Genomic DNA, 72,089 nt, shown 5'->3' with positions numbered 1-72,089 from the left:
ATGAAAGATACATGGAAACAATCAACCAAAAAGAAACAACAAAAGATTTCGCAACGTCAAAAAGTAACCTTTTGCCAAAGGGATCAATTGACGAGTTGCAACAAGATCTAGATAGTATGTACAAGTATGACTAGTTAAGGACATGGGAACTCATGACAAGATAGAAAAACATAGTAGGTATATGCATGATGGGGGAAAGCTCACGATGAGGAGATAATGTTGTTATAATACATGGTTTTGTTTAGGTGGGATTATGTAAAGCGCAATTTATGTACAAGGGTCTGAATATTGTTGTATCCACATCGGTATGGTACATGGGAGCAAAGGGTAGTGTAGGGGTATGAGGCACATGTTATATGGGCTGTATATGCTACATATGGTAAAGTGCAAGGATAAAAAGCACTTGATAGGGGAGATCTAGTAGAGTACAATGGTGGGAGACATCGAGTATGATACATGGGATGCTATAAATGAGGTGGGATGTTGGCATAGTGCAAAGTGCTAGAGGATGATTTTGCGAAGCATAGCCAATAAAAATAAGGAACACCTTGGAAAAGCAGGGGGGATGAGTGATAAAATATGGAGGGGTGATAAAGGGGTGTGTGTTGGTGATAGATAATGGAAGAGTTGTAGTACACCTGGCGCCTATTTGCTAGGTTTTCACCAGGGACCTATCCAAGGTGCTTGAATTGCCAAGTTTTCACCATTGGACACTTTATTTTTATTTTGTGCCTTTTTTCTTTCCTTGATTTGCAAATTTTTTCCTTAGGCATAGAATTTCTTGAGGTGAATAATGTCGGTAGGATCATTTAGGACTTCACCCTCAAGGGTAGATAGCTGATAGGCTCTTGAGCCAAAAGATGTCATGACCACATAAGGACCAAGGCAGGTGGGCTCGAACTTTCCTTTCTTTTCTCTGTCAGCTTGAACCTTCATATTCTCTTTAAGGACCATGTCACCTTCCTAAAAATTGCGTGGATGGACTTTCCTATTGAAGTTGCACTTGAGGTGACTTTGATAGACCATGAGGTGGTCATAGGCCTGTTGCCTTTTTTCATCAAGTAGATCAAGTTGAGTAAGTTGAGGCACTCTATATTTTTCATTAGATATTTGTCCTCAGAGAGAAATGTGGAGTGATGGGAGTTCAACCTCAATAGGTAGGACTAATTCAGCACCATAGACCAGGGAGTATGGAGTTGTGCCAGTGGTTGTATGAAATAAAGTGCGGTATGCCCATAGGGTGAGATTAATTTGCAAATGCCAATCACGGTTGGAGTCATTGACAACTTTCTTGAGGATTCTGAGCAAGGTTTTATTAGTTGCCTCTACCTGACCATTACCTTGTGGGAAATATGGGCTAGAAAAGCAGTGGTGGATGTGGAGGGAAGTGCACAATTCTTCCATATTTAGGTTTTCAAAATTACCTTTGTGGTCTATGAAAATGGTAGCTGGGATGCCAAAGCGACATATGATATGATACAATATAAACTTGGACACCTGAAATCCCATGGTAGTAACAAGGGGAACCACTTTGACCCACTTAGTGAAATAATCTGTGGCAATGATTATCCACTTGTGCCCTTTTGAAGAAAGTGGCACAATAAGACCAACAAGATCAAAGAAAAAGGCCATGGTGGTGCAATGGGTTGCAAGTCTTGTGCTGGAGCCTGGATTAAATTAGCATGTTGTTGACAAGGTAAACATCGTTTCACAAATTCACATACATCATGTTCTAGAGTAGGCCAATAATATCCAGCCTGAAGGATCTGCTTTGCTAGCACCATCCTACTCGTGTGAGCACCATAAAGTCTAGCGTGTACCTCTTTGAGAGCCATCACAACCTCATTTTGATCTAAAAATCGAGAGAGAGTATCATGGTAACCATGAAAATATCGGGTTTGGGCGATGATAGTGTAACAGGAAGCTTTGCGAATAAGTTTTTGGCATTGGGTTCATGTGAGGTGAGGAGATATGATACCATTTAGTAGGTAAGCATGAATTTCATGGTACCATGGAGATTGGGGACCAACCAAGATACAAACCCGTGTTGATTCATCATTCTCATACGCGGGCTCGTGCAGCTGCTCAACCAAGAATTCATATTGCGTAGCTTCGTGTGGTATTTCCAAGAGAGAACCAATAGTAGCCATAGCATCAGCTGCCTTATTCTGGAGTCTAGGTATCTGTATGAACTAGATCTGAGTGAAATGCTCCTTTAATTGATCAACTAGATCTTTGTAAGGTAGTAACTTGTCATCCTTGGTTTGATATTCATTCAAAGCTTGTTTGATGATAAGCTGAGAATTACCATAGACCTGAAGCTCTATGATATTCCATTCAATAGTGATTTTTAGTCCCACAACAAGGGCCTCATACTCTGCAATGTTATTGGTACACCAAAATTGTAGCTTGAAAGATTTAGGAATATAATCGCCTTGAGGTGTAACCAAAAGTATGCCCAGACCGGAGCCATGAGATGTGTACGAGCCATCAAAATATAGCTTCCAGAGTGATTGTTTTTCTATCAAATAGAGCTATTCGTCTGGAAATTCCATGATGAGTGGGTGATCTACAACTAAGGGTGCATCAACCAAGTGATCTACAATAGCCTGGCCTTTGATGGCCTTTCTGTCAACATATTGAATGTCAAACTCACTAAGAAGCATAACCCATTTTGCCAAGCGTCTGGTGAGTACTGTACGAGAGAGCATATATTTCAATGGATCAATCTTTGATATCAATTGTACAGTATGAATCAACATGTAGTGACGTAGCTTTTGGGTGGCAAACACCACTGCTAAGCATGCCTTCTCCATTGGCGTTTAGTTTAGCTCATAGCCCACTAATGTTCGACTGATGTAATAAATAGCTCATTCCTTTCCTACATTGTCAAGTTGTGTTAGCAAAGCACCTAATGCTGTGAGAGTAGCTATGATGTACAATATGAGTGGGCACCCTGCAACTGGAGGAACCAAAATAGGTGGGTTAGATAAGTATTTCTTGATGAGCTCAAAATTGCACTGGCAAGTTGGGTCCCATTTGAAATTTTGATCTTTCTTAAGCAGGTGAGTAAAAGGTTGACACTTATCAACAAGCTGAGAAATGAACCGCTAGACTGATTGGAGTTTTCCTTGCAAAGAACAAAGGTGCCTGAGTGTCTTAGGAGGAGCCATATCCATGATGGCTTTGACCTTCCTAGGGTCAATCTCAATACCGCATTGTGACACAATGAAGCCTAAGAGCTTTCCTGAAGTAACACCGAAGACACACCTCTTTGGATTTAGCATGAGACAATATTCTACCAGTCGGTTGAACACTTAGTCAAGGTGAGATAAGTGATCCAAAGAATTGAGAGATTTGACTAGAATATCATCCACGTAATTCTCAAGTATCTTATGGATTAGGTCATGGAAGATGATCGTCATTGCATGCTGATAGGTTACCCCGACATTCTTTAACCCAAATGGCATCATATTATAGCAATATGTGCCCCAAGGTGTAGTAAATGATATCTTATGTTGATCTTCTTATGCTATACGAATATGATTATATCAAGAGAAACCATCCATTAGTGACAAGAGTTCATGACCTATAGTGAGATCCACAATCATGTCGATATTTGGTAGTGGAAAGTCATCATTTGGACAAGCTTTATTAAGATCCCTGAAATCGATGCAAATTTTGATATCACCAGAGGGCTTGGTAATAGGTACCATATTAGAAATCCATTCATAATAATCTATTGGTCGAATGATTTTGGCCTCTAACAACTTCTCTAGCTCTACTTTGACTAATAAAGCTAGCTTGGGGTGCATTTTTTAAAGTTTTTACTTTATGGGCTTGGCCCCTAGATCCACTGCCAGATGGTGTACAACTAGTTTAGGGTCCAACCCCGGCATATCCTGATATGACCATGCAAAGTGGCCCATATTATTACGAAGAAATTCAAGAAGAAGCTCTGCTTGTTCAGGTGGTAAAGAGGCTGCGATGTATGTGATATGTGGTATCTCTGTCAGACTGATATTTATAGGCCGAGTTTCTTTTGTCAAAATTGAAGATATAGGAGGTTGATGCTCTTGTGGGGGGAGGATGAAATCTCCATCCTCAGGTGCCTCTAAGAGGTTTTCACTATTGGATACGTCCTTTATTTTTGTTTCATTTTTTGAGTCACCCAATGGCACTCTAGAGGAGTTTTCACCATGGGATTTTTTTCTTTTATTGTTTTTCTTTTTTGTTTCTTTTAGAATTTCTTTTTTGTGACTAGAGATTTCCTCCTCCTCAAAGTAACCTGCAGGATCTAGCTTGTAGACATATGCCAATGGTGGAGGCGGTCGTTTATGTGGCATTTCTACCCCCATGAATTTAAGGATCGCGTTCTCGGTAGAGAACTCATCAACATGAACGGCACTTGGTTGGTCCCAATCTATGAGTTCAGGGTGAGCGAGGGGGAGGTCTATGAGATTTAAGGATAACTGGCAGAGCACAGAGGCTCCAAGGATTATTTCATCAAGGAAAATATCGTCTTAATCTTTCTTTTCAACTTCCTCAAGGATGTCTTCAACCTCAATGAGAGTGTTTTGGATGTTCTTAAAGGTGTGGCCTTCCATTGTAGTGCCCCCAGTTGTGGAGAGTCCATAGCCTAAGCCTTTGGTTTTTTTCCCTTAGTGTGCTTCTATAGGCTATCTCATACTTGATTCTTGGCACCCTAAACAACCTCTTTGATAATCCCATTGCTCTGTGGCCAAGTGATGTGATCAGGGATATTTCTATTTAAAGTGATCAAGAAGTGCTTCACTTTTAGGAGGTGGCTCTTTGTATAACCATGTGTTAATGTCTAGTGTGTTTTCTACTCCATCAAGGATACCTTTGGTGACAAATGTGGTAGGGTCCAACTAGTGAAGTCAAGAGGTGGTTTCTGGTATAGGCCCTTGATGTATTGGGCATCCTTGAGTATGTGGGTCAAGTGGTAGAGCGCCAACAGCAAAAGCATCTGTGAGACTATACTCGCCACAACCTTGGTAGTTGATCTTAACTGTGGAGAGAGTGGAGGCTAAAATGGTGTCTGAATCATGGCAGGTGCCAGAGGAGCTAGCCATGGTGGTGCCAATTTCAATCCCAGGATAGTGATTGGTGTATGAAGCTTCAACTGCATTGCAATAAGCAAAGGGTTTAGGATCTGTGTGGATGGTTATCTTAGTGCCATTATGTGGAAATTTGATGCACTAATGATATGTGGATGGAATGGCCTTCATGGCATGAATCCATGGACAACCGAGGAGTATGTTATATGGAAGATTAAGATCAACTACATGACAAAGTGTTTCTTGAGTGGCTGGGCCAATTTTGATAGGGAGCAAGATGGTTCCTTCAGTAGTATGCTCCAAATTGTCATATGCCTTGATGGTGATCACCTCATTGATTATATCTGCTTTAGTATATCCGCCTGCTTGATGAACTTTAGAGTGCATAGGTTTAGAGCCAATCCATTATCTATCATGACATGTTTAACTGCAAAGTCAAAAACCATAACAGCGATGTGAAGTGGGAGGATGTGATCAGGTTCAACTGCTAGGATATTAGTATTTTTGAAGGATAAGAAACATGAGGCTGAAAGATGGCCAACCAAGTTGCAAAAATCAGTGGCGTTAATGTCAAAGGGGATGCGGGACTCGCGTAGAATGTTATCAAGGATCTCTTGATAAAGTGGGCTTGTCCATAAGAGATCTAGGATGGAGATCTGGGTAGGCATGTTTCCAAGGTGTTCCAAAATGTTATACTGTGGCCCTAGTGAAGGTGATTTTGATGGAGATGCTCGAGATGGAGGTGGTCATGTTGATGGTGGTCTGATTTGTGTGGATACAGGTGGACTAGCTATATTGAGTCGTGTCCGATGGGTAGCAACTGCACACTGAGTGTCTGGGCCTTTGATATTGATGACATTGACGGATGGTTCAACTTGGGATATGCAACCAATTAAGCTACCATAGTCCAAGTATGCTGAGGTATAATTCTAAGATGTATCTCGATTGTCACCTTGTTTACCCGGAGCATTGTTAGGTTTGTTGACAGGAGGGTTTACAGGTGCCTTTCTTAGGTTTGTGTTATGAGGAGGGAAAGAATCTTGAGACATCATTAATCCTACATTAGGTGAGGGTTGTGCCCCCACTGTGATCTCTTTCCAGTCAATGAGGTCTTGTACATAATCCTTAAGTTGCATGCATTTAAGGTTAGTGTGCCCTTTGACATGATGGAATTTGCAATATTTGTTATCTTTGTACCAGGATGCTCTAGATTGATTGGGTTCCAAGGGTTGCATTTGTGGATATTGAACAAGGTTATCTTTGGCCAATTGTTTGAAGATTGTATCAAGAGGTTCCCCCAATGGGGTGTATGTTTGTGGTTGCATCTGAACACGGGGTTTACTTCCTACCGACAGTGTGATAGCATTAGTTTGATTATGAGGAACAAGTAGTTGCTGATGAGTTTGCATGGGTGGCTGGTGATACACAGGGGGTTGCTATTGATAAGTTTATTGTCGGCAAAATTTGGTGGGAACATTGGTAGCCGCCCCAACAATATGGACTTGTCGAGTGTCAATAGCACCATCTGTCATTGTATTCTTGTATTTGTTCCAATATCGAGTTTTGTCATTGCTCAAACTGTGGCCCTGGGTGTTTTCTTTGTACAATTTGATGACACCATCCTTAATCAGGCCTTCCTCGAGGCCCATTCCATTTTCTTTGATGTCCTTGTATGTTTGCAAACAATTCATAACCATATGATGAGCGAGGTTAGGCTGTGCATTTTTTATGAACATCTTGACAAGATGGCACTCAAGGATGGTACAAGAGATCCTTGTTGTGAGGATTTGCCACCGTTGTAAGTACTCTGTAAGGCTTTCTCCTCCATTTTTTTTGGTGTGGACAAGGTCCACTACGGATAATTCAGTTTCAATGAGATGGGTATACTGAGCAACAAAGGCCTCATAAAGTTTTGCAAAAGTTTTAATAGTACCTTGAGGTATATGACAGAACCATTCCAAGGCTAGTCCTGCTAGGCTCTTGGGAAAGAGCCACATGAGGAACACATCATTATAAGCTACCTCCTAACAATGCATATAGAATTCCTTAACATGTGTGACTGGATCACTCTTCCCCCTAAATTTGTCAAACTTGGGGATCTCAAAATGTTTAGGAAATGGAGTCAATGCGATAGTCTTATCAAAGGGGTATGGTCAATCATTTTCAAATTTGAAAGTTTTGGTGTTTGTCCCATCCTTGAGGGCTTTGAGAGCATTTTTCATCTCTTTCCATTTAGACTTTATAGGTAGAGGAGTAGGTGCCCCCGGTGTAGGATACGTGCCAAACTCTGAAGTGTGATATGGAGAACTCTGATGACCATATGGCATCTGTGGAAAAATGGTTTGCATAACTAGTGGAGTGGATGCTATGGTTTGCTAGAATATGGATTGTGCATACTGTTTCATCTACTGAGGTGGGTGTGGTAGATAACTATGAGGTTGCTGCCCTATGAGGTAGTTTTGTGTAGGTGCTTGGACATATTTCTGATGTGAAGACTACGGTTGAAATGGTGGTAATGCAGATAATGCTTGTGCTATGCTCTAAGAATATATACAGTGCCCAATATATGTGGGTTGTGCGCCTGCTTGAGAGTAGGCACATGGTAGTTAATTTGCGGCAAAGTGTTTACTGTAGGGAACTATAGTGGTGGTGGATTCGGGCTATTGCCTAGAGGTGGCATGGAAAAATAGTTGGTGAGGGGTGGGAGTGAATAGCTATGTGAAGCAGTGGATGACAGTGTCGGAGGTGTAGATGTGACTGCAGTGCTAGGGGAAAGACTAGTGATAGGTGCTTGTGTCACAACAATATTTCAAGGTCCCAAAGGATATGCGTCTAAAGAGCTTTGGCTAGTTACAAAGAGGTTGATAGTGATGTTTGGTGGGATGGAGGATGAGGTATTGGACCCTAATGGTGGTATTTAGTAGAAAATGGACTAGATGTGATATGGGGCGGAAGCAAAAAGGTAGTATTGCTAGATGAAAATGGAGGATTTGGTGGAGTGAAAAAATGAGTGGTGGAAACAGATGCAAATGGTATACTTGAGGTTGGTTGAGATGTAGTATGCACTAATGGTTGAGTGAGAATGGGATGAGTGTTCTGTGGAATGGGAACCGACACCTAGGTCGAGGGGATATTTGGGTTTGCTGGTTCTACTTGAGGTGGTTGCCATCCAAAGAATGGGTGAGTAGGATCTGTTATGTTGATAGGTGGTGGACGTCCAAACTCAAAGACACCAACATTGTCTCGTAAGAAATTTTCCATGATGGTTTCCTTATTGCAATCTATGATGGCATTCATAATGGTAGCATGACCAAGTTGGTTCATGAAAGCCTCAATATTTGTGGATGATCCTGGTTCTTCTGGGATTTGTGATGGTGGGTCTGATGGTGTCATGGATACTACAGAGTATGGCTGAGCTCGAGATGTGTTACCACTATGACTAGGATCCATGTCTTTTTTTCGTGTGTGCCTACCAAAATGTGTGGTGGGTGGCATGAAAGGATGCTTCCCCTAAAGATGCAAATGCAGCGAGGGATGATACTAAGGGTGTCTAAAGGATATGGTGCTAAGTGCAAGAAACTTGTGCTTTCCTAAAATATGAATGTGGGAAATGTGATGGTGATGCAAAAAAAAGTGTGACCCTAACCTTTAGCTCAAGGTGATGTGCGACACCAAAAATAACCTATTCCTAGCAAAGTGTTGTATTTCAAGGATACTCAAGATGATGAGAGATGTGATGCAAAAATGTTTCTAAGTGAGTGAGGAAATAAAGCTAAGATTTTAACAATGCAGATGAAGGATTCTTCTTCAACAACCTAAGATGAGAGGAGATGGTCTAACTTCAAATGCTTGAATGGGATAGTGCAATTCCTAGATGAGAGACTAAACCTATAAGTGTGTAAGTGTGTGCAAAAAAAGGAAGGACCTAATCAGAATGAGTAATAGTAGAGTTGTCAATAAGGCTCATATTAACACCACATCGCAGGGTTAGGTTTTGGATTTTGTAGTCCCATTTAGTTTGCAATGCTACCTCAGCTCCATCTTTCTCAATTTGATCCAATTTGGAAATCCTAGGGTTAGGGGTGTGTTTCTTACGCTCTGCTTCAATTTCCTTATAGGCTGGTATTTAAGGAAGCTTAGCCTTCTTACACTTAGTCTTGGGATGGCTTGACATGAGATATTTCCAGGGATTAAAATCACAATCGTGGGGTTTTTGAAGGTAGTGACTACGCTACGTGCCCTAAGCTAGGATTGACCAAGTTTGACAAACATTCATTCAACAAGTAAAAGATCAAGCAGTAGATAGGAACAACCAGATAGAAGTTTTGATTTCCAAAATGTGATACTTGCACCAAGGAGTGTGTATATTTTTACAAATGTTTCAAAAAATTACTTCAAGCACATGAACATCCTAGATGGTTGGCTACAAAGCTGACCGTTGGTTTATTTGAGGAGTCCTTGATATACGCAAGGTACGTGAGGCCCAAATCCATAGATGAAACCAAAAAGATATCACACAACCGAGAGGAGCGGTAACCCACTTCTCCTCTTTCACTTCTCAAGGGTATAAAGTTCCTTGAGGCTTAGCTCGAGTGACAAAATCTTGATCCCAAGAGAGGTTTCTTTGGATTAACCTCCCGATCTTTATACTCCACTAGAACGCTGGAGTTGAGGTCGTCCCAAGAGGTGATGAAATCCCCAAGCAGGCCTCCTAAAACTAAAAACAAGGTTTTGGATCCTAGTCTTATGCACCCAAGATGGCCCGCAAAGGTGACAAGGGGAGAGAAGATTCAGATGACCTTGGGCTAAAAAGTAGAGTTCTTTCACCAACTAATTCTTAGATTGTCTGATCTATTCAAAACACAAGTGATTAAGATATAAATTTTCAATTCCAACTTTGAGATGCGTCAACAAAAGTAACATCAATTGAAGAATGCAAGCAAGAAGAAGAGTTAGGGTCTGCAAATTAAATCTCGCGCACCCAGAGGCCCTTCATGTCAATTGATTTTTGTTTAGTTTTAAAACCCCAGCTTGAAGTGTGATCAATTTAATCTAGATTTTCAGACATTCAAGAAATCTTATAAGTTAAGACAAACCCTCAAAAGCTAATTAAGTAGAATCTGATTGTGGAACACTTAACACCTTTTTCAAGTGGACCCATTGCCCTGAGTATGGTGTTGAGATTGCAACCAAAGGGTTTGAATTGATGGGTGGTTAGAAAAATGGTGAGTCCAATGATACACTACTCAATTTGATTTTTGTTGATTTGTTTTTAACTTAACAAATTTCATAAGTGTTCAAAAATCAAACTTTTCTTAAGTTGCATGCAAAAGAGAGATTTGTTTGTTATTTTTAAAGCACTAAAATAAAGTGTTCGATTTGTGGAGTTTTTAGACATACAAGTTCATTTTTTCAATTTGCAAAGACAAGTGACAATGACTTTAACCAGACCAACAAAACAGATAGAGTTCCCGCAGAGAAAATATGAGAACCAGCATTACCACAAGGGTACACACATTCCTGCAACCGGGTTCGCGATCCTGCTAGAGTTCCTATTTGCAGGAATGGCAATCCCACCACGATTCTAGATTGCGGGAATGACAGGAAAGACTGTAAAAAAAAGAAATTAAAACCACAAGCCAAAAACCCGAGAGCTCTTTTTGACAAAGCGATCCCGTGGATTTATGGCCTTACAATGTTCCCACAAGCAAGAATGACGATCCCACAAACAAAGTTTTATTACATTTTTGAGAAGTTTAAGACAGGAAGAAGTCAGCATTCCTGCAAGAGAGAATGACGATCCCACTATTTTGAGGCACGTTCCCGCTGACAGATTGGACGATGGGTTCATTGGTTGGGTTTATCGACACGTGCAAGTTGATTGGAACTAGTTTTTTGGTGTTCATGCTGGTCTTTCTATGTTCCTGGGGCTGCAGATTCGCGATCTCGCTGGAGTATGACATGTTCCCAAGACTACAGGATCGCATTCCTAGGGTCATGGGGATGCAAAAAGGTTTTGTATTTTGACCGTTCACTAGGTGAAAATCAAGAACAGGGTTGGGAGCGTGTTTCTGAGGCATTCAATGTGGCCTTGCAAGCAAAATCAAAAAGCAACACAAACAAAAGATATTTCCATTAATGTTAGTTTTGCATGGTTAGCCAAAACATGAAAAAAGCATGTAAAACTAGCATTAATGAAGATTAAAATGACCCTTGCGGGGTCCCACCAGGCGTGCCAAAATGTATATGTGAGTTGTTAGCATGTTAAGAGAAACCAAATTTAAATAAAGCTTCTACAAACTAATAACAAATATAAACTTCAAGATAGACAAAAGAGGGTTCCTAATTGGGAATATGAGCCATTGAAAGACTCTCCCAATAGGAATGGCTCTTTATTGATTCGCTATGTCTAGTTAAGGTTTATGTTTTAGGGATGTATGCTCAAGATTGGTGCTCAAATTTGCTTCAATGGAGATTCTTGGATTTTGGATGTGGATAATGGATGTAGATGTAAAACCTGTTCTCAAAATGGCATTATGACTTTACTTGATGGATTGTGACTAAAATGGCTTGGGAGGGGATTCCTTAAATAGGCAAAGGACTTGAGGGATCAATGGCTAGGATGAAAGGAAAGGAGAAAGCTTATGGAGGGCTCAGATTGAATGAGAGGAGAGCACATGGATTGTGCTTCCTTATAGCCAATAAGGGAGTGACACATGTCATAGGGTCATTGGTTAGAGCAAGAGGGGTTGAGGGCTCAACAAAAGAGGCTAAAAGCTCATAAAGACCCTCATAATGGCTTGTAAGAGCAATAAATGGGCTTGTAAGAGTCGTTTATGGCCTGTAAGAGCATTTATGGCTTGCTAGTTGGGATATTTTGAGGGGATAGACTTTAGCTTGGCTTAGGAAAGTCTTAATCTCATTTAGGATTGTGCAAATGATTAGGGGATGGGTTAGGCTTGGGTTAGGATTAGATTAGGGATGCTAGAGATGTGCAAGTGGATGGTATTGATGAGGGTGGGTGAGTTAGTGGCTAAGCTTAGTTAGTATGGGTGGATGGGGTGGATTAGGCTAATGGAGGGATTAGGGATAGGCTTAGGATTTTAATAGGTTTGAAGGATAGATTTATTAAATAGATTTATTTAATAAATGGGGATTTTGAAATTAGATAGGAGAATAGGATTAATTGATAAATAATGGGTTATTTGATTTATCAATTAGGACTATAGATGATTAATTAAATTAATTAGCTAGGGGATGGAAAAGGTTAATTTCAATAGGAATTTAATTAATGATGCCTTTAGAGATAGTTAAATAGGATTACCAAAGTAGTGTAATCAAATTTAGGTGTCTACAATGGTCAGCAAGGTACTAAGAACTCTTCTTCCTATTTATACAAGTAAATTTTCATCAATTCAAGAGATGAGATGAAATCCTAAAAATAATATAACTTTGGATGCACTTGTTGGAAGATTAACTACTTTTGAGTTGGATAACTATGCTCCTACTTCTAGCAGCTTTGAATCTACATTCAAAGACAAACTAACCCTTAGTAGAAAAGGAGGAAACTCAAAAGGAAAATATTTTGATAGTGAAGAAGAAGATGATTTAGATGAAGACTTTGAATTCATGCAAGTTGTACTTGTAAAAAGAGTATCAAAAGGGAAAGGAAAATTCAGAGGAAAAATTCTATTGATTGTTTTCTTATGTGAAGAGGTTGGTCATATTGCTACAAGATGTCCAAACAAAGAAGAAAAAGATGAGAAAAGAAATAATAAGCTCAAAGGCAAGAAAGACTCCAAGAGCCACAAGGACTACAAAGACAAAAGTAAGAAATCATGTTACATTGCTAAAGATTCTTATAGTGATGATAATGAATAAGAAGTAGTTTACATTATTGTTAAGGATGAATCTAATAATGAGGAAATTGAAAACATAGCACTTATCTCTCATGTTAGCAAAAATGATACATGAATCATAGATAGTGTTTGTTCCCATCACATGACTAGTGACAAATTACATGAATAGTGACAAAACTAAGTTTGAACATTTATAAAACACTATGCTGGTTTAGGGTTTCTCATAACTTAAATAGTCTTCTCCTTGGGGTGAGTTCTTGATTAGGGCTTCTTATCCTCTTAGGTTCCATTAATGAAAAAAAAATTCTTATCAAATGAAAAAGTTGCTGACACTTTTTAAGCAACTTTTTGTTGGCTAAAAAAACCTTGCTTCTATGCTTCAATGACCTCGAAGGAAAGCCTCCTAAAGCACTCTCATGTGATTGAATTCAACCAAAACTAACCTAAGACTCCAAACCTAAATTATTTCAAGATGACAACATTCCTTGAATCAATGTTTCATTTACATAGGAAAGACCATTTGAACTTCAAACACCTTGACTAGAACTAGACACACACAAAATGAGCTTGAAGCAATTATTCTAATTACATGCTTCATATGAGAAGTTCAGCACAACAAAAATGTGTTTGTGGGAGCCCTTGGAATGGTGCTCCTACACCAGTATCCATACCATAGTCCAAAAGGTATTGAATGAGTACCTTTGTTGAATTTCACATGGTTCAAGGTATAGACAACTATACTTACAACCTCTCTCCAGTATTTAAAAGCACCATTCTTCTCCATCATGAGTGTCCTAGTATAATTCATTACAAATATATTCCTCCTTTCACCAATTCCATTTTGTGGAGGGATCCTAGGTGAAGATGTATGTCTTTTGATTCCTCTATCATTATAAAACATCTCAAAATCATTTCATGTAGATTATTCTCCTTTGTTAGATCTCAAACATTTTAGACTTTTACCTATTTTCTTCTCAAATCTTGTTAAGTACCACTTAAACATTTGGAAAGCATTAGATTTCTATTTCAGAAACATAACTATCATCATCCTAGATTAATCATCAACAAATAGCATAATGTACTTATCACCTTTGTATCTTTTCACATTAATTGGTCCACAAAAGTTAGTATGAACAATCTTTAGAATTTCTTTAGAAGTTTGAATCTTACTCTTAAAACTAGACTTTGTCATTTTTCCTAACTAACATTGTTTGCAAATTATATTGTTATATTTCTTTAGCATAGGAAAATTTCTGACTCTTCTCATGTTATTGATACTAACCAAGATATTAAAATTGGCATGAAATAACCTCTTGTTTCACAACCACACATCATCAAATTCTACAACTAGACAAGCAGCATCATCCATATCAAGATAGAATATATTACATCTAGTTTGGTCACCTTTCCCCATTAGTTTTCCATCAGTATCATATATCTTAGCAATCTTGTTCTCAAGCTTAACCTTGTGACGTGAACTATTCAGTTCTAACTTAATCAACAGATTATAGTTAAATCTTTCAACATAAAAAGCATTATCACATAAAATATTTTCTATGAGTTTGATAGAACCTTTTCCTTTTATTAGATAGGGTGTATCATTACCAAACCTTACACTATTTCCATCATAATAATTTAGGGTAATGAACTTACTTTTATCTCTAGTCATGTGATGTGAACACCCACTATTAATGATCCATTCTTCATTCTTGTTCATACCAAATACTACCACAATTGCCTCATCCTCATTAGAATCATCCTTCATTGCAACATATACCACTTCATCATCATGATCATCAAATTCATCTTTGGTTTCCTCTTTTACAATGTAGCAAGACTTCTTGCCTTTGTCTTTTAAATCTTTGTCATCTTCATCTTTTCTAATTTTGTACTTATCTCCACCTCTATAGTTCTTCTTCTCTAGACATCTAGCATCAATATAACCAACCTCCTTTCTATTAAACAAATGATAGGTAAATTGCCTTTGAATTTTCCTTTACCTCTATGAAATATCATTGCTAGTAGTGCTTCAAGTGGTTCTACATCTTCCTTATCTATATCACTTTCACTAGAAACATGTTTTACCTTTTTCTTCTTCTTCTCATTAGGTTCCTTCAATGATAGCTTGGCTTTGAAAGTAGATTCAACATTGTTAGATTTGAAGTTGTCAAAATTAGATAGCTCAAAAGTAGTGAGCCTACCTACTAGACCTTCAAGAGTTAGTTTAGAACTTGGTATACATCTCAGTTCTTGTATTGTAGAAACTTTGATAATATAGATGGGTGGTAGTGTTCTCAAAACTTTTCTTAGTAAAGTATCATCATCTATCTTATCATTAGATTCTCTTATAGCATTAGCAACATCTTTTATCCTAGAGAAATATTGGGCAACATTCTCACCCTCTTGCATTCTCATATCATCGAACTTACCTCTGAGACTTTCATAATTCACTCTCAAAATATTTGCATCACCTCCATAAATGGTGTGAAGAGAACACCACAATTTTTTTGCACTATCACAATCCTTGATGTCATCAAACTTGACAAAACTTAGGCAGAGGAAATCTTCAACATTTCCTAATTGTGTTCTTCGTTCTTTTTTAGATCTTTAGTAGTTAGGGCTCTAGCAGGATCAGCATACTCATTGGCGATGGTAGATTGTGCATGATCTCCAAGACCTCCTAGATGTTCATTAGAATCTTCCATGTAGGAAATTTGTCTCTATTTAGCTTGGGTACCTCTCTTCTTAACATCTTGATCTTTTGCTTCTAGTACCTTCAAACTAGTCCTCTTAAGCAGATGGATCTAATACCAATTGTTAGAATTATTTAGAATAACTAAGAGGAGGGGTGAATCAGTTATACAAGGTTTGGATATACAAATAAAACTTTTCAAAGTTTAGTGAATCCATATCAATAAAAAATATTCATGCATGGATCGATTAGATTATACAATCACTTAAACTTTGTAGGATGCTATAAAATTGACATGGAAACCCAATTTGGTAAAACCCACTAGTAACATGCTATGCATTCTCACTCTTCTTAAGTGATGCCCTATGAAAGGCCAACCATGTAAAAGGTTACAATGCATAGTGTTAAATGTGACCTAGTTAGAGAATATTAGTCTCCCTATTAGGTATGAGCCTTGTTAGAGGACTTTAGATCATTCACTTGGAACGTCACCTGGTTAAAGGATTTACAAATGACTATTAGGAAAACCTTATTCCAAAGGATTTACCTTAGACTAGTACAATGATTAAAAAGTAATAGTAAGGCCTAATTTGATAACACATTACAACTCACTTTTAGATTACAAATCTATGTTTCAATCCTCTATTATGCTTGGCTTTCACACACTTTATCTTTGATAGCTTGTTAACTCTTCAAGCATCCATACTCTTCAACCTTCTTATTTTTCTTGCCAATAGCAATCTCTTCTGTTTGGCCATTGAATGAAGCAATACCCTAGAATCCTTATCTTCCTTAGGTTCTCACACATGTCAACCTTTCTTTTGACTAACCATCTCTAGAAATATAAAATTAAAATCTTTTTTCATTCATCCTCTATCGTCCATTTTAGGGTTGGGTAGGATTAGGTAGGATTCAATAAATCTACCCATCTTTTCATTTTGGTCCCTTCTAGAAACTTCTTCTTTAATCCTCTTTGAATTCACCTCAAAATTGTTTACCATGAGTTTTTTGCCACCAACTCATCATAGTCATCTTCCACACACTTACAAAATTCAAGAAAATAAAATAGTCGACTTAGATTCATCAAATCCATGATTTAACATGAATACTAGCACTCAACATCAATATGATGTCACTCAACTTCAATATTGTTCTTCCACTCAGCATTTAGTAGATAACTCGATAAACACTAAAGTTTATTGGTGCTCAACATCAAGTAAAATTTACTCAGCTTACACTGTATCAATCGACATACACTAAACTTTGAATTTTCTCGGCTCCAACTAATTTTATACTCAATTTGCACTAACTTTTCTCAGCACCTATTATCCACTCTATCAATCTTGGAAGACTCAATTCTTCTTAGTTGTTCTTCTAGACTTAGTCAGTGTATCCAACCTTTGAAACCTTAAGTAGATAATTAATGCACTATATCATTAATATCTTAACTAATCTTTGTACTCCTTCTTCATACCATAACTCAACCTTTTCGCTACATTCTTTTGTTATCTCATTTGGTCAAATCCTCTTCATCAATCAAACAAATGATAGTACTCAAATCAACTAGGCAGTTGTTTTACCAGCAAATAGCAAGTTTGACATTAGTGCCAAAACAATGATTGAAACACATGCTCATACTTGTATCAATCTATTTTCAATACACACTTGCAGAAAAAATTATTTATATTTGAACCTCTTCATCCTCTTAGATTCATCATCTTCCTCCTTCATTCCTACTACTATTATCCTTTTGATAGGCCATACCACTTTCTTACTTAACTTCAAATTACATCCTATGGTTCCATCAACAACCATCACATCCATTTATTTCTCATCTTTATGAACCTTTTCATCATAAGACTCATTGAAAACCACACTTCCATCTCTTTTATAACTTCAATAAACTTTTCATCATAAGGTTCATCACACAACTATATGTTTCTTACTGTTTATATCAAAATCAATTTGTTAATTTTGTCCTTCCACTAGATAAATCTTCTTGTCATTGGTAACCAAGTTCTCTATTCCATCTTGACAATCCTTTGTATCCTTAATGGATGGTTGATCCATATTACTATTTTCCTTGTCCGTGTTTTTTTTCAATTACTCTTTTATTCTCTCTAAATTTTCTTCATTTTCTCCAAGTTCCCTCATTAGGAATCTTATTTTCTCTTATATATTGTGTTTCATTCTAGTTTCCTCTTCTCTTTTTATTTTCTATCTTCCTCTCTTTTCTTTTCTTCTTCTTTCTTCCTTGTTTGAAAATCCCAATATGAAACCAATGACCTAACAGTATCCTCTTATCATGAGATAAATCTCCTCTTGTGACCATTTTCTCCTTTCTAGGTCATCTCCACTCAACCTATTCTTTGGGTCACTCTATAGGTTCTCTCCTCAACTTATCACAAACCACACATACTCAAAAATCACCTTTTCCTAGACCTTGTTCTAAAATTTGATACAAAAAATGATTCAGAGGTACACCTTTTTCAAACTTCTTTTGGGATTACAACTTAAGAAGCTTCAATAATGGATATTTTTAACAAAATTAATGAGCTAGACAACATAAAAAAGCTTCAACTATTTACTCATAAATTTTAAAAATTGCATGATATCATAAATCCATTTTATGAGATTTATTTTGGATTAGTTAAACAAACTTTTCCCAATTTATATCTCAATCCAATTAGTTAAATAAAAGTAATTAAACTTTTTCTAAAATTGCTACTTTGAAAATCAAGTTGAGACTAGTCTACATTAAGGTGATCATAACTTCTTCAAATTAGGATGAAATGCAACCAAACCAAAACCAAATTATAGAAAACTTAAACACTATTCCAAAAATATAAGTTTCAAGTATTTTTATTTTCATATGGGATCGTACCAACACAAACAACATTTGGATGTTGGAAAAAATAACTCAGAAAATTTACAAATAACTTACAAAATCCAACTTATTTAAAATCTTTTCAAAACTTCTACAACTTGTACAATATTTAAATCATGAAAAAATACATGATATTTTTATTCCTTTTCAATTCCACTAACCTAAATTGTTTACCTCCTATGACCTTTCACCTTCTCTCTTACACCAACTTTTTCATATTGTCAAATTTTATGATGAATATTTGATTACATATTTGACAACTTTTTTATTTTCTTAAAAATGGCATTTAAAATTTATAACAATCTTACTAACATAAAAAAATGGACTGCAAATGATATTTTACCCTTTTGTAATCTTATTTACATAATTTGACCATACTAGACAATTTCGACAATCTATTACAAATGGTTTTATTTAGCCTTACATATTGAGTCAAATGGATTCAAAATACATTTAAAAGATAAAGTATTTCATTCCCATGGAACCTCTTATTGTTAATTTTTTTTAATATTCTTTTGCATCACCCATTGAGATCTACTCACATGAAACTTGTGACCCCTACCCTTAGGCTCTAGACTAGTACCCCTGACAATCTTTTTGTGAACCAATAGTAGCCTTTGTCCTTCCCTACTTCCATCATTTTTCTATTTTCTCTTGTCACATCCATTCTTTGTATTTCTTTCTCTTTTCACATCCATGTTGACTCTCTTTGTTGATGATTTAGATCAACTACCTTTCACTCTTGTCTATTAGTGGTGGTGTAGTGTATATGGGTGCATATCAATTTACCCTTCTATTGGTGACTGCATTACCTTGAAATGTCTTCTTCCTTTTACTAGTTGATAATAAATGGAAACATGCTTTATATTTCACAATCTTCATGCCAATGAGACTTGTGGGATTAACACAAAAATGGGATTTAAGATGCCACTTTTTCTAAATTCTCAAAACTTTAAACCTTGACAATAAATTGAAGATAGTTAGACTCAAAATATGAAGATACAAAAAGAACAAGCTTTGTATTAATTTGAATCTAGTTTCTAAACTACTAATTTATATTGAAAATGGTGGATATTAAAGACCTCAAAAAGGTGGAGCACAAAAAATGGTGTTATTTTTTGTGTAAAAAACCTAACATAACATTTGGTGTTGTCCATTTAAAATATTAACCTTTTTTTAATCACTATTACGAGAAGTTAGATAACACCACATTATTTATCATAAAAATATGAATTTCTTGTATGTTTACTAGAAAATACATCTCGTAATTTTTTTTAACCCTCCAAGCCTTTTTTTGTGGCTCATGGGGAAAATCCAATCCTTGAGCTTTGTGTATCCCAATGTAGTTAACAAGGTGTATGCCAAATAGAGAACATGACTTGTAGGAAATACACCCTATTTGACGTACTCCCTATATATGTCAAAATGCTTGTTTAATTTTGTGTAATTTTTTACATAAGGAATATTCCCTTATTAAGAATATATTTGTATAGTTTAATAATTGACTATACAAGATTTCTATTAAGAAAATTGTAAGAGTATGTTGTACATTTTATAATGATATTATTGTGTCAAGTTAGGCTTGAATGCACTGAGCTCCCCTTAAATAATTTTAAATCCTTAGGAATTCATAGAAAATACAAGATTTATTTTCATTTAGTCCATATGTCTAGTGAACTTGTTTCCTAACAAATAATAAAAGGGGCTTGGACAATCATTATGAGATAATAACCTCCAATATAGTTACCCATTCTATCAAGTTTTTCTTAATATTCTTCACATCCCTCACCTAAATTAGTTCACCATGTTGATGTTATTTTCCCACTAATATTTTTGGATAATATTTTTTTGTTTACCAATTTCTATAGATCATACAACATAATTGAGTGGCATACCCAAACATTACAAAGAAAATTTCACATCATAATTCAAGAGAATTGATGAAAGAAGTTTATCCCCTTTAGATAAATAGGATTCAAAGCTGAAAGATGGTATCCTACAATTTCTACCTAGAAAAAAATTCTGAGGGAGTGTACTCACATAGTCCTAGAAGATGAGCTACATGTGTTACCCACATCATATCCTAACATACACTCCATTTTATCAAGTTCCAATGGATCCAACTAATTTGGACATACCCATGCTAATTTTCACATTTTTATTATTGTAAAAATATTAGATTACATCCTTTAGGGGTGGGTTCTCCATTATAAATTTTGAAAATATCCCTAATTTTACCACATATTGAAATCCTTGTCATTTCTTATTTTATTTTATTTAGTTAAATTCTATTATCGCTAAATAGTATTTAACATTAAGATATTAAGGAAATTCCTCTTTTTTATGGATTAAAAAATGATATCTAAGAGGGAAAGGGGGGGTGGGGGGGGGGGGGGGGGGGGGGGGGGGGCTCATAACATTGATCTTAGGAAACATTAATATGTCGTAGGGTCTCTTAAAAACCCCTATCATGAATGGTAACGGGTCATAAGGGTTTTTATGGAGTTCTAGGACAAGCCCTTATGACCCCTTATGACACCTTAGAATCCCTTACCATCAATTAGTGTATTCTAAGGGGTCTTAGGATGAACTAATATGTCTTACAAACTCTCAACACTCTCTTAGGAGCCCATTTCTATATCTTAGAAATTGTATGGGATCTAAAGGGATTATAGAACATATTGATGCATACTATGAACCCTTACAACCCCTCGAAAAAAATTTCCATATACCAATACATGGCAAGTTATCTTAAGGAGTTATATGATACATCAATGTGTCATGAGAATTCTTGACATATCTTGGAACCCTTTACCATACACTAATCTATGGTAAGTGGTCGTAAGGGGAGATTAATGTGTCCTAGGATCCCTTACCATGCACCAATGGATGGTAACAAGTCCTAAGGGATTATAAGGGGTCTAAAGGATTCCACCAATAGCTTAATATGTTCCACAACCTATTAACATCCTTTAGGATCACTTACCATAAACTAATGTATGGTAAGGGGTCCTAAAGGATCTTAAGGTCTCATAAGATGCATTAATGCATACCAAGACCCCTTTACAACCCTTACAACTCCAAAATATAGAGAGAAGGAGGTAGTAAAGAGTCCTAAGGGGTCTTAAGACACATTAATGTATTTGAGGATCCCTTACAACATTTTAGGACCCCTTACAATACACTTCCTTTTTTTAGGGCGTCGTAAAGGGTCCTAGGACACATAAGTATGTCTAAGGATTTCTTAGGACCCTTTCACACCTTTTAGGACTTGTCCCTCTACCTCTTAGAGGTTTTAAGAGTTATAAAGGGGTCTTAGGGATATTAATGCATCCTAGGACCCATCAAGACCCCTTAGGAAAACTTCTCATACAATATTAATGTTAGAATGATTTAGAATAACTTAGAGGGGGGGTGAATCAGTTATTCTTAGGTCCATATGTGCTAATTAAACTTTTTGACTCATTAAACAACTTAGATCTAATCAAAATGCAACTTGGTCTCTATTGCAACTTATTAGTAGCATAATCCTGCACTGCCTTGTCCACATAATAACAAACTTGAGGAATATAAAACATTAATCGCAAACATCAAAAATAACATCCACACAAGTAAGAAACTAGGATTTAGCATAGAAACCCAATTAGAGAAAAAATCACTAGGTAGCAACATGTCACCAATTTTTCATTCTTAAAAATTGTGCTATGTTAGGAGCCAACCTTGTTAAAGTTTAGAATACGTACTATTAGGTGTGACCATGTTAAAGGATTTAATCACCCTATTATGGGTGGTCTTGTTAGAGGACTTAAGAACATTCCATTAGTATGTCACCTTGATTAAATGATTTCAACTAATACAATGGTTAGAAAGTAAAAGCGGATTGATTTGAATAAATACAAATCACTTTACAAATAAAGATCACAATTTGGTTCAACAATTGATTTATTGATTAGCATCCATTATCAACTACGTCACTAATATGCTTGGAAACCCTTCAAAAAATCACTCTTCACCTCAACACTTCATAGGTCAGTCTTTTACTCAAGTTCCCCAACCAATAGAGTCAACAACTACTCCAAAATATTTAATTCTACTAACCTCTCTAGGTCAATCCTTATGCCTCCTTAAATAGGTAGCTTGATCTTTTGTTGCTTATACATTATTTTTGAGCCTAGGCTTAGGTTAGATTCGTCAAATCCTTCCACCATTTTGTTTCCTCCTTCTTTAAGAAACTTCTCAAAACTTCTCTTTCAATTCATTCCTAGAAATGCATAAATACACTTTCTCTTGCATTAAATGCTTCATATCATCAATCTTTATCTTCAACACACTTTGGATATTTCAAGCATTCAACTATGTTGTCCAAGAATCTCAATTCCTTGACAAACTATAAAATGTTGTCATTCAGCCAATATTGTGTTACTCAGCAGCACCCATAACTAAAATTTATTGCTCGAATTACAGTGTCTTCCCTTGGTCCAAGTTTATGATACTCTATCTTTTTTGGTGCTTGGTTGACACTAAATGTTCTTGTCTTCTATTTTTCACTCGATCGACACTAGCATAGCTAGACTTTAAATATAAGTTCCTTAATCTTTTTCTTTGAATCTCAATTAAGCATAAGTATTTGTTCTTCACTGATTATCTCTTCTAGGATTAAAGCCAAATTTATTCTATCACTTAGTGTTATGATTAAATAGCACATTATCTTCTCAAAGTCCAACTGCTCAAGTGTCTATTATAATTCCTCACAACTCAACATTTCCACTAGGTCCTCTTGGTATCTCTTCTTCTCAAATCCTCTTCATCAATCACCTTGATATGATACTCTACTCAAGTAGAAAGTATCTCACTAATGTTAGTGTAGTTTTTTATTTTTTTCTATTTTGCTAGGTTTTTCCTACACTTTTAATAATCTCGCTTAGGTTAATAAAGCATGTCTTATTAGGTGAATGGTTGTGAGGTGTCACCTTCCTACATGTGAGCATCCATTAGCTATCTTGGGAAGATACTTTTCTATCTTTAGTCTGATAGATGGTTTCTCCTCATTGGTTGGTGTTGCCACCTCCTCCCTCTTCCTAGCCTATATAAGCATGCTACCTGGCTTGTATTTGTATCTCTTGTTTTTGCATCCTCCTAATGCTATTTTGCTTCCAACATTTGCATTACTCTCTTGGAGACTAACTCTATGATGCTATTTTGATTTTGTATCATTTGTATTCATAGTTTAGATATTTACTCTTTGCACTAGTTTTCTGGATTATTAATCTTTTCAGATTCTAACATGGTATCAGAGCTTTTCTATGTGCAAGAGTAGATTTTAGTTTCCTTATTTGAGAGATTCAGGGGGGGTTAATAAACTTTTTTGTAGTTTTTTGAAAAACGAAGTATGCTCTTCTCTTGCATCTTTGGATGACCCTGAGAATCAGAAAAGTTTTGACAAAAATGATTTTTCTCTGGGGTTTCAATCTCAAATCTGACAACCAACTTGCATATTTGGAGTTTTCAATTAGTATTGCAGGTTCTAGCATACCATTGATGGACTTAGGAAACTGATCCAGCATTTGCATGTCATATTTTGGTTGCTAGGGTCATTTTTTAATTTTTGGAGCCGTTTTTTACTATTAAAGGCGTCCAATTTACACTACAACAACATCTTTTGTACATCAAAAAGAAAAACACTTTTTGGGTTTTGTTCACAGCCCCGAAAAACCATCTGGGTATCTTTTAGATTTTGCATGCAAGCTGTATATTTTGCAGAATCAAGCATGCAAAGCTACATCCATACCCCTCTCCGTTGGCAGTCGTAGATTTGAACGCAATTTTCAAATGTCTCATTCTTGCTCATACAGACTCCGATTTTGATGATTCTTGTTATGAACTTGGCTATTTTTTTGTGCTCTATCCATTAGTGGAGTTGTTTTTTGATTTTCATGCATGAATTCTTCAGAAACTGAAGATTCTCAGCCATGACTGTGCACAGTTCTTGTTTTGGAAACTTTGGAGGATCATAACTTTCTCATATGACCTCATATCGAGGTGATTCTTTTTTTGAAAATGTATGATTTTTTGAATAGATCGCAGTGGTGCTATTTGTTTCCTTGATTATTATGCTCAAGTTTCACTTTTAGCATATGCTCTTCATGAGGAGGCCCTATCGATTTTTCTTCCATAACTTGAGCATACGGACATATTTTTTTCGATCTAAAAAATGCGTCAGAATGCTGGTTCTGAGACAGAGATGATGGTACAGGTTTTTTTAATTTTTGCTATAGTTTGGTTGCCTGTTTTGGCAGTCAAAGCCAGATGTTCTATTTTTCCTTCCGGGAGCCATATGTCTCTCATTCAGACTCTTTTCTGGGCTTGCCAGATATCGTTGAAAAGTTGGTTCTGTGAGTTATTCAGTTGCAGAGGTCTTTTATCCAGATTCTGCTCCAGGTTCTTTCTCCTTCGAGTTTTGCACTTTCACACTCTGGCGGATTACTTGGATTCTACAGGTCCTGGAATCTCTTCTTCTGTTCTTTTGGCTCACTCTTCTTTTTGACTTCTGAGCATTGTATGCTTCTATTCTGTTGCATTCCTTTTTCTGTAAATGCACTGAGATAAAGTGCCTGCTTTTGCATATCTGGGATCTTGTACACCTTGTGTTTGTTTGTACTCACACTCAGTTATAAAGTGCCATGGGGGGTCATGATGTTTTTCCATTTTGTGCTCATCCACCTTTGTCAAGTGAATTTTTCTTCCACGACATTAGCTCATGCAGTGTGTCGGTGACACCGCCCTTTATCCTGTGCTTGTACTTCTATTGCACTATTGGTGTTCCTGATTCTTCTTCTTGCAGATGTTTTTGGCATTGCATTTTAGTGTTCCTGTCACCCCTCTCCCTGTTCAGCATTATGGGGGGGTTCACTTGTTGTTCTATGCTTCTTTGGTTGATGGTTCATGCCTTCTATTTCCATGGAGGTTCTACAGATCAGCATTTTGACAGAGTTTGCAGCTTCATGCTTCAGAGATGCTTCATGCTCTTTTTTGTTCCTCTCTTTGGGACATTTCCTAGATTGGAGGCTTAGTTTCCTTCATCTAGTTCTTTTTCTTGTATTGGGTACCTGATCAGGCCTTGTTGCCGGGACCCATTTTCCTGCTTTCATAGCTTTGCTAGGTTAGCATCCACCTAAGCTTCGCTTATGGGGGGGTGTTAGTGTAGTTTTTTATTTTTTCTATTTTGCTAGGTTTTTCCTACACTTTTAATAATCTCGCTTAGGTTAATAAAGCATGTCTTATTAGGTGAATGGTTGTGAGGTGTCACCTTCCTACATGTGAGCATCCATTAGCTATCTTGGGAAGATACTTTGCTATCTTTAGTCCGATAGATGGTTTCTCCTCATTGGTTGGTGTTGCCACCTCCTCCCTCTTCCTAGCCTATATAAGCATGATACCTAGCTTGTATTTGTATCTCTTGTTTTTGCATCCTCTTAATGCTATTTTGCTTCCAACATTTGCATTACTCTCTTGGAGACTAACTCTATGATGCTATTTTGATTTTGTATCATTTGCATTCATAGTTTAGATATTTACTCTTTGCACTAGTTTTCTAGGTTATTAATCTTTTCAGATTCTAACAACTAATAGGTTTTGACATCAATGACAATATAACAATTGTTCCAATTGCAGTTCCAATATTCTCCTTCTTTGGCATTGATGAAAACACCTCTAGTTACCATGCAATCCAAAAATTCAGTCAAGTTTCCAATATATTTCCTTCGATTAACTCCTCTAGTATTTAGTATCAGATCCTCATTAATATCCTTAGTTTCATTTTGATTCACATGCATGAAGTTCTAATGTGCAATACTTCTAGCAACACTTCTAACATCTCCCTTTGTCATATCACAACATAGGCCCTCTCTTTGATATAAATCTTCTGAACTTCTTCACTATCTCTCTTAATTCCAACATCTCACTCTCTAATTATTCCATAGCTAACTTAAAAACTCCTCCATTACTCATGTAGATAGTAACCTTTGAATTTCACCCTCTTTTATCTTATATGTTTGACTTCTATATCTCTTCCTCTTTTCTTACTCATATGGTAACTACATAAAATCTTCCTCTTTACTCATTTTTCCATGGTAACTATATATTTTCTCCCTCTTTGACAACAATGCCAAAGACACTTCCGCAGATACTTCAAAATCTCTAACAAACTTTGTCATACATCTTCAACATGTAGATATGTCTTGGTTAGTTCACTGAACTCTATGCAGGTCCTAAAGTGTGACATTCTGCATCAATTTTTAAATATGTTGATCAAAAAATTTGATGTAGAGCTCAATCTTAGCTTAAGTTGACTCGGTTAGGGGAATCACCCCCAATTTTCCTCTTAGATATTCATGTGCATCCTTGGGTAAGGATTTTGTGAATATATCAGCTATTTTTTCCTTTATATTCACATACTCCAATCTCACTTCTTTGTCTTGTACCAACTCTCTCAAGTAATGATACTTGATAACAATATGCTTGGTCTTACTATGCATCACATGATTTTTAGGTATTTTTATAGAACTTGTTTTATCGTAGAATATAAAAATGGGTTTAGTGATCCCTTCCTTCATTCCCTTCAACAATTTCTTGATCTGCACTAAGTTTGAACAATTAATTTCTACTACTACATATTCAACTTCTATTGTGGATTGAGAAATGCAATTTTTCTTATTTCTTGTCCATGAAACTAGTCTCTTTCCTAGAATGAAAGCTCCACTACTTGTACTCTTTCTTTCATCAACATATCCAACACAATTTGCATTAGTATGTACACTTTTAGTTCAAACTTGTCATTCTTCTTGTAGTACAATCCATAATCCTTTGTTCCCTTCAGATATCTCAGTATTCTTTTCACAGTCATCATGTGATTCTCCTTAGGATTTGCAAAAAATCTTGCAACTATCCCAACTACTAGTGTAATATTTGGTCTTCTATAAACAACATATTGTAGCTTTCCAATTATTGATCTATATAATGTTTGATTCACATCAGTACAATGGACATGGGTATTCCAACTAGTCTTGAGTCTTCCGTTTCAAAAAAATTGAGTATCTCCTTGATATATTTTGATTGAGTAATGTACATATCTTTGTTCATTTAATTTGAAAATGACTTACAAAATGCATCCTTTCCTCCAAATATGATATCATCAACAAATATATTAGCCAAAAACATCCCTTTTTCAGATTCAGTATTCAAGTATAGATCTTCATTATCATTAGTTCTTGCAAAACCAATCTTCACCAAATATGTGTGTAACCTTTCATACCATGCTCTAGGAGCTTGCTTCAATCCATACAAATCTTTATGCAACTTACATACCATGACTTTAAATATAAGTTCCTTAATCTTTTGCTTTGAATCTCAATTAAACATAAGTATTTGTTCTTCACTGATTATCTCTTCTAGGATTCAAGCCAAATATCTTCTATCACTTAGTGTTATGATTAAATAGCACATTATCTTCTCAAAGTCCAACTGCTCAAGTGTCTATTATAATTCCTCATAACTCAACATTTCCACTAGGTCCTCTTGGTATCTCTTCTTCTCAAATCCTCTTCATCAATCACCTTGATATGATACTCTACTCAAGTAGAAACTATCTCACTAATAGGTTTTAACATCAATGACAATATAACAATTGTTCCAATTGTAGTTCCAACAGTCTCCTTCTTTGGCATTGATGAAAACACCTCTAGTTACCATGCAATCCAAAAATTCAGTCAAGTTTCCAATATATTTCCTTCAATTAACTCCTCTAGTATTTAGTATCAGATCCTCATTAATATCCTTAGTTCCATTTTGATTCACATGCATGAAGCTCTAATGTGCAATACTTCTGGCAACACTTCTAACATCTCCCTTTGTCATATCACAACATAGGCTCCCTCTTTGATATAAATCTTCTGAACTTCTTCACTATCTCTCTTAATTCCAACATCTCACTCTCTAATTATTGCATAGCTAACTTAAAAACTCCTTCATTACTCATGTAGATAGCAACCTTTGAATTTCACCCTCTTTTATCTTATATGTTTGACTTCTATATCTCTTCCTCTTTTCTTTCTCATATGGTAACTACATAATATCTTCCTCTTTACTCATGTTTCCATGGTAACTATATATTTTCTCCCTCTTTGACAACAATGCCAAAGACACTTCCATAGATACTTCAAAATCTCTAACAAAATTTGTCATACATCTTCAACATGTAGATATGTCTTGGTTAGTTCACTAAACTCTATGCGGGTCCTAAAGTGTCACCTTCTGCATCAATTTGTAAAATATGTTGATCAAAAAATTTGATGCAGAGCTCAATCTTAGCTTAAGTTGACTCGGTTAGGGGAATCACCCCCAATTTGCCTCTTAGATATTCATGTGCATCCTTGGGTAAGGATTTTGTGAATATATCAGCTATTTGTTCCTTTATATTCACATACTCCAATCTCACTTCTTTGTCTTGTACCAACTCTCTCAAGTAATGATACTTGATAACAATATGCTTAGTCTTACTATGCATCACATGATTTTTAGATATGTTTATAGAACTTGTGTTATCGCAGAATATAAAAATGGGTTTAGTGATCTCTTCCTTCATTGCCTTCAACAATTTCTTGATCTACACTAAGTTTGAACAATTAATTGCTACTACTACATATTCATCTTCTGTTGTGGATTGAGAAATGCAATTTTTCTTATTTCTTTTCCATGAAACTAGTCTCTTTCCTAGAATGAAATCTCCACTGCTTGTACTCTTTCTTTCATCAACATATCCAACATAATTTGCATTAGTATGTACACTTTTAGTTCAAACTTGTCATTCTTCTTGTAGTACAATCTATAATCCTTTGTTCCCTTCAAATATCTCAGTATTCTTTTCACAGTCATCATGTGATTCTCCTTAGGATTTGCAAACAATCTTGCAACTATCCCAACTACTAGTGTAATATTTGGTTTTCTATAAACAACATATTGTAGCTTTCCAATTATTGATCTATATAATGTTTGATTCACATCAGTACAATGGACATGGGTATTCCAACTAGTCTTGAGTCTTCCGTTCCAAAAAATTTGAGTATCTCCTTGATATATTTTGATTGAGTAATGTACATATCTTTGTTCATTTGATCTAAAAATGACTTACAAAATGCATCCTTTCCTCCAAATATGATATCATCAACAAATATATTAGCCAAAAACATCCATTTTTCATATTCAATATTCAAGTATAGATCTTCATTATCATTAGTTCTTGCAAAACCAATCTTCACCAAATATGTATGTAACCTTTCATACCATGCTCTAGGAGCTTGCTTCAATCCATACAAAGATTTGTGCAACTTACATACCATATCACTTTTGTTTGGGTCAACAAATACTTCAAGTTATTCAATGTAAACTTCCTCTTCCAAAATTTTATTTAGAAATGCAGGCTTGACATCCACCTAGTACATTTTGAATCCTTTGTAAGAAGAATGTGCAAACAAAGTTCTCACTTCTTCCAATCTTGCAATGGGGGAAAATGTCTCCCCATAGTCAATACCTTCTTCTTGTGCAAATTCCTTACAAACTAGCTATGCTTTGTTTCTTGTGTCTTCACCTTTCTCGCTCAATGTGTTTCTGACTACCCACTTTGTACCAATAACATTCTTGTCCTTTGGTCTAGGTACTAGTGACCAGGTTTTGTTCTTCTCTATCTTCATTAGAATCATCTTTCATGACAGCATAAAAAACTCTATCATCATTACTATTGGAATCACTATCAATCTCTTCTTCAGAAATGTAACAAGACTTCTTACATTTACCTTTGTATTCTTTATATCCTTAATGTCATCAAACTCAAAATAGCTTAGGGAAGATGCAATCTCCAACATTGCATGATTTTGTTCTTGTTTCTCTTTTATCGAGTGGGCTGCCAAAGGTATAGATAGACTTATATATACATTCTCCAAGGAAAGTACTATTGAATCTCCAATTCTAGCTACGTGCAGCTTCATCAAAATTTTCCATGTAGGGAAGTTCTCCTTGTTCAACTTGTGTATCTCCTTTCTAGTACATCTTGATCTTTGGCTTTAAGTCCCTTCAAACATTTCTCTACAAGCACCAATAGCTCTTATACCAATTGTTAGAATGATTCAGAATAACTGAGAGGAGGGATGATTCAGTTATCCTTAGGTCTAGATTTACCAATTAAAGTTTTCAACTCATCAAACAACTTATATCTAACCACTAAGCAACTCAGTCTCCATAGAAACTTAATAGTAACATAGACTTGTAGTCCACTATCCCAATAATAACAAACTTACAAAATGTAAAACATCCACACAAGTAAGACACGATAATTTAACCTGGAAACCCAATTCGGGAAAAACCCACCATCAACATGTCACCAATTTTTCACTCTTTTGAAGTGAGCTCTATTAGGATCCAACCCTATTAAAGGTTACAATACACACCATTATGTGTGACCTTATTAAAGGATTTAATCACCCTATTAGGAGTGGCCTTTTAAGAGGACTTAATTAAGAGCATTCCATTAAAATATCACCTTGATAAAAGGATTTACAAATGACTATTAGGTCAACCTTGATTAAAGGATCTCAACTAATATAATGGTTAGAAAGTAAATAGTAGGTTGGTCTAAATAAATATAACTCACTTTGCAAATACAGGTCACTATTTGGTTCAATAGATTATTCATTGACTGGCCTCTATTATCATCTCCATCACCTATTCACTTGGAAACCCTTCAAGAAATCACTCTTCACCTCAACACTTCACTATCTAGCCTTCTACTCAAGTTTTTCAATTAACATAATCAACAATTGCTCCAACCTTTTTATGTCTGCTAATATTGCTAGGTTAATTGTTATGCATCCTTAAATAAGTAGCTTTATCTTTTACCACTTAATAATTACTGTTGATCTTAGGTTTAGGTCAGATTCATCAAATCCTTCAACCATTTTGTTTCCACCTCCTAGAAACTTCTCAAACCTTCTTTTTGAATCCATGCCTAGAAATGCACAAACATGATTTCTCTCTCATTAAAAGTTCCAACTCATCAATTGTTATCCTCAACATGCTTTGCATATTTCAAGAGTTCAACTATGTTGGCCAAGAATCTCAAGTCCTTCACAAACTATAAAATGTTTTCCCTTGGACAATACTATGTTCCTTGGCCTCGGTCATCACTAAAAAAATTAATCATCACTAAATTATCTTTCTTGGCTTACATTGTATTCACTTGATCCTTTTACTAGTGCTCAGTCCAACTTTTGTGATACTCAATCTTTGTTGGAGCTCGGTTGACACTAAATTTTCTCAGCATCTATTGTTCACTCGATCGACATTCACATAGTGTAGCTTTAACTATAAGTTCCTTAATCTTCTTATTTGAAGCTTGGTTAAGTCTAAGTATTTGTTCTTCACTAGTCATGTCTTCTAGGCTTCAACACAACTATCTTCTATCACCTAGTGTTATGATTAAACAACACATTATCTTGTCAAAGTCCAACTGTTCAAGTGCTCATTGTAATTCCTCATAACTCAACCTTTCTACTAAGTCCTCTTATTATCTCTTCTTCTCAAATCCTCTTCATCAATCATCTTGATATGGGACTCTACTTAGGTAGCGACTATCTCACCAATAAGGTTTGACATCAATGAAAACATAACAATTGTTCCAATTGTAGTTCAAACATAATATGTGGCAAGGAGTCCTAAGGGGTCATAAAGGATCTTAAGGGGTTGTAGGACACATTCACATGTTGTAAAAACTTGTATGATCTCTTATGACCTTTTACTATATATTGGGTTATAGAAAGGGATTACAAGGGACCATAAGATATCTTTAGGTGTCCTAGAACACATTAATGTATTCTAAGATTCCTCAAGAACCCTTGTGACACCTTACCATAAACTAATGTATGGTAAGTTTTTATAACAATTCTAAGGTATCTTAAGGGGTTGTAGAACAAAGTAACATGTCCTAGGTACCCATTATACCCTTTTGGACCCCTTAATTTACCTCACAAAACCTTCTATGATCTTTTACAACCCCTTGGAACCCCTTACCATACACTAGTAAATGGTATGAATTCAGAATGGGTCCTTGGGCACACTATGTGTCTTAGGATAGCTTAAGAGCCTATAGGATCCCATACCATTTAATAATTTATAATAAAGGGTCATATGGGTTTGTAAGAGGTCATAAGGTTTCCTAAGTTACATTAATGTGGCCTAGACCCCCTTGAGACCCCTTATGGTCCCTTAAAATGCTTTATTGTATGCTAAAGGGTCCTAAGGGGTCATAAGACACATTAATGTGTCCTAATATCCCTATTTGCCCCTTATCTTGGGAACACTTCACATACATTAGAAGAGTAGTAGGAATTGTTGAGGGGTTTTAGGATACATTAATGTGTCCTATAGTCCCTCGAGACCCATTAGGACTGAGGGGTGTTAAACAAATGTAAGGGGTCTTAAAGGGTCCTATGAAATTAATAAAACCTAAGACCCCTTAAGATTTCTTAAGAACTCTTATTGTCTACCAATGTATATGGTAATGGGTCATAAGGGATTTTAAGGGGTCTTATGACACATTAATCTTTTCTAGGACTCCTTATGACCTCTTACGAACCCTTCAGGTTCCATACCATACACTAAGATATTATAAGGTTTTTAAGGGGTCTAATGGGATCCTAGGACTCATTAATGTGCCCTAGGATCCATTAAGACCCCTTAGAACCCCTTTATCATGCACTAATATATGGTATGGGATCTAAGGGGTCGTATGGATCCTAGGACCCATTATGATCTCTTACGATTCCTTAAGAAATATAATAATTTATGGTAAAGGGTCTTAAGGGGTCTTAAGGGATCTTAAGAGGTTCCAGGACATGTTACTGTATCCTAGAAGCCCTTAAGATCAATTGTAAGACATCATAACAGGTTCAAACAAGTCTTAAGGGGTCCTAGGACACATTAATATGTCATAGGACCCCTCATGGCCCCTTACCATACACACTATAATATGTGCCTTAGTGCCCCTTATTATCCCTCAAGATTCTTTGAGATTGCTTATGATATATCTTAGGGACCGTAAGGGTTCTTCATGGGTCATAAGACACATTAACGTGTTTTATGACCATTTAACACCCATTAGGACCTCTTACCATACACTCATGCACGGTAAAGTGTCCTAAGGGGTTATAGGGGGTCTTAAGGTGTGCTACAATACATTAATGTGTCCTAGGACCCATTATGACCATCCATCATATAGTAATGTATGGTAAGAGGTTTTAATGGATCTTTAGAGATACTATGACACATTTATATGTCTTAGGATGCCTTAAGTTCCCTTATGAACTCTTAGCATCCATTTTCATACATTATTGAATGGTGAAGGGTCCTAAGAGGTCATAAGGGACCCACTCCCTCTCCCTCCTCTCTACCCTTATCGCAACCTCTCCCTCTATCATTTTGTCTATTCTCTTCTCACTCTATTTGTTGCCCTCTATTTTCATAGCCTCTATGTGTGTATGTGTGGTTAATTATTCTTATTTGTTAAGGTCAAGAAGAGTCAAACCCAACACCTTCCAAACAAGTGGCTGACAGTTTACCATTGTGTTGTAGGCTCTTGTCTAATGTCTTATAAATTTTAAGAAAGATTATTTTAGGAAACATGAATATCAAAATCAAGTCTCAATCTTAAAGATTGAGATTGGTGAGCATAATGATATTTTTTACTACATCATTCATCAAGATGTAAATCTATTAATATACAAAAAAAATGAAATGCCTGTTTAACTTGATTAATTTATTAAAATGAATAATCTTAATATTTAATCAAAGAATGATAAGGCACAACACTTATGGTATGTTTAGTGGTTGGAATAGGAATAGGAAATTTGGAATATATTTTCTATTTTTTGTTTACTGCTTCAATTGGAATAGGGAATACGAATACAAATACATATTCTCATTTTGCACCTAAAATGAGCTTATGTCCATTCCAAAAAATAGTTGTTGTTGGAATAGACATTCCTATTCTAATTTTCTATGCCTACAACCAAACATGCATAGGAATAGGAATGTATTTTGGGAATAGGAATGTCTCTTCCAACAACAACTATTTTTTGGAATGGACATAAGTTCAGTTTAGGGGCAAAATGGGAATATGTATTCTTATTCCTTATTCCAATTGACACACCAAAATAGAAAATAGAAAAAATATTCTTAAGCAGGCTATACTACTTCACCCCTACGAATAGCTCCTAAATGTAATAAGTACTAAGAACTTTACTCATTTTCATAAAATAAAAAAAACTCATAAATAAACATTATTCATGAAATATACCAAAGGCCCATTGATTAAAAAATTATTATTTGTCCACTTTGTATGGTCAAACTAACTTTTGGTATATTTCATGATTTTTTAAAGCTGTTTTGGCTTGAACTCTTTTCTTGGCATATGGCTATTTTGGGTGATTCTCCTAGGATCCTTAGAAAATTTACCTAGATCTGGCATACCTTTACGATGGAGATTTTGTTCACTCTATGGAAAGATAGAAATGATGTTATTTTCACTCACAGTTTTCTTGATATAAATATTGCTATGTACACTAAAGTGTGCATTTGTAATAATGTATGATGTAGATTCAAGTGCAAGCAAACAAAGTGGCCCTGGAGGTGGCTCACCTTCAAGAGCTTCTCAATCGCTGGGGCAATGCTCGTTGTGTTGTTGCCAAAGTACTTCTAGATGCCTTGGTTGATACCACACCGCCAAGAGGCCGTCACCAAGGGCATAGTTCTTTAGGTCGCTACTCCGCCACCACTCTCCCAATAGTGGTGATGGTGGTTGGCAGCACCGCTCAGTTTCTCTGCCCCATGGTGGCACAGGTTGGTCCCCGGCTCCTCTTGGTCCTTAGCGTGTGGTTTCTGGAAAGTGGTCCTTTCGTCTGGAATTGGTCATCTCACCTCCATGGCCTGACACAAAGGATGCTGACTAGGCCCCTGATGATGTTGCTGATGTCTGGATTGTTCCTAGCCTACCTGCCAATCCCAGGGATGACTGGGGATTTCATGATCAAGATGAACCACCCCCCTCAACTGGTACTGCTTTAGCTGCCTGAGGGTTGCTTCTTATATGTTTTTATTTTTATTTTTTATGAATAGTTGTTGATTCCGACTTCGGTCGTGTGAACTCTCACAGGGTGATCTTGTATCCCCAACCCTTTATGTGAATTGTAATCTTAGTATATTATTTATTATTAGAAAAGGTCTATTCATCCAAAAAAAAAAATTTAAAAATAACTTTAGCGAGTATCAAGATGAAAACCGCGGCAGCTTTGCAAAGCGTTATTTACCACATTGGCAAAACTTGGCGGCTTGAATGCAATTCTAAACAATATTTATTCTCTACTGTTGACCACGATGTGGCAGCTCTTCCATTTCAACGTGGCGTGGTTTGACCATATCAAACTAAGCTGCCAAAAAAGATAATAACTAATACGTGTAACAAGTTGAAAATATATAAAGACGAGGGGTGCACGCATTGAAAGCAGACAGCGCACAATTAAATAACAATATCATTTCAACATGAGATTCAAGCACAAATAAATCTTCCTTCGTTTACAAATTCACTATTACATTTCATATTTTGAGCAATTGCAGGTGTGTACATTTTGCTTTGGAGATGGGTCAATTGGTTTCATGCGCAAAACTGCAAAACACCAACGAGCTCAAGAGAAGAACGATGGCAGAATTCAATCCGTACTCTTTCAATTCTTTTCATAATTTTGGGCCAAAAGTACAATCCAGAGAATTGAAGGATGAAAGTAAGGCCCAGATGATTGGGATTTGTGATACTCCTGAATTGCGAATGGCTTACATGAATCACCTTCTCTCTAAACATAAAACCAGGTCTTGGAAACCTTTGTTGGATACCATTAATGAAACTAGTTTCGCATTCTTTGAATAATATTTATTCCTTCAATTTTGTAATCTGCTTTGAGATTTTCATTTGTTTTGGGAAGAATTGAGGCTTATAACAAACTAAATGCATAGTGACTCATAATCTCAAAAAAAAAATGTTAAAAAAATGTTTTGGCACACAATAAGTCAAGTTGCTATAGTTAAATTAACTCAAGATGTATGTAGGAATCTCAACTTGCTCTGATTAAATTAATTCAAGATGTATGTATATAAAGATTCTTGCTTATACCGGCGAAGGGGGTGAAACCATCTTCATGGAGTCCTTTAAAAGAAGGATGATCTAAACTCAATTTTGTTTGGTGCTTTATGTGTGATCCACTAATTAAATGACATTATGATAGCTAAAATATTAAGACCACTAAAATAAGACTCCAATATATTGGAAAATTTAAAGTTAGTTTAGAGGGGCTCTTGTTATCAATGGAATTGTGTATCAAGAGGGTGGAGTTAAAGGAAAGATTCAACCATTACCATTAAAGTTCTTAAAATTGAAGTACCTCAAATTGGAGATTGAATTCCTCACTAAGTAAATCTAAAGATTTACTTGAATATTTTGAAAATATAATTATCGATCACATTTATAGCCAAGGAAACTAATTGGCAAACCAAATGGTGAATGAAGAGGCAATAGAAATGAGTTTTAGAAGGTAATGTAACTCCAAGACAATTTTGTAGATTCAATTAGATGGATAAGCATGAGTTTGAGCTAAAAAGATTTGTTAAAAAGAAGAGTTCAATTAATAATGAATAATACATGAATCAAGGAGGAGGGATTGTTATAGTAATAACTTAGTAAATTTGGAGATATTCCTAAGATTCTATAAACATAGTATTGAGTTTCACAAAGGAGATAGGTTGAGTCTAAGAAAATTAAATTTCTCATGAGTTAGAGAATTAATGCCAAGACAATTATGAAAGAAAGATCATGAAAATTTGAGATTTGAAAGAAGAATAGAATGTCATGTCTATGGATATGCTTTAGGCATTGAATGCCATCATAGATCTAGTAGATTAAAATTCAAATTTATAATGGCTAGAGTGGCAAACTATATATGTTAAAGGTTTTAAAAAAGAAACGATTTCAAAATAGACATATAAGAATGAGTAATAAATTACAAAGAGATTTTTTGAAGCAGTGATTACAATGGAGGATAGTGAGCATAATTGTTCCTAGACTCCTTTAATTAGGCATTAAATTTTTGGGAACATTGAGGATAGGTGCATTATATCATAATTAAAGAATTTCTAATTTTTGACAAGTCAAATGTGTTCTCATTGATGTCAACATATTTGTTGGGTAGTTTGTCCAATCATTTAGTATGTCAAGAGGTTCAGTGAGGTCTAGTTATTGAAAACTAATGGTTGCACACATCATAAGATGTTTTAGAGAGTCTATACTTGACCTATGCCAATTTTTAAGGTGTGCACGATGATTTAGATATGTTAAGAGGTCAAAGATGGTGATTAGTTATTTCACTATTTTTGAGAGTTGTTAGGGTTAAAAAGATTGGTTTAATGTATACTTCTGAGTTGATATTTTTCTTTGGACACCTCATGGCATGCAATCTATACAAATACTTATTGTGAGTACAATGTCAATTTCAATGACACATCATAATTATATCATCTCAAACTTTATTTTGTAAATTAACTATTTATCATTTATCACATTTAATTTTTGAATTTTTTTTTTTACTATATATTAGTAAGGAGAGATTAATATGTGTTTAAATGATTAATCAACTTTATTTAACTAATAAACAGATAATAGGAATTCATGAACCACCACTTGCAATTCCAATTTTAGAAGTCACTCTAAGGACTTGTACATGGATCTCCATCTTGAAAACCTTATTATCTTGTTAGTTAAATGTAATTTAAGCTGTTTCGAATTTAATCTCTAATTGAAAATCTTAATTTAATAACATTAATGATTTCTGCATACATTTATAAATCTTATGTAATTAGCTTTCTAATAGAAGCTACATATACAAAGTCAAAACTCCTCAAAACTTATGTGCATAATATTTAATCATACAATTGTAAGAAAACATTCACTATTCCTCATATATAATTGTTTTATTTATTTATTTTTCATTAGTAAAGATAGATTATTTAGCTTGAGCACACCATAATGACAATCAGAGTTACAAGGATAATCTCTTCCCTTTTTCAAGGAAGACATCTTCCCCTTTAACATAGTCTACTTAATACCATTAATGAGCTTCATTCAACTAATATGTCACAATAGAAGTCCAAGACACACTACTTAGAAATTTTGACTTCAAACATGTTCCCATCTCGAGAAACTTAATTATGACCTGAATTTGAGTATACAGCTTCATCAATTCATTATTTAATCTTTGAAATAAACTCTTAATAACGTAAATTGATTTGCATATATCGGGATCACCCTTAAACATCAAACACTAAGGAAGAAATTAAATTTGAAAAAATAAGTCAATTTTAACTTTTTAACACTTTTAACTTAAGAATCTAACCTTAATATGTGATGTTTAAACCATCTGATATATATGTGCATCTTATTCATTTGACAATTGAAGATTTACTGCTACTGTAGGTCCTAGAAGTTGGAAAGTCCAAATTGCTTGAAAATAAGAATAAAGTATATTACATGCACTGTACTGTCAAGAACTTCTCAAGCACTAAATAAAAATGACTGTCCAGATCACTAATTATATACGCTTCAATCGTTTGAATGACAAATGAGAATCTCAAAGTAGAGTAGAAAAGGAATGAATGAATGAATGAATATATATCATACAAGCAAAGCAAAACTGGTCTCATGGATTGTACCCAACAAGGGTTTCCAAGATCTGATTTTTCGTCTGCAATGAAGGTGATTCATGTAAGCCATTCGCAATTCGGGAGTGTCACAAATCCCAATAATCTTGGCCTTACAGCTTTCATCCTTCAATTCTCTAAATTGTATATTTTGCTGAGATCCGTAAAAAGAATTAGAAGAATATGGATTGCATTCCGCCATTGCTAATCTCTTGAGCTCTTTGGCGTTTCGCGGCTTTGCGCAGGAAACAAATTGACCCATCTCCAAAACAAAATGAAAACAGTACAATTGCTGATAATGAAAATATTGTAATCTGAAATTGTAAATGAAGGCAGAGCCATTTATAGCTGAATCTCATCTTGAAATGATTTATTATACAATCTGTTTTTGCAGTCGGTCTGGTTTCCTTGTGCTTTCTTCTGCATGTGTTTTGAACGTGTTATACGTGGAATGGTCAAGAAAAACTACGCGGTATTGAAAGCGCCGCCACATTTCAGTCAATATATGGAGTTTTGTTTGAAGTGGATGAAGAGCATAATTATGACTAGTTCAAGCCGAGAGGTTTGATCGGGTACATCATTTACGTTGAAAAATGCATTTGTAGATAAGCCTCGTGACTTAATTCAAATGTCACGCGCCTACAAAAACAATATAATATTTTCTTCTACTCACCGTCATATGCGTTTTTGGCTAAAGACTATTCAGCGTTGAGGTTTTCTTATGTAAAGTGGATAGCCTGTGGTTTGAAATCAACGGACGCTAATACATGACAAGAGCACATGAAGGCCATGTGATCAATCGGAGCCGTCCGTATCTTTTCGTGTACAGTCTTGCTCTTCCTTTCTTTTCGTTTTTTGTCGCCTTGGACGGTTTTGCCCCACGGTTTAGTAAAACGCGTTGAATGGATCCTTTCAATCATTTTCTCTTACGAGTCATTTAAGGGGAAGATCATCCGTTATTACTTCTGTTTCTGTTTGGGATGCTTAAATATTACACACTAAGTTTGATTACTAGGCTCTCTTAAATTGTGAGCATCAAAATAGTATTTTTTAATCTAAATTTAAATTTAACATAGAGTTCTAAATTAATTTTTAATTTAATTATTAAAAACAAAAAATTGTCATTTTGATGCCAGCAGATTGGCCCCTTAAACATTGCATACTTAGGAAAAAATTAAACTTGGAAAAATAAGTCAACTTTGACTATTTAACACTTTTAGTCGAGGAATCAAGCTTAGAGTGTGATGTTTAAGCCATCCCGATTAAAAATATCAAATAGTTAAAGTTGACCTATTTTTCTAACATTAATTTCTTCTTTCTTGTGTGATGTTTAAGGGTGGTTCTTATGTTTTGTTAATAAGTTCATGTTTGTTCATACAAATTATTATTAACTACTATTTATGTACGTGGAACTAAGAGTCAATAGGAATATATTATTTTTTGCAATAAAAATAGTAAGGAATAAAATTATTGTAAAAATGAATAATAATTTAAGAATATCACAAAATTGTGTGTCATATGTAAATGTATTGTAGAGTATATATCAATAATTTCTATAAAAGTGTAGTTTTTAAAATTATTTTTTAACAAATATTATGGTATTGTTTTCACAATAAGTGTGTAGCTTTTAATTATTTTCATAAGTTTAAAAAAATCCATAAGAGTTACTAAAGCTAAAGAAAAGAAAATGTATAGTTAATTAAAAAAAATATATATATATATTATATTATTTTCACAATAAGTGTAGTTTTTTACTTCTTTTAGTCAGTTTAAAGCAATTCATAATAGCTACTAAAGAAAAAAAAAAGATTAAAAAAAATGAAAAATCATAAAATAAGATTTAAAGGATAGAAAAAATCATACTTAAAGGGGATCGACATAACAATTAGCGAGAAAATAAAATCTAACAGTCAAATCTAAAAATCAATTTTACAGTAATAGAGTTCCAACACATCGCCTATCAGCTAAATTACTAATTTAAGAATTGTACAAATTAAACTAAAAGTTTATCAAAAAATTAATCAAATATTAGTAGTGTTTGTTAGTTATTTAATAACTATTGAGACATTTGTGCATAAGTATTGGTAATTTTGAGGTAATTATTGGGTTGTTTGGATAGGGTATTAGATGAAACTTTCAATTGATCACATTTTGATCCCTATACACAACTTATTCTACAACATCCATCTTCACTACCTAGAAGTCAAAATAATAGTTAACTGTTTGTGTACATTCAAGTGTATTATAATTTGTTAAAAAAAGAGCTAGTTTGCAATATTAAAAATTTAGAGAATTATATGCATAACAACTCTATTTCTTATAGTTTGTGTTTCCATAACACATCATCAAAAATCTTGATATAAAAATTAGACATATAATAAACAAATAAATTGTTTAACCAATTAAAGTTTATTATATTTTATATTTTATAATTAATTTTATACTTTGTAAAATCTACATGTAATATATTTAACTTTTTAATTTTGAATTTGGTTTTTCTATTTTTGATTGATCATATAAATTAAGATCTTATATAAGATTTTTTTTAAAAAAATTAAAAAGAAAACAATTTGACCAAGCATTTTTATAGGTATAACTATATTGCACAATTTCCTCCACTTAACAAGGAGAATTTAGATTTATAATTTATCATACTTTTCTTTATTTATCCACTTCCTTAAGTGCACAATTCAGCACACTATACTTCTTATTTTTGCTAGTGGATAACTAGAATTCCCGAATATTGAATTTTGTTTATTACATGAAAAATCATAAAACATTGGTTGATAATTTTAATTATTAAACAAAAAAAAAAAATCTATTCATGAAATTCTGTCGGCTAGGTAGATGGTGCCCTTATTTTTCACCTTAATAAAGAATGGGAAGTTCTTCATTATTCTACAATAAAATGGAAATAAATTATTTTAAACCTAAAGGGGCCAGTGAGTAGATCAATAATTGAAACATAGTCAATTATAAAGGTCATAGTTAAGAAAAATTATAATTTATTTGATTATAATTTTATTCATTTTCTTGTCCTTCAAAAATAAAGATGATACTAGTTTTTAGTTTTAAGAAAATGATATATTTTGTACAATAGATTATTTAAATTAGTTAATAAAATCTACACAATTTTTATTTTGTTTCAATTGTCAAGATATTTTTCTATTATAAATTAATATGAAAAATTAAATTCAAATTTAATATTATTTATTTATTTTTACGTTGTAATCAACTTTTAAAACAAATTTCTAGTTTTTAAGACTCTTTAGATAATATTTTTAAATAAAATTTTAATCATATTTTTGTAGGTGTATTATTAAAAAAATATAGTACTGTCTAAATGATTTATTTATTTATATTTAATAAATTAGGTTAATTTTTATTATTTATACCCTCCATTTAAATTTTTTTTTTAATAGAAGTATTATTCAAAAGCTAGACTACATCTAAATTAAGATTGAAATTGTGTTACAAAATTTTTAGTAATGTTTTGATATACCTTGTGTATATGTATCTAGATGCTACCCTAAAAACTAGCTTGAAATAAACATGTATAATACATAAATGAAATAATATCTTTAACAAAATATAGGAAAAAAATTATTTAATTTTACATAGAGAAGATATATTTTTAAAATTATAAATAAAAGAAGATGTTGAATCTAACATATCATATGATTTTAATTATGTTAAATAGAAAATATTAATATATAAAATTAAATATTTTGAATAATAAGAAAATAGAACTTCTTAATGAACTCACTTTTAATATAGGGATGAATTCAAATAAATATCTCACTTATTAGAAAAATAAAATTTCTTGAAAAATAAATATGAAATGATAACTACTTATAGATAGAAAATAAATTTACAGTTCATGTACACATTTAATTTAGTAATATAATGTCAAAATTCTAATATATTTCTAGAGAGAAATGATCTAAACACTCATGCAAGCAATTTATATTCATAAGAAGCTTTGTAAGAAACCAAAAAATTTAGGGCAGATAGTTGAACAACCGATGTTTGGCAATATATTGCGACCATAATGCTACCTTTAAGCGCAGACATTAAAGGGTCAAGTTAATCTATTTGGATAATCTCATGTGGGAAATTTACAATAGTAGAAAAACTCATTGGAAAAAATTCCAACAATTAGAACTAGTTAACCTAAAATGACATGTAAGCTCTGATGACAATGCAACTTGTGATATTCCTGTACATCTCAAATGCTATGCAACTATTTGATTTGCAACTTTTAGCTTGACATGTTCAAATAGGAATAGAAATAAATAAAAATAATTTGATTTCTGAATAATCATTCAAAGAAAATATGATGTTCAACAAAATGAAATTAGACTATGAAAACAATGATAATCTACACATTGCTTAACAACTATTGCACTTTAGACACAAAACAAAAATCTACGATTCAAATAGAGAACAAACAATCTTCAAAGGATGTTAAGAAAAATTAATATTTTCAATATTTGATCAAAATACAAAGTCACTATCCATATGCACATGAGATGAATCTTTAATACTAGAAAAAAGTATGACCCAATTATATTATCACTCTAATAAAGTGATCATCATTTCTTTTTATCAATTTGTTTTGCTAATTTTTACAAGAGGTGGAGAATTTTAAAGAAATAAATAAGATAACTTGTTGAAAGAGGTAGAAAATTTTTAAGAAACAAATAAGGTAACTTAATAAATATTAAAATTATGATGAGAGATAATAATAGAAAGAAATCTAAAGGAAATAAAAATAAATAAAAGGAAATAAATAAAATCTTAAAATAGTAAGAAAATAGTTTAAAATCACCGGAAAATAATTTTTTTAATTGGGCTAACAATTTTCTAGCAAGAATTTGTAAAATCGAGGAACAAAGCTCCCACATATAAACCTATTGGCTTAAAAATTGTTAAGTTACATAAAAAGAAAAACCATTTTTTAAAAAAATACAAAAAATATAATGTACTCTTTACAATCTACATGTGCACAAAGTTAGCTATAATGACTAGTCTTTTACTTCCCTTATTCACTTTCACATAATTGTAACAAGTCACAAACCTATAACAATGATATAAAGAAAAGATACTTTCTAATTAGTAGTAGTTGGATTTTTAGAAGTATGTTGACTTTAATGATCTCCTCATTCTCCTTTGTCCAAGCTACAATTTATTTCAATTTAATGCATATTTTTCTCTCAAAATAGTTTTATACTGATTAGAAAGCCTATTAAAAGAATTTATTACAGTTTTGTGGGGAGACTCTCGATCGATAAATGTTCTAGCATAAATGAGCTACATGTGAACCTAAAAAGCTAAAAAATGATTAGCCGTTGGTACATGTGTTATTATATTTGAATCGCATTAACATAAATAATTATGAGGTCAAATGTACGTGAAGTATGTGGTTATTGGAATGTGTTCAACTAATGTTGCTCTTTTAGACTAATAAGTTAAATATAAGAAAAAAAGGTATCCAATTTGACATAAACTATAATATCTATATCATATAAAAATTAAAATAACAAATAAAGAAAGTGATAAAGTTTAATATGCCTTAACTCTTATTATTTTTCACAGAGTACACTCCTCTATGGTTATAGAACCAAAAAATATTAAATACATATTTTGAAAAAGTAATGATGAAATCCTAAAGAAAGAAAGTATGACTCTTATTAAAATAAGGAAGAAAAGACAACTTTAGAAAGATCAACTTTAAATGATACATTAAAAAAGGAGAGAATTATGTAAAGTTAAATTATAATAGCACTTAATTAACGATGAGTTCAAATGGTCAATACGAATAATAATAGAAAAATAAAGATAGACAAAAAGTTGTAGCTACAATGATGAAATGGTTGAATAAGAAAAAGATGAAACCATGAAAACAAGCTTTGTCAAAGACCCACGTAAGATCCAACTTCTCAGAGCTTGAATGGGCAAAGTTTGCTGGTATATTAATCACGCCCCACATGACTAGTACGACAAGGTAGGTGTTTGTATATTCCTATCAAAAGTTGCAGCCCACTAATCTCATCAGACGGTGAAGTGCGTGGCATAATACTTTTTCAACCAAGAGAAGAACATGTGACAATTGCAGTCACTAAAGCGTGTTGAAAAACCATTTCTCTTCATTCTAAATAAACTATTCATTGCATTGCCCAAACATCATTCCAACCATCTCCTTCGAATCTCTCATGGCTTCTGCTTTATAACATCTAGAGTTCAATTTATGCAACTTCAGTACTTTGTTAGCTCAAGGATTCGACTTCAACAGAAGAGCAATTCATGGGAAATCATCTGTGTTCTTGTTTTTGTCCCTCCAAAGGAGTGAGAGTCATCAGATTTAATGGCGATCATGATGTAATTGAAAGAATTGCAGTGAAGAAGGGAACGAAGATCGCAGAGGTGATGATGGAGAATCCCAACCAATTCATTTGCAATTTGGATGGTCTTCAAGAAGGGCATCGTATAAAAGCAGTTCCGGCACATGAAGAAGTGAAGAAAGGGAATACATATGTTCTTTTCCCCATGCAAAGACTACGCTCTACACCGTCTGCCTTGGAAATGAATGCTCGTAATTTGTGGGGAGCTAAGCGGAATGCAAGGCCCAATTCAAAAGTGCATCCACTCGGTGAGAATGGCTTGGAAAAAAGGGCATTGCCCAAGTTTGAAATGGATGAGGTTGCCTTAAAACAATGGGAGGGGTTAAAGAAGGGAGGGTGCAGATACTGGAAACCTACTCTTCACACAATAAATGAATTCCCCACCTCAAAAGTTTAGCGGCGCCCTTCACACAATTTACCCCCATTTCTATACGGCTTAAACATCACATACTAAGGCTTGATTCTTAGGTGAAAAGTGTTAAATAGTCAAAGTTGACTTATTTTCGCAAGCTTAATTTTTCCATTAGTGTGGGATGTTTAAGGGTGACCCAATCCACCTCAAAAGTTTAATTGGATGTGCCTTAAAGATGTACATATATTTGTCAAAGGTGCTTCATCATGCAAACATGTAATTATGAAGGCTATGAAGGTCCCTTATGTCATTGTAAAATGAATATTATTAAGTTTGTTGATAGGAGTAAAAGTAGGTTTGTGAAAGTTTTATAATTGATAAATCTTAGGATTATATTATATTAAGATAAAAAAATAACAACAAATCATCAATACTACAAAAACAGGTAAAAGATCTCTAACTCAAAACATACATTTAAGGAATGAGTAAAATATTATTCTTTCTAGGAACCCAACTTTCTTTATTAACCTATCTTTTTAATTTTCTCTTGTTTTATTTGGGATACGAGGATATATTTTAAGAAATGTAATTTTGCTATATTATTTAAAAAGTAAATATTAATAATTTTTACAAAATATTATTTTGATATCTTGTTAGCCTCCCATTTTCATTGTAAATTCCTTTTTTTGAACTCTCTATTATTATTATTTAAATAAATTTAAATAACATTTAGAGTTAGAAGTAGTGATAGAGAATTGGACTTGCAGAGAAGGAAGAAAACTATAGACAGTTAGATTTGCTTAGAAATTTCAAAGCAGAAAGGAGATAAATAGATAAAACCAAATTAGCATTTTGAAAGAAGTTGACATAAGTCTTGGGAAGTAATCTTTTTCAAAAAAGAAATCGTGCAGCCGACTAAACCTTTTTTTCTTAACCCTAGGTTTCAAGTTAAGCACCATGCAAAATCAAAGCAACATTTTCCTTTCGACATCTATGATAGAGATATGTTATTCAATGGGCCACAGTTGCAATCAGTTGTTGTTTAGGGGGCTATGGATGATGTGGTCACCAGTCAGAAGGAAAATGAGGCTCCATCTGCTTTGGAGGTAGAAAAGGGTTTGTTGAAAGGAGAGGCTGCCATTCGAAATTATATCAGTCCCTGGGAGAAGGGTGAATCTTCTTTTTAGGGCAACATAAAACAAAGGATTTCTGAGGATTCGAGGAGAGCTCCCTTCAATCCAAAGCAATCAAGCAAGGGTAAGGAAAAGAATGGTAAAACAAAGCAGATCTAGAGGAAGAAGCAGTCGGGTAATATTGCTCAGAGAAGCAATGGATATACAGGTTAGGGAGTCATTGAATTCACTATTCTAGAAAGGTTATTATCCCCACACATCAAGTTTTTGAGAAGCATAGCGCTTAGGGTACAGATTCAAAAACACAACTTAAACAACACTAACATTCAGGCATGGATTATTAGCAACTGGCCAAGTATGAAAGAGGTTTTATTCCATGATCAAGTTTTAAACTATTTTATAGTACTCTTTAGTTCAACTGAGGATAGGGATTGGGTTCATAAATGTAAAGGGTGGTTCTGTAATGGTTATGGCATTTCGACTTGCCCTTTTTCCCCAAACTTCTCCCCTAAGTCGAGCGATGTTATTTTTTTTCCACATTGGATAGAATTGCCAAATTTTCCCTTGGAATATAGAGACACAGAGATTGTTGAATTGATAGAAAACAAGGTGGATATCTTCCTCAAACATGATCTGATCCCATTTGAATAGGTAACTGGGTTTACATATTCTTTTGAGTAGTCAAAAGTTGGTTCCACAATATATAGTTTGTCACTCAAAATGGGGGGATTGGAGACAAATTATACAAATTCAAGAGTCAGAGGTAGTTGAGAAACATTCATTGTTCTTGAGACATTTTAACTTAGATTGTCAAGGTGTTGTTAAATATCGGATTATGGTAAGTGAAGATCATTCATCTATGGTTGAGAAATGAAAATTTTGGCGGGTTGCTATACAAAATGGTATAGAATTCAATACAATCATTGATAATAATGTGGGTAATATGCCTATGACTAAATTTTAGATTTTTCCTCCAAACTTGGATAAGGATGATGAATTGGCAAAAGTAGTTATTAATAGGGATGTGATAAGTTGCAATAATCAGTCTTTGTATTCAGATCAATCAATCCTCCTCCCTACATTTGGGGACTTTAGTGTAAATCATAGTAAGGAGGTGTCTATAAATAGGAAATTTATTCCCTTGTAGGAACTACAGTTGGCATTTACAATAAGGTCAAAGAATAGTCATAAGTTAATGACTAGCAGGGGCTTGCTAAAATGTCATTTTGCCAAATAGTTCCCAATAGAACTACTAGGAGCTAGTTTTAAAGATCAACTTGTTCTTATGGCTCATGCTCATAAAGTCCATAACATTTTATTTTGACAAATAATTTGTAGACAATTGGTTTACTAGGAATCTTTCTTGGCAGAATGGAATAAAAATAGTTGGTCAACAACAAATATAGTTACACATCAAGTTATGTTTAATCAATCCCCTTTGGAGATGTTTATCCCAACATGTTAGCAAATTATGCAAGCAATCAGGCTAGGTAGAAATGTGAAATTTGAAATACAACAATTGGCTATAGAGATATAAACATTTGTGGTATTAGAATAGTTTCAATCAATTGCAAATGAAGTTTTGAAAGAAGATATGTCCCAAACATCAACATTTGAGGAAGCCCCCATGACAACTAGAGATTTTGAGCATGATAGACTCTTTAGGCTAGACCAAGTGGAAAATGAAAAAAATGGGTGTGATTCTAAAATTGATTTTTCACAAACCCTATCAATTATGAAATCACCTGGAGATCAAATTCTAGTAGCTTGTACACCAAAGACTTATGGAAGAAAGAGCAAAAGTACAAAAGAAAAAGAAGAAATTGCAGCATGTATCCAATCTACATTGGAAGAAAAATTTCAAATAGTAAAAAGAGTCACCAAAAGGACTAAGTGTCCTCTGGTGGAAGGATGAAGATTATTACATGGAATGTTAGGGGTATCAATGATCCTGACAAAAGAAGCAGGATTAAAAAACTACTTGAAGAGTCGAAAGGTGATATTATATTATTACAAAGAGACAAAACTATCAGATGAAAAATATCAAGAATCAATTGTTAATTGGAAGCATTAGAAATATGCCCACTATCCTAGTGTTGGGGCCTCAGGAGGTTTAATCACTTTGTGGAATCTAAAGGTAGTTACTGGTATTTTACTAGATCAAGGTCTAGGTTGGCAGTGTTTGCAATTTCAACACTTTGAAATTTCAATGGTTATCTTCAATATTTATTGTCCATCTCATGCTCTAGATAAAGTTAAATTATGGAATGTGATATCAAAAAAAATTAGATCTTTACTAGAACAAAATAGTATTATTGGTAGTGACTTTAATGCAATTAGAAATAATAAGGAGAAACGGGGAGGAATATTTCCATCTATGAAAGCTATGGAAGAATTTGACAACTTTATTAATGTTAATGAGATGTTTGAGATTAGTATGCCCAATGGATGCTTCACTTGGCATAATAGAAGAGATTTTTTTCTACAAATTGCTAACAAACTTGACAGATTTATAGTTTCTCAATCATGGAAAGTAACTTCTATTCTTTTTTTGGTAGAAATTCTATCTTATCCAGGTTTTGATCATTTTTGAGTATCATTAACCTTAGACAACAAAGTGGACCAGGCACTACCACATCAAAAATCCTCTTTTAAATTTGAAAGAATGTGGTTCAAACATCTACTTTTTTAACCTTTAATTAGACAATGGCGGGTCAATGCTCCGTAGGAAAAAGGTAATAGTATGTTTCATTTCTACAAGAAACATCAATATCTTAAAGACAAAATCATAATCTAGAAAAAATAGGCATTCAAAAATATTTTTGAGGAGAAAAATAAAGTGCAGAAGGAACTACAAGAGATCAATGAAGAAATCATCAGTTTTGGTTTAAATTCAACTTCATTTTTCTTGACAAAAAGAGAAATAGTCTCAATGGGTGGAGTTCTATAATAGAGAGGAAGAATATTGAAGGTAGAAATCTAGGGAATTATGGCTTAGTGATGGTGATCGTAACACCAAATTCTTTCATGTTGTAATAAGTCAAAAGAAGGCAAATAAATCCATTTTCTCAATCACGGAACAACTTACAAGTAAAAAATTACTAGATGAAGAGAGTATTAAAATGGAAGGGGTTAGACTTTTTAAAGAGCTTCTTGATCCATTAATAAAAATGGATGTTAATGAACAACATCTTAGCTCATTCTTAGAGGTGGTTCCAAGTATCATTTTTGATCAGGATAATGTTAACTGTATGAAACCTTTTACATTGGAGGAAATTTGGAAAGTAGTCAAATCCCTCCCCCCAGATAAAGCACCTAGTCCTAATGGTTTTACTACTCTCTTCTTTCTGAAATGTTGGATAATCTAGGATGGGACTTACTTATGGCTTTAGAATCTTCTAGACACAAGGATTACATGCTCGAGAACTTTGACTCTACAAATATTGTTATCATTCCTAAGTCTAGGGATCCCCATACTTTTTCTGATTTTAGACCAATTTCATTGTGTAATACTATTTACAAAATTTTCACCAAGGCCATATATTCTAGACTTCAAGTCATTTTTCCTAATATCATTTCTCTAGAATAGGGTGGTTTTTTGCTAACTAAAGAGACATTAGAAGGGGTAATTGTGGCACACGAAACTCTACACCATATCAAAGAAAACAAAATTCCTTCCTTTGTCATTAAACTTGATGTGATGAAGGCCTATGATAGAGTTAATTGGTCCTTTCTTTTGAAAGTTTTGGAGAATTTTGGGTTCAACAAAGCTTGGTGTAAATGGATCAAAGCCTGTATTTTGGGGGCTAAATTTTTAGTCCTTATTAATGGCTCCCTAGAGGGTTATCTCAAATCTTCTCAAGCCATTAGAAAAGGCGGTCCACTATCACCTGCTCTATTCATTTTGATGGTAGAAGCTTTTAGCAAGTCTATAATTCAATCTCAACAATTGAAGCTTTGGAAAGGCATTCAATTTGGAGGCAATGATCTAGTAGTTACTCATTCATTATTTGCAAATGACACTTTGTTGTTTGGGTCGAAAAATGTAAGGGAAGCTAAGCATATAAAGTATATATTGGATTAGTACTCATTATTCTCAGGTCAAAAGATTAGTATGGCAAAATAAAAAATCTTCTTGTTTTGTACAACTCCAATTATTGCACAAAAGATTAGAAAGATCCTGGATTTTGAAGAGGCTAAGTTACCATCTATATATTTGGGTGTTCCATTTTTTATGGGTAGTCACAAAGCTTCTCATTGAAAAAATATAGTTGATAGAATTAGGGCTAGAACAATGGCTTGTAAGGTAAGATGACTTTAATTATCTAGCAAAATTCTCTTGATTAAGTCTATTCTATTAGCTATTCCCAATTACTATTTCTCTATATTATCTACACCTAGATTTATCATTAAGTAGATTGAAGGTATTATTTGGGATTTCTTATGGATGGAAAATATATCAAGAAATAGAAAAATCCCACTAATTTTGCTAAAGCAAATGTCTTTTGAGAAATATGAAGGGGGGATTAATCTCCCAACCTAACTCTAAGGAATCTTTCTTTTGGAGGCAACTTAGTTTGGTCTATGTATGAGAAAGCAGAGGAAAAATGGTGTAGGATCTTGCAAAGAAAATATTTAGATTTTAATGACCCTTCCAAAATCTTCAGTATGGACCATCTTCCTAAAGGGTTAGTAATTTGGAATTTCTTGGTGGACTCCTAAGATTTAGTTGCTAGATATTTTACTTGGAAAATTAACAATGGAATCAAAGCACTTTTTTGGCAGGACTCATGGAATGGCCTTCCTCTGCTTTGTAAAAACTAATCCTTTGATATTTGGAGTGATATTTTTTGTGTTGAATGGGGCTCTCATGTGGCAGATTATTTTTAGTTTGTTGACCCAATTTTAGGCAGAGTCACTTGGAAGAATCTAGTGAGTTTACCAATTCCTGATCAGATTAAGAAAGAATTTGTAAGTATACACAACTCAAGAACTGTTTTAGTGACAAATCATCTAGATGTACTGATTTGGGCTCCACATCAAGAGGGCAAATATTTAGTAAAGTTGGGATATTTAGCTACTAAGAGCCTAAAAATTTATAACAAATCTTACCAGGCATTTAAATTTTGTTGGAATCTGATAGTTTTACAAAAGGCAAGATGTTTTCCTTAGTTGGCTCTAAAAAAGAGAATCTTGAAAAGGGAGAAGTTATCAAAATTGAACATAGTACTTAATACAAAATGTGTCTTATGCATGGAGAAAGAGTAGAATGTTGATCATCTCTTCATTCAATGTAAAGTGACATATCAATGCTGGGTCTTCATCCTCCAAAAATTAAACCTCATGATGCCTCTTTTGAATACATTATGGGACATTTTCCAAGATTGGCCAAGTTTAAAAAATCATTCTTATTATTCATGTATTTGGAAGTGCATTCTAGCCATTGTTATTTGGGCAATTTGGTTAGAGAGGAATTAAAGAACTTTTAGGAATCAACCTTCAACTATAGAAACTGTGTTATCAACATTAGAAGTCACAGTGGGGGAAGTTGTGGTAGCATATATCAGAAGAACTTTTGAACACCTTATAGTTATAGGTTGGGATATTGCATTGGCTAATAGATGGACAAATCTACCCTCACCATCTTATCAATTCATTACTTCAAGTCCTAGTGGAAAAGCTAATAGAAGGGATGTGAAATGGATTCCCCCTACAATGGGAGTTTGCAAGTTGAACTTTGATGGTTTCTCTAGAGGAAATCTTGGTGAATTGAGGGCTAGAATGTGCATCAAAAATCACAATGGGTAGGTGGTGGGTATGCTGGCACAAAAAATACCGATTGGTACAAACAAAAAGTAGAAGCCATGGCATTTTTACTTGGTTTAGAATTGGCACTTCAATTAAAAATAGACAATATTCATATTGAGGGAGATTCAACACTGGTCATCAACTCATGCGTAAAGTAAAAAATAGAGAATCGGAAGTTTGGATATATACTGGAAAAAGCTTGGGAAATAATTGATAAATTTATAATGATTTCCTTTTCTCATACCCTCAGAGAGGGAAATCAAGTTGCAGATAATATTTCTAACTTAGGTTACGATTTGTAGACCGGTGAGATGAGGATTATGAACTTTGTGTATGCCAACTTTCCCAATTTATTTAACTTAATTGATCATGAGAAAATTTTACAGTAGTAGAAGGCTTTTCTCAATGTTTAAGTCATGATAGCTCCACAAATGGAATGGTTGTGGCTATAATTAATTGGTTTTGATAATGATGAAATTCACAGGTTGATTATTTGGGATGATCTTAGCTCATTGTTGTGTACTTTTGGTAACTATTAGTGACCTTCATTCTTTAGGGCAAGTACAAATTTTGTTATTGCAACTGATATAGATCTTTGGTTTCTTGCAACTTGGTAGTAGAAGTTTATTATGTGTAATTAAAATTTGCTCATGTGAGCTATTCATGATAAATAAATAATTTTTTTTTGCATTGGTACTGGTACTTGGTAGGTAGTGGTGGCAAATTTAATTAGTATAATTAGTTGTCACTTGTGTGTGGTAGGTTATAAGATTTGTGGCCTTGGTTTCATTTTATTAGAGGATCTTTTGTTTTTTGGGCAATGGAGTTTATAGAGTTTGGAAGCAATGTTTTTAGAGTTTTTTTTCAGGGGCAAGGTCATCAACACCCATGGCTTGGTTGCATCCCAGACAGGGAATTGAAAGAAGTTTTGTAGATTAAATGTGATACATGCTTGCATTGCTTTAAGGATACTTTAGGTCCTTCTATTTTGTGCTCTTCTCACTCGAAGGTTATTCTTCCATCTCACTTAATATCTTTTTTCTTTACTTTTACCTATGACCTTCAAGATCATAGTATCGTGGAGATCATTGCAGATAAAATTGGCCTTGGTAGCTTGCTCGAAATGGAAGCTATTAGGGGAGCTTTGCAATAGTAGGATATCCCAAGGGGTGAGGCTTCTTTTTCAGGTGTTCATGGTTTCTTTCATGATAGGGGTCACACCAAATTTAGAAATTTCTTGGTGTCATTCTCCAAAGCTTTGGGAGATGGGAGTTTTGGCCAAGTTGATTATTATATATGGTGTTATAGAGCATTTTTAACACCACATATTGTTGATGAACTAAAAACCAAAGCTCAGGCTATTGAAAAATTATTAACACATGACCTTGAGGTGGACATTACTAACTGCATGGCATGTCCAACTATCATGCTGTCGAGGGCTTCACAGTGCCAAAACATTCATACCATGCATATTGACAATCCATTGGCGAGATTGGATTTGTCAACAAGGGATGGCCCGATTCTAATGGAATGGAAATTATTTTGATCTTTTGGATGCTCTCACTATTTTGGTATTCTGGTTGGCACTTGGATTTTGTAAACAAGGATATTGTTGATTGGTTTGGGCTCGAAATGGGAGAGTACTCCATTAGCATGTTCAGATTTTGAGTGGGAGTATTATATGCAAACGGGCCTCGATTTTTGATGATGACAACTATGTCATGAGGCACTACTATAAATTGCTTTTGGTCGGGTTTGGAATTTCTTGCTTGTTGATGGAAATGATGGTAAAATTGTAAAATTTTGTAAAATTTTGAATTTTGGTGGGGATATCTCCTTTTTTTGTAAGTCAAATTTTGACCATCAATATTATAAGTTGCATATATCGATACTTTGACAATTGTACATATTGCGACGATGCTAGGTTTTATTTCTAGTTCTTTCCTAGTTGAGCTCTTGAACTTGTTTATTTTATATATATATATATATATATACATATACATATACATATACATATACATATACATATACATATACATATACATATACATATACATATACATATACATATACATACATACATACATACATACATACATACATACATACATACATACATATACATATACATATACATATACATATACATATACATATACATATACATATACATATACATATACATATACATATACATATACATATACATATACATATACATATACATATACATATACATATACATATACATATACATATACATATATATATATATATATATATATATATATATATATATATATATAATGTGGTTCGTCCACTTTCGCCAAATTTTTTTTTTAAATTTAATATTGTTAATCTCAGATTGGTTTTGACAAGGCAGTGACAAAACACTTAGTCAAAATCTAGTAGAATTATAGTGCAAACAAAGCACATAGTGTATGCTAAGTGATCACAGTGAGTTGAACAATAAGTACAAGTTGAGTGATCAAGGCATGTCGAGCATAAGTTGACAGCCAGTATGTGCCAAGAAAAATATATAGTTAGTGCTGAGCAGACTATACATGCTGAGTGATTTAGGTGTCACGTAAACAGAGAGTGTCGAGCTAGTCAAAAGTTGAGTTACAACATTAGGAGCACAATGAAGGCCGAGCATTAGAGTCTTTCGATGTCGAGTGAATTTTTTTTGGCATAGTTGTTTGTAATGGCACAAACTTCTATGTAAACCATTTTTGGGCCAACATAATCATATTTTATGATTATGAAAGATAAGTATTGAGGTATATTGTGAATCTGCGCACAAAACATGCAACCAATCTGAAAAAGGGAAGCTTAAGGTGACAATATGGATCAACCACAACCATTGATTCTTACCCCATCCATCCCCACCAATGCTTATTTAACAAGGTAAACCCTAAAGATTTTGTGTGTGCGCAAAGAGATGAATGCTAAGTCTAGAGAGAGAATTCATGGTGGCTAAGATGGCTATGATAGAGTTATACATTAAAGAATCAGCTTGAGTAGAACAGAGTATAGAAGTGAAAGGACAAAGGAGACATATCTGATCAAAAGGATCAAGGTTTAATTAATAAGGAGAAGACTTACCATCAAGCAAAAAGGTGTTAACCAAAGAATCATGGCGCTAGATCATTCTAATAGGTGATATAGAGAAAATCTCTTAACCAATTAGTCCTAATATGATTTTGTAAGTTTAAATCCTCTAACAAGGTGATACCAAAGTTTCCAAAATTAACTCCACATAACTATGCTACATGGTCCATTAAAATGTGGTGTCATTGAATGCATAAAGGAGTTTCTCAATATGTAGATGGTACCCTTCCTAAACCAACAAGTGAAATCACTGATTGGAAAACAATGGATAGGAAAGCCCTAGGTGATGGGTTGATGACAAGATCATGTATCAAATTCAAAAGTCTCATACATCCAAGGAAGCTTGGGATACCCTCCAAAACCTATATGGTAAAGTGTTTGAGGAAGATGTTTTCAAAATTGAAGATGAGCTTGTATCCTTAGATCCAAAGACATTTTACTCCATACATAATTTTATCATCAAGGTGAATGAATTAAGAACAAAGCTAGATGATTGTGGGAGTCCTATTAAAGATGATAGGTTAATCTATCTCATTCATAACAAGTTTCCATCTGAGTACTCCACATTTGTTTCTACTTATAACACCTCAAAGACTACATTAGGGTTTTCCTATCAGAAAGTCTCTTTTGATGATTATGTTGATCTGTTGGAAAAAGAAGAAAAGAAGTTGAAATCAATGGGGATTCTCAATTCACCAAAGTCTAAGGCATTGGCGGCCAATAATGAGGGTTCTCAAAATTCAGCTGGACAATCTTCAAATAAAGGAAAGGGCAAGAATAAGAAATGGAAGACAAACAAATCAAAGGATGTAGAAAAGACAACACCACAATCAAATCAACAAGGCAAGTCTTTGAATTCAAATAAGAAGGGAGACAATAACAAGGACAAGAAAAAGTGTGCTTATTGCAAGAAATTGTGTCATGAAGAACATGAGTGTTATCATAAAAATATTGATGAGTTGACCTCTATCATGAAGAAACATAATGTTCCACTACCTAATGCTTACAAGGAGAAAGGATCTTCTTTAGATTCAAAGGGAAAAGGGCAAGCACTCATGGAAAATTCAAATTCTTTAATGGAATGGATTTTTGACTCAGGTGCCTCATATCATACAAGTTCTTCAAAAGTGGATTTTTCATCAATGAAGCAGTTTGAGGTACCACACATCTTTGTGGGAGATGATAGAAAAATGGAAGTTGAAGGGAAAGGAAATATGGATGTGGAAAATGGAGAGTTCAAAGATGTTCTCTATGTTCCAAACCTAAGTTCTAATCTCCTATTAATTTACCAAATCACTCGCCTTGGAGATGGTCATAAAGTTGAGTTCCTTCCTAACTTAGTAAAGGTGTGCAATCTGAAAGATGATTCAGTGGTTGCAGTGGAGAAAGTTAATCATGACAAAAGGTTGTATTCTTTCTCCCACTTTGTGCCCAAGTCTCCTTCACAAGCCTTGTTGACTCAATCCAATTATGGCATAGCGGTTTGGTCATCTTGAATTTCGCTATCTTTAGCAACTTTTCTCAAACAAAATGGCCAAAGGTCTATCTACAGTCAACTTTTACACAGGTGACTGTTCAACAGGTTCAGTGGATATGCATCTAGAGGAGAAGTTATATAAAGAGAAGTCTTCAAGAGCACCAGTTGTTCTTCAGTTGGTTCACATGGTACTAGTAGGTCCTTTTGCAGTGACATCAGTCAGCTAGGGTCGCTACATACTTACTTTCATTGGTGAATTTTCAAGGTACACTTGGGTATTTTTACTTCATCACAAGAATGAAGTGTTGGATAAGTTTCTAGCCTTCAAGACTCATGTCGAATAGAAATCAAGGAAATTCATCAAATTTCTAATAATGGACAATGAAAGTAGATATGTGAACAAAAGACTTAAGGATATTTTGCAAACTTGATGTTAGTTTGTAGTGATTCATTATAAAAGTACTGTACATACTTCATATTGTAACCCTAATGCGGCATAAAATTACTTGAATAAAAGGGCTTAGGGTTAGGTATTTTCATTGTGTTGTGATGCAAAAATTGGTTCTTATGGTGGTATTGAACTGTAAGGGATTACATATTGTAACTAGGTTGTAATCACTAGATCGTAATAATATCAAACTTGATGTTTGGTGGATGTAGCCCAAGGATTGGGTGAACCGCATTCAATCTTAGCATCTTGTGTTCTTTTCTGTGTGATCTATTATTTTCTATTATTGGTTGTATTTTCACGTAATTTTTATTTATGTTAGCGGTCTAATCCTATCAAGTGGTATTAGAGCGAGGTTTTTTTTTAGTTATCCTCTGTAGGAGAGTCTCATGATTGAGTGAGAGGGATGGTAGATGAGGGTCAGCTGAGGGTCGATAGGTTTAATGGGTAGAACTTTCAGTTATGGAAGATGCAAATGGAAGACTATCTTTATAAGAAGGATTTATGGAAGCTATTGGAAGGCAAAACCAAGAATCAAGGATCTATGTCAAATGACGAATGGGATCTTTTAGATAGAAAGGCACTTGGAAGCATTTGATTATGCCTAGCACCATTGATGGCATTTAATATTACAAAATTGAAGACAACAGAAGAGTTGATGAAAACCCTAATGACATTGTATGAAAAGCCCTCCACTTCAAACAAGGTATTTCTCATGAAGTGTTGATTTAATATGAAAATGGCAGAAGGTGGATCTATTGTAGATCATTTAAATGAGTTTAATACTATTACTAGTTAGTTATCTTTTGTGGGTATCAATTTTGATGAAGAAATTAGAGCTCTCTTGATTTTGTGTTCTTTTCCTAAAAGTTGGAATGGGTTGGTAATGGTTGTGAGTAATTTTGTTCCTAGATCTAGTACCCTAAAATATGATGATGTGATCGATCTTGTTTTGAGTGAGGAAACTCATAGGCAAACCTCAGGTGGATCTACATTAGGAAGTGCTTTGAATGCACAAAGTAGAGGCACAACAATTGAGAGAGGAAGTAATCTTGGAAATCATGGAAAATCAAAAGAAACATCAAAGGGGAGGAGGTATCAATTGAGAGGACTGAATGACTACTGGTACTATGGGAAACTTGGGCATAAAAAGAAAGATTGTTGGAATTGAAAGAAAAATGAAGGAGATAAACTAGATGGAGACAAGGAGGAAAATGTGGTAAGTAACAAATCTGAAGAGGATGCTTTGCTTCTATCTTTAGAAAGTGTTGATGATTCATGGGTTTTAGATTCTAGTGCTTCATTTCATGCTACACCTCGTAGAGGTTATTTCATTTATTATGTCCAAGGGGACTTTGGGCTTGTTTATTTGGGGGATAATGAACCCTATCATATTGTTGGAAATGGAAAAGTTAAGATTAGGTTGTAGAATGGAAATCATTGGCTACTACATGAGTTAGACATGTTCCAAGGCTAAGTAGGAATTTAATTTCAACAGAGCAACTCAGTAATGAGGGTTGTGTAGTTACTTTTAATGAGAAAAATTGGAAGGTTTCAAAAGGTTCCCTTGCAAAAAGTGTGAAAGTAGGAAGCTTATATCTTTGTATAGGTCATATTGTTCCTTCTACTTTAATTTTTTTAGAGAAAAATGAATGTTCAAGAATAGTTGTTGTAGTTGAGTAGGGAGAACAAATAGCTAATGTAAATTCTGATACAATGTTGTGGCACAATAGACTTGGGCACATAAGTGAGAAAGGTATGAAAGTATTTCATTCAAATAATGTTTTACCAAGTCTAAAATGTGTTAATATGGATTTTTGTGAAAGCTGTGTGTATGAAAAATAAAAGAGAGTGAGTTTTGTGAAAACTAGGAAGAAAAACAAAAAGGAGAAATTAGAGCTTTTGCATACCAATGTATGGGGACCAACTTAGATATCTTCCCTTGGAGGCTCTCATTATTATGTTACATTTATTGATGATGCAACTAGAAAGGTATGGATTTATTTCCTTAGATAGAAATATGATGTATTTCAAATTTATAAGAAATGTAAATGCTTAGTTGAAAATGAGATTGGTAAGAAATTAAACTGTCTCATATTTGATAATGGTGGTGAGTATTTTAGTCATGAAATTTGAAGATTATTGCTCCAATAATGGTATTCATAGACAAAAAATTATTCCAAGGACTCCACAAGAAAATGGAGTGGCTGAATGTATGAACATGACTATAATGGAGCATGCAAGGAGCATGAGGTTGCATGTTGGGTTGCCCTTATACATGTGGGTAGAGACTGTCAATACTACTTTATATTTAATTAATAGAGATCCCTCTACTCCTTTGGGTTGTGGTATTCCAAAGGAAGCATGGACTAGTAAGAAGGTGAGTTATTCTTTTCTCAAGAGCTTTGGTTGTGAAGCATTTTCTCACATAGATTCTGAAAATAGAACCAAGCTAGAAGCTAAGTCAAAGACATATGTATTTTTTAGATATGACATTATTGAATTTGGTTATAGGCTTTGGGATTTTGAAAATCATAAAATTGTAAGAAGTAGGGATGTCATATTCAATGAGAAAGTGTTGTACAAAGATCTGTTGCAATAACATGAGAAGAAAGAAGATGATTATGTAGTGTTGAATGATACTCCAAAAGATGATATTCCAAACATTCCTCATGATGTGCAACAATTGAAAAAACAAATACTACACACACTAGTGAATGTTAGATAGTCAACGAGGCAAATTAGACCTCCAAAAAGATTTTCTCCTTCTTTGTATTCAATTTTCTTACTGATGCTAGTGAACCTGAATGTTATGATGAAGTTGTGTAGGTGGATACTACGATTCAGTGGGAGTCTACAATAAAAGATGAAATGGACTCTTTGTTGAACAATAAGACATGGGATTTATGCAAGTTGCCTACTGGTAAAAGAGCTTTATAGAATAAGTGGGTTTATAGGTTAAAAGAAGAGGATGGAGGTAATAGAAGATTTAAAGCTAGGTTAGTTGTAAAAGGATTTGCACAAAAAAAAGAAATTGATTTTGATGAGATATTTTCTTTTGTTGTTAAAATGACTTCTATCTATACTATTTTAAGTATTGTGGCTACTGAAGATTTGCATTTAGAGTAGCTTGATGTTAAAACAACCTTCCTTTATGGTGATTTGGATGAAGAGATATGTATGGCTCAACCACAAGGATTTGAGGTCAAAGGTAAGGAGAACTTAGTGTGCAAATTGAAAAAAAGTTTATATGGCTTGAAGCAAGCATCTCGGCAATGGTATTTAAAATTTGACAATTTTATGCATGAGCATGGATACAATAGGTGTCATTCAAATCATTATGTTTATTTTAAGAGGTTGGATGATGATAGCTACATTATTTTATGTTTATATGTTGATGATATGCTTATAGCTAGGTCTAACATGGATCAGATTAAGGGGCTAAAATGCCAGTTACCACATGCATTTTCTATGAAGGATTTGGGGACTGAAAAAAAAATCCTTGGTATGAAGATTTGTCAAAATAAGAAGAATAAGAAATTGATGCTATCTATGGCTAGTTATGTTGAGAAGGTTTTGCAACATTTCTCTATGGAGAATGCTAAAGCTGTTAGCACACCTTTACTTGGTCATTTGAAGTGGACTAAAGAGATGTATCCCAAGACACAAGAAGAGGAGGCTAAGATGTCAAAGGTACACTATGCTTTAGTTGTAGGAAGCTTGATGTATGCTATGGTATGTACAAGGCCAAATATTGCACATGCAGTGGGAGTTGTTAGCAAGTATATGAGTCATCCAAGAATTGAGAATTAAAGTGCAGTCAAATGGATTCTCAAATATTTGAGAGAAACATCCAATAAGTGTTTACACTTTGGGGGCTCCACTACTAATTTATAGGGCTATGTTGACTTAGATTTGGTAGGGGGTATTTACACTAGGTAGAGAACTAGAAGTTGTGTCTTTACTATTGGTAGGTAGCTATCAGCTAGGTTTCTTGGTTACAGAAGGTTAATGCTTTATCCACTACAGAGGTAGATTATGTTTCTACTATAGAGGTAGCCAAGGAGATGATATGGCTTTAGTTCTTCTTGGAAGAATTGGCACACCCTCAAAGGGATAATTATTTGTTTACAGATAGTCAGATTGCCATTCATCTTGCAAAGAATTTAGCTCTACATTCAAAGACCAAACACATATAATTGCAATACCATTTCATTCGGTTAGTTTTGGAGGATGCATAGTTAAAGCTGGACAAGATACATACAGATGACAATTTAGTAGATATGCTTACAAAGGTAGTAACAAGGAAGAAGTTGAACTTCTCTTAAGCTTCAGTTGGTCTTCTAAACTAAACATGAATAAAAGAACAACAGTGTCTAGGGTGATTTGATCTAGTGGGAGCCCCATGTGGTAGCAGTATTGCTACATGATTAGTCTCCAAGTGAGAGATTATTGTCTAGTGTGCAATCTGATTAGTCTCCAAGTGGGATATTGTTAGTCTGTGGTGACTAATCAAGAAAGTACTATACATGCTTCTAACATATGGCCGACATATGTTCGACATATGGCCAACATGTTGTAACCCTAAAGTAGCATAAAATTACTTATATAAAAGAGCTTAGGGTTAGGTGTTTTCATTGTGTTATGATGCAAAAAAAATTTCTTGTGGTGGTATTGGTTCTTGTGACAGTATTAAGTTGTAAGGGATTATAGATTATAATCAGGTTATAATCATTGGATCATAATAATATCAGACTTGGTGTTTGGTGGACATAGCCCAAGGATTGGGTGAACCACATTAAATCTTGGTGTCTTGTATTCTTTTCTATGTGATCTATTATTTTTTGTTATTGGTTATATTTGCATGTAATTTTTATTTATGTCCATGGTTTAATCCTAGCACTTGAGGTTATTGATCTTCAAAATCCACCAGCATTTAGTTCACACAAGATAGATGTTGCAACATTAAGGATCCAAACTCTTAAGTCCATGGAAAGTTGCATAATACATGCCAAGTCTCTAGATCCATCACTCGAAGTCGAACAATCAACAATGCTAATCACATACTTAATAGGTCTCCCCATCTTGCCTTAGATGGAAAGACTCTTCTTGAGGTATGGTGTGGAAGAAAACTAGTTGTGACACAATTTAGAGTCTTCAGTTGTCTAGCATGGGAAAACATATCTTCCAAGGGGTGTAAGGCACTATCACCTAGGCCTTGTACTTTCATTAGATATGAAGATGGTGTGAAGGCATACAAACTTATGGATCCTAAGACACATAGATCTTTGTGGAGAAGGATGTACACTTTAAGGAAAGTTCACAAGCTTGTCCTCTAGTCCTCTTTGCACCAACGACACCATCGATAGTGCTTCAACAGATTCAGACACATGGGGTTCTATCGAAAGTTCTAGCAAGAGGTCATGGCATTAGTATCATCCACATGCATATATTGGCATAGTGATAGGTCCAACAAAGCAGGGTACACCCAATCTTCCAACTCCAGTATAAGTGGATGATTACATGGCATACATTGCAAGTTTGTTTGTGGAGTCATACATAGTGGATTTGGGGTACATCATTGATGATATACATCTTCTCTTTGATGGAGAAGATCCTTCTTTAGTTGTTGTGAGGGCTCACTATAACCCATATGTCCATTGTCTACATGATTGATCTTCATAGGTTGATGTGATTGTGGATACTTATGTATAGTAGTTGCAGGAGGTCCCTTTATCACTTGGGGAGACTGCACATTCTTTGGGATAGGTTCTGCATTCTTCCTTCATAGGGGATAGTTGAATACATTTTTGAGGCATTGATGATCATCAAGATTCTTTCCACACACAAGGGAAGCATCTCTTATGTACCTTTACCATTGTTTCTTCCAAAGGAGAGGAACAATATTCAACATTCCTGGATGAACTTCTACATTGGGGTGGCTATCACTAATAGACACTCTTCATTTGGGGGGGGGGGGAGACTACCTTGTCTCTCTTGTTCTTCTCTCTTGTGTGGGGGACCTTTCCTCTTTTGGGATAGTGTTCTTCTCACATTTCTCTATTGTATATACTTGTTGTATGTTGTAATGGGGGGGAGGGTGAGGGAGGGGGGTCTTGATTACTCCATCCATCCATGCATCTAGTTTTTTCATTTCTCTTTTTGGGGGCAAGTTTTTCCCATGAGGTTTTCCCTCTTTCTCTGCTTTATGATAGATTGCATTTTATTATGTACGTGGGTACCTAACATGGCCTAGTAGGTGAGACCCATCATGCATTTTATTCTAGTTTTCGTAAGCTTAAGGGAATTCCCCTAAGTTTCACTTAAGGGGTGGTGTTGGTGTAAATAAGTATTTAATTTTTACACTTTACTTATGTTTACTTAGGTTAATGCATTATTTTATTATATTGTATTATTTTATTATTTATTTAGTTGAGACACTTAGGAGTTTGTGTAATCTCATGAGTTGTCATGTAGACAACATAGTTATTTGCACTCCCATTTTAGCACATGTTGTCTACAACATTAATTTGTGTGCTACACCATTGTAGGCTTATCCTCTCATTGTTGTACTTACTTTCATGCTTAATGGAGGATAATCCATATCTGGTGGACATGTGTCTGGTTTCATGACTTATCATGTTGTTGACTTCTATGCATTCTAGAAGCTTTCCAGAGGCCTTTATATATAGGCACTTCTAGTGTACTTTCATATGGAATATTGAATGAATATATAATCATTTTGATCATACTCTCTCTAGTCTACTATTGTGCATGTGTTTTATTTCCTTGGTCTTGGGTGAATTCTGCCTTAAGGAAACTTCTTACAAAGGAAAAAATTTAAGTGCTAATTCAGCCCCCTCCTCACCCCCCCTCCCCCCTTAGAACTTACTTTCCCATTTTTATTTCCAACAATTGGTATGAGAGCTTTGTTCTCTAGAAAATAAAGTTTTATAGCTTTGGAGGTAAGTTCTTGAAGATGGAAGTCTACAAGTTGGGAAAGACTATTGAGAACTAGAAGATTTAAATATAACTTGTCTTATATCAAATCAAGGAGGCAAGAGATGAATTGCAACATTCATTGTAGAGAAGAAAGGAGCTATCTATTTAGCTAAATGACACTCAATATCAAGACGAAGACACTATTAGATTGTTTGAAAAGTGAAACTCAAGTTAATTTGATGCAGGAGTTGTAGATCTGATGGAAAATACCAATGCCCTAACTGAAGAGGTCAGAAATTGTAAGATAGAACAAGAAGTCCAATTAGCATTTCTATGTGAGGTGACTAAACAAAAAAACAAAGTTGAGGAAGATAAAGTCATGGTTGAAGATAAAAAAAGGATAGTGACTAATAGACTTGAAGAGAAGACATCAGATGTGCAAAATATTGAAAACATGCAATTGGATATAATAAATCAATTGATGCTTGCAAACCATGAATTGAATGGAAATGACATTGAGATCACAACCCTAAAGTTACATAATGATCAAATGAGAAATGAACTAATACAAGAGAAGGAATTCATTGAAAGATTCAACAAACCAACTGAAGCCATCAAACACTTTGAGAAATTGATGAAATCTCTAAGACCTAACAATGATATTGTTGGATTGGGATACACTAATATCGAGAAAGGAGAATTGACTAAAAATGGTGAGCAAAGGAATAAAAAAGGTAAGAACTACAAACCTACTGGTCATAGTTGTAGAAAATTGGGTCATTCAACAAATGTTTGTAGGAGAAAATCTATCAACCAAAACCCAAAATAGAATTACAAAGGATATTGCTACAATTGCAACAAGTGAGGACATTAGGGAAGTGAATGTGAGACCAAGATCATGAGCACTTAGAGATTTGAAGGATACTAGTACAATTGTCAGAAGTATGGATACAAATCATTTGAATACAGATATAAGGCCAAGTGGACATCAAACAAGCATACAAAAGTACAAAAAAATGGAAAATCCTATGATTGGGATTATACCACAAGGTATAGTTGTCACTATTATCAAGAATATGGACATGTTACTAAGAATTGCATTAGAACACATTTCAAAGGCAACTATAATAGATGGTTGAGTGAGACTACATGCTTTAGTTGTCTTAAGAATGGTCATGTTAGTAGAAACTATCCAACTAGGTCACAACACTAAGTAATGAAACCAATAAAGGCAAAGAAAAGGTCGATGTTGAGAAGGTAAAGGTGCAAATGAACAAGATATGGATGAAGAAGGAAGAATGTAGTACATCAAGCTCAGATGAGGTCACTTCATCCAATAGATCAAGTGATCACATCACCCCCAACTAGACAATAAAAGGTATGTGTGGGATTGATATTTAAAAAGTTATATTATAGATTAGTTCCAAGAATCTAAGATTAGAAAAGATGATATATGCATGAATTAAGATGCAATGTGCTGATTATAATCTAGAAAAAATCTATAGTTTTGTTGTTTTATGTGTTGGTACCAAACATAACTATTGTTGCTGAGCAAGGAAATGAATAGTAGTTACAGTTGAGTTAAGGAGACATGGTAGTAAGTACCAAGCTCACTATGTTGACTGAGTGTATTGAAAGTCCTATGATAGTCAAGGTTACAGTTGTGTAAGAACTAAGCATTTAATGCAGAATATGAAGGGTTATATAGTCAAATTTTGACTCATTTTCAGTTACCTGAGTTTATAGAGTGCATAAAGAGCATGAAGGTGAACTGCAAAAGAAGACTCCAATTTTTGCAAACTGAATTCAACTACTACTTGCCATTGTTCATTAGATATGAAAGGTATTTAGCTATTTTTGAGTTGTACTATTTTATTTCTTGCAAACCCTATGCAATCAAAATGGGAAATAATTAGAAAAGAGGGGCAAGAGATTTTCAATGTTCAATTGATAAGTAATCATGTTAGGCAACCCCCATTTCATGTTATTCCTAAAATCATTTACAAAGGAGATCCATCTACTACATTATCTATGATACCACCAAAGGTTCTCATGATCCAAGATGTTAGATGTTATTATACTAGAAAGATTGGAGAGGTAGGAGATATGGAAATAAGAGATTCCTTCAGTAAACTAAGTAATAATGGAGTCTTGAGGGAAGAGTACAAAATTGTTGAATGGAAAGGGTTAACATGTGCCCTGGATTTTCCTCAAATGTTCAAGATTGAATGGATTCAAATTGTTCTAAGCCAAATTCATCACAATTATATTTGGTTGGAAGTGGACCAATAAAGATCACAAAGAGGATTATAAACTGAGTATTAGGTATCCTACCCTTGATTGACCTAAGAGTATGATAAGTGATGCAAATGAAATTATGGAAAATAATATAGCTATTATGTGGAATAAGAGATGGATGTCTAATGACACTATATTAGATCCCCTAGTTGCATTTGCAGTGAGAGTGACAACTCACAAGTTCTTTCAGTCTAGCTGAATGAATAGTGTTTCATGTGTGGTTGTTCATTTGGGTTACAAGATAGTAAATAGAGACAACTCTTATGACTTTTCCAAGGTACTACTGCAACAACTATCAAAAAAATTGGAGGCCATCAGGAAAGATAATTTTTTTATTTGAGTAATGAGATATTATCTTATTAATTAAATCATTTTGATTTAATTATTAAGTCACTTATTATCTCTAGTTTATTTAATCTAAACTTTAGGCATATAATAATTAATTCTTTTATTAATTATTATCATACAACCTAGGTTTTACTCTATTAGGGTTTTGATCTCCTTTTACAAGTATTAATCTCTCTGTAAATTATTCATTCACTTTTTTATTATAAGAATTTATCTTTTTGCTCATCAAGAATGTCTCATCTGTGGATTTGGCAATTCCAACCTCCATAATTTTTCTTCTCTCTTTCTGTGATAAGTGTTTTCATATAGGTGATTATTGGGAGCTGTGGGGTTGATCTTTCATCAACTTCAACATGGTATCAGAGCTCTAGATCTTGATGCCCTTATTCAGTTTATGAGAGATTTTTCTTAGCTTTCAAATCTATTTTTTTATTTTTTTTTTGGAGGGTTTCAATTTTTAGAACTATTTTGTATTGCATCTAGTGGCTCAATTTTTAGTGTACTTTGAGCCCAAATGGACCTCACTATTGGATTTGTAGCACCCAAAAACCCCTATTTCCATATAAAATTTGTCCAATTTAGACATGTTGAAAATAGATTGAAGAAGCTAATCAAAGAAGGAGATTGTTGAGAGAGGGAGATTGCTAAGAACATATAAGTATATGACTAATATGCTTCAATAATTTTTTTGTCACCGATATCAAACATGTTATTTGATGGTGAGATAATTTCTTACAAGGTTCAAGTACTATCACTTATATGATTGACGAAGAGGATTTGATCAAAATATGTAACAATAGCACCTAGAGGAAAGGTTGAGTTATGCTTATGTAATGAAGTACAAGAATTAGTTAAGATAGTGATAACATGATGTATTGATAATCTACTTAAGGTTACAAATGTTGGTTATACTAAGAAAGTTTAGAAGAAAAAGTTACACAAAGTTTTCTACCAAGCTTGACCGAGTGGATAGTAGGTGCCGAACAATGATAGAGAAAGCTGAGCAGAAAACCAGTTGGAGCCAAGTGAATGTTCTTTCTACTATATGAAAAGTAGAAAAATGGATGCTAAGTAAAGCTTAGTTGATGCCAAGCACCAGTAAACTTTAGTTCATGTTGAGTGATTTCACAGTGGATGTTGAGCAATGCAGTATGTGCCAAGCATTAGAAGCTTGATAATGCTGAGTTGCTACATTATTTAAAAGATCGTGAATTTGATGGATCTGAGCTGACATGTTTGTTTTCTTGGATTATGTGAACCAGGTGGAAGATAAGGTTGATGAGCTGGTGGCATGGACTTCAAGGTAAATGATTTTTATGCAAATTCAAAGTGGATTCTAGGAGAAGTTTCTAGAAGAGATATGGAATGTGGGGTAAATACATTGTATCCTACCTAAATCATCTAAACCCTAAATTGGATAATGGGGAATGAGAAACAAAAGATCCTAATTTCCTATTTATATGAATGGCTGGTCATGAAGCAAGTTTTTCAAGTGCGAGAATGTGAGGAAGGCAAGGAGTCAAGGGTTTTGCTTCATCTAGTGACCTAAAAGAAAAGTCTGTAATGGCATGTTAAGCATGAAGGCTTAAGGGTATGAATGCTTGGAGGGTCAACAAGCTATCAGAGTTGCAAAGTATGAAGGCCAACCAAAATTGAGAATTAATAGTTATTTGTAATCTACAAATGAAGTTGTAAGTTGTATCAGATCAAAGCCTTACTATTACTCTCTAACAATTATATTAGTCTAGGGTAAATCCTTTGGATTAAGGTTGAGCTAATAGTCATTTGTAAATCCTTTAATTGGATGAAATTCCAAGTGAATGGTCTAAAGTCCTCTAACAAGGCTCACTTCTAATAGGGTGATTGAAATCCTTTAATAGGGTCACATTTAATAGTGTGTATTGTAACCTTTAATAGGGTTGGCCTTTCACAGGGCATCACTTTAGAAGAGTGAAAAGAGTAACATGTTACTAGTGGTTTTTCCTAAATTGGATTTCCATGCAAATCATTGTGTCAAGTGTATTGATAAATCTATTATGTTTCATGCTTTACATTTCTACAAATTTGATTTGATAGTAACTTACAAGTTTTTAGTGATTGCATAATCTTATGGATGCATGCATGATAAATGATGTTTTATGGGTTCACTAAAGTCTGAACATTTTTATTTATACATCTAGACTATGATAACTAATTCACCCACCCCCCACCCTCTCAATTATTCTAATGTATTCCAATAATTGGTATCAAAGTGATCTACTTAAGAGGACTAGTTTGAAGGTACTAGAAGCACAAAGATCAAGATGTCAAAAAGAGAAGTACCCAAGCTAAATAGAGATAACTTTCCAACATGAAAAAGTTTGATGAAGCTACACTTTGGAGGACTTTGAGATCATGCAAAATCTACAATTTTTGTAGAGCATGTTGATCCTATTGGTGCCCCTACTACTGAGGATATGAAGAAGAAGAAAGAACACAACCAAGGAATGTTAGAGATTGCCTCTACCCTAAGTTATGCCAAATTTGATGATATCAAAGGTCTTGATAGTACAAAGAAAATGTGGGATGCCCTAACCACTATCTATGGAGGAGACACAAATGTCTAAAAGCCAAAGATGAAAGTCTCAGAGGTAAGTTTGATGATATGAGAATGGAAGAAGGTGAGAATATTGCTCAATGTGTTGAAAGGATAAAAAAAGTTAATGCAATAAGAGGAGCTACTGGTAATATAGATGATGATACTATACTAAGCAAAGTTTTAAGGACATTATTGTCTATACATGCTATTAGAGTTTCTACAATTCAAGAACTGATATGCATACTAGGGAATAAACTATCCCTTGAAGGTTTGGTAGGTAGACTCATTGCTTTTGAGCTATCTAACTTTGATAATTACAAACTTGAAAAGATTGAATCTTCTTTCAATGCTAAGGTATCATTGAAGGAACCTGGTCAAAGGAAGAAAAAGAAAAAGAAGAAGTATGTGTTTAGTGACAATGATACATATGAGGAGGATGTTGAACAACTTGAAGCACTACTGGCAAGAAGATTCCACAAAGGTAAAGGAAAGTTCAAAAATAAGTTACCCATCATTTGTTTCAATTGCAATGAGGTTGGTCATATTATTGCTAGATGTCCAAAGAAAAACTACAAAGGTAGTGAAAAGTACAAGAGTAGAAGAGATGAAGACAATAAGGATTACAAAGACAAAGACAAGAAGTCTTGCTACATTGTTGAAGAGGAAACAAAAGAAGAATCTGATGAACATGATGATGAAGTGGTGTATGTTGCAATGAAGGATGAATCTGATGAAGCTAAAACAACTACACTTATGACTTGTGTGAACAAGAATGATAGATGGATCATTGATAGTGGGTGTTCACATCACATGACTAGAGACAAAAGTAAGTTCATTAACTTGAATTGTTATGATGGAAATAGTGTAAGATTTGATAATGATGCACCATGTTTGATAAAAGGAAAAGGTTCTATCAAACTCACAAATAAGATTTTATGTGACAATGCTTACTATGTTGAAGGACTTAACTATAATTTGTTGAGTATGTCAAAACTGAATAATTTAGGATGTAAGGTTGAGTTTGAAAACAAGATTGCTAAGATATATAACACAAATGGGAAGATAATTGGAAAGGGTGATCAAACTAGAAGTAATCTATTCTCTCTTGATATAGAGGATGCTACTTGTCTTGTTGTAAAATTTGATGATGTGTGGCTATGGCACGAGAGGTTATGTCATGTTAACTTTGATAACTTGGTTAGTAGATCAGTAACATAAAGAAAGTTAGAGGTTTTCCTAAATTGAAGAAGCCTGATAATGTAATATGCCAACAATGTTAGTTAGGCAAAATGACTAAGTCAAGTCTTAAGAGTAAAAATTATATCTCTAAAGGAATACTAGAGATCGTTCATACTGACTTGTGTGGACCAATTGATGTGAAAAGCTACAAAGGAGATATGTGCATTATATTGCTTGTTGATGACTATTCTAGGATGATGACAATTATGTTTTTGAAACAGAAATTTGATGCTTTCCAAATGTTTAAGTGGTACTTAGCAAGAGTTGAGAAGGAAAGAGGTAAAAGTTTGAAGTATTTGAGATCTGACAGACAAGGTGAATTCACATCAAATGAGTTTGAAATGTTCTATAATGATAGAGGAATCAAAAGATAGACATTTGCCCCTAGACCACCTCCACAAAATGGAATAGCTGAAAGGAGGAACATATCTATAATGGACAGTGCTAGAAAACTCATGATGGAGAAGAATATTGCTTTGAAATATTGGAGAGAAGCTATAAGTACAATTATCTATACCTTGAACCATGTGCAAATCAAGAAAGGTACTTAGTCAACACCTTTTAAACTATGGTATGGATACTCACCCAATG

The sequence above is a fragment of the Cupressus sempervirens genome, chromosome 1, assembly GCF_028749045.1.
Source record: "Cupressus sempervirens isolate cs-2001-9-10 chromosome 1, ASM2874904v1, whole genome shotgun sequence".
NCBI classification, from domain to species: domain Eukaryota; kingdom Viridiplantae; phylum Streptophyta; class Pinopsida; order Cupressales; family Cupressaceae; genus Cupressus; species Cupressus sempervirens.
Note: the sequence above shows the minus strand (reverse complement) of the source record.